This window comes from Mytilus trossulus, chromosome 12, assembly GCF_036588685.1.
Source record: "Mytilus trossulus isolate FHL-02 chromosome 12, PNRI_Mtr1.1.1.hap1, whole genome shotgun sequence".
NCBI lineage: Eukaryota > Metazoa > Mollusca > Bivalvia > Mytilida > Mytilidae > Mytilus > Mytilus trossulus.
In genome coordinates, this window is record NC_086384.1 from 13371583 (window position 1) to 13443671 (window position 72089).

The window sequence follows — 72089 nt, forward strand, 5'->3', positions numbered from 1 at the left end:
AAATTTCGAAAAAGCATGCAAATTAAATTTTTCTGGCCGTTTTATAATACTTATCATTTAGCAGTTTTTCTATTTGATTTTCACCTCATTAAGTCTTGTTGCTTTCCCTTTTCCCATTTTCCCCTGACTTATGATTGCTGGTTTTACGAAGAAAATAAAACTGTGTATTTTCTTTATTTTTATCTATAGTAAGACATATTTATATTATTGTCAATACCTAGTTTTTGACTGAGTATACAGATTGTATGTGTTAGTGTTTTTTAGTTGTTTTATTTCTTGTTGATTTTGTTGAATAAACTAATTTTAAACCACATTGGTACACCCCCGAAATAACCCGGAAAATAATGGACACGAGTCCTGTTAAGTTTGCTCACTCAGTTCCAAAAAGGAGTAGGCTTAAGAGTAATTGGGAATTATGCGTTATTTGTCAAATATCTACTAATCAATGGCGGATTCAGAGGGGGCGTAGAGGGCATACGCCCCCCCCCTTTTTGCTCGGATATTTTTTTGTTGTTGGTAAAAATGATTAATCAGACTAGACTTCATGGACTTTGACATTTTCCGACTATTTAATTTTTATACGATAATTCTTTACTTATAAAGATATTTTTCGCTGGAATTTACTGATAGTCAAAGTCATGTGATTTGCTATGGTGGAGTTGATCAGTGCGTTGAAAAAACGGCACTCGGTCATTTTGAAATTCAAATTACAGTAATACACATTGCTTAGGCTGAGAATGTAATGACAATCAGGAAACCTTCAAAGCGACACAGGATTGAGCAAGATATTATTGACTTCTATGTCACTACTCCACCAAACAGAAAGTAAAAGTAAATACTCTATAATAGACTATTACACTCTCATGAAATAAATGTTCCACAATATTATTTACCTACGAAAACATGTTTAACCCCAAATGCCCCAGCCTTTTTTTTTTTTTATAAAAAACAAAGTTGAATAATAATCCTCAGTCAGTATAAGCTCCAGAAAGATTTCAAGTCTCGTGTACGAACCATTTGATTTGAGGAGGCAGTCTGAGATATTTGAGAGAGAAAAAAATGACTCTGATTCTTACCTTAAACAAAAATTCTGGCCGTATCTGGATTGAAAACAATTGTCTTGTCCACGTTTTTGCTATTAAAAACGAAAATTTCCAAAAAAAATATTTAACATGAAATGCACATAATGAATAAAAACGGGCGTATTTTTTGTCTGTTTCGCCGGACCTATCACTACAAAAGTCAAAAAGTCTGAAAAGACCAGTTTTTATCTGAATTTGCATGAATTTTTACTTGACATTCTTAATTTGTCTGCATAATTTTTGAAAATTCTTGACATAGTATTAGTTTGTCTAAAAAGGTTCTTGATTTTTCTTGACAAGTGTCTTGACAGTATTAACATTGTCTTAAAATTTCTCGACACTTCCTATATCATCTGATAAGAGTCTGGATTAGTCTCGACCAATTCTTGACTGTCTTAAATTTGTCTCGATCTGTCTTGACATTCTTATTAATGTCTGAATTTGTCTTGACATATTCTTGACATTCTTAATAATGTCTGAATATGTCTTGACACATTCTTGACAGTATTAAATATGTCTTGACACTATCTCAACAGTATAAATTTCGCCTGAACGGTTTATGAAATCTTTTGGGTTTGTGTGGCTAAAAAAAGAGGAGGGGGCTTTCGTGTTGGTCAAAGAATTTGTTCTCGTCTTGATTCAAACTCTATATTTTTAGAACAACCCCAAAAACATTTTGTTTTATATTTGGGTGTTGAGTTTTATAATTTTTTTATTAACAAAAATTTGTGATAACGGGCTCCTTCCTGAAAAGAAAAAAATGTTTAGATCTATATTATGTATGTTTGTTTGGGACCAATGAAATTATCGATTAAAAATATAAAATTCAACACTCAAATTTGAATAGTAAATAGAAATCATTGATGGGATCCGTTATGAATACTTTTTTTATTATTATTCCTGGAGTAGATGATAATTTTCTTTTAATCTTTGGAATGTTTATGGCAGGTCAACTGATAAGTTGTATGGCTGATTACAGGTAAATCAGTAATTTCTATTTGACAGTTGTGTGTATTCTGGGGTGTGTTATAACTTAATTTCATGGGTAACATCCTGTCCATGTATAATACTTAATATATATTCCAACAGATGACATTACACAAATTTTTCTTCTGTTAAATGAATGATTTTATATCATCATAATTTGCAATTTATATAAACCACATTTTTGTACAATAATTATTTACCATATTAACATTGGATATTATGAATGTAGAGTGAAATATGTCTACCATATGATTGGTTTTAATAATTTACCGGTAATTAATAATTAAGATTTGGGAATCAAAATTTGTATTTTTTACAAAAATACACATTTAAATTGTTTTATATCAACACACCCTCATTTAAATTATTTTATACACTAGATTTCGTAGCCATATTTGCATTTGTGAAACTATTTAAATACCCAAATTTTCAATTGTTTTACATGCCCAACTTTCATATTTGTTGTAAGGAATGTAACTAATTAAAAACAACAGTATATTATGTAAAAAGAAATAAAGATTAAAGTTGTATTATGAATATTGGTCATGATTTGTAAAACTCAGAACTGTAAAGTAAATTTAAGACACAATTCAAAATGTTCAGAATATGTCAAGCCAAACCGAGAAAGAATAAGAATGTCGAGAATATGTCGAGAAATTTCAAGACGGTATTCAAATGTCAAGAATTTGTCAAGAAATTTTAAGACCATATTCAGAATGTCAAGAATATGTCGAGTAAATTTCATACAAATTTGATATAAATGAGATTTTGTCAAGAAAAATTAAGACACGAGTCATACTTTTGGAGAATGTCAAGTAAAAGTTCATGCAAATCAAGACAAAAACTGGTCTTTTCAGACTTTTTGACTTTTGTAGTGATATACATATTGATTTTTAAGACTGTAACCTGCCTGCTGGGTTTGACCTTTATGTCTGCAATTGTCTACCGTCATTTACAACTTCGTTATCATTTCAGACACTTTCGTAGATGGATTTAGAACCCCTCCTTATGTTGGATGAAACATATCAAACAAATATTTTGATAATAACTGCTAAACATATCAAACAAATATTTTGATAATAACTGCTTGATTGTCTTTTTTAACTCGTGTATTAAAGTCGTATTGTAAATTTCATCAAATATATCAGTACATAACTTTGGATCAATACTATCATTTTATGATAGACAATTAATTGGGAGAATACAGCTTAGAAAATGTCCAATCCTTACACTTTACAGCAACTACAAAGTATACATGTCCCTAGCCAGGAACCGTTTAAATAGTGCATATTACACTTATTTTATGTTTTTTAGCCCCAAAAAGGTCCCAAAATTTTTTCGCATGGCTCCGCTCGACGAAATTTTAAATCTTCGCCCCTTTCCAAAATCCTGGATCAGCCCCTGCTAATGAAAATTTGTCAAATGCAACAGAAAAGGGAAGACTACTCTTTTAGACGCAATAGATGTCAGACAGGGTATTGTTTATCGCCGCCTTTATGTATTGTTTATCGCCGCCTTTATGATGAATTTGAGTCAACGAAAGTGATTCCATTAGAACAAATAAAATATCATAGGTCGTGTTATAAAGCCTAAACAAGTAAAAAAAAACTTGGAAACATTTCAAATAGAGAAAAAAGTATGCTCAACATCGAGTGCAAACCATTCTGTGTTTGAACCAACTTGTGTTAAAACACGCTCAACGGTATTACAATTAGACTGGTCTAAATGCTTTTTCTGTAAACAAAAGCCCTGCAAGCGAGATAAGCAATTACGGCGAGTCGAGTCTGTTGAACGTGCTGATAATATAATAAATGCAGCAAAAGACAAGTTTGACTATCAAATGGTAAGTTTACTCTCTATGGAGAACTTCAAGGACAAGGCACTGTATTATTCAACATGCATTGCCTACTACATGCTGAACTGTAAAAGTGAACCTTCTGATGATGTTTCAAATGAGTCGGAGCATGATATTGTTTTCAAGAACCTGACGGAAGTTCTACACGATGATTTGTTTTTTTAATAAGAAAGCATTTTTTGTTGTTTGCGTTGTTTAATAAAAAAAAGGGGGATGCACATCGTCGTGCACTTTAAAAATGATATTACTCTTGCACTGGTTGACCTATTATCATCAATAAAACTTTATATACTATCGTGTTTATGCTGAATTTATGCACCAAGACTGTATTTATAATTTCAACATTATTTTTTATTTAAAAAAGGAATAATGAATTTGATCATTTTTTAAATAAAAAATCATGGACCGGGTGTAAACTTTACAGTACTAATTCTCCTTTATTCTTTATGTTATCTTAAACAAACTTTCCCAAAAATATCTTTATATACTGTTATATATTATTGCAAAGCTGAATATTAAATATAAATATTTTTTATCGATAATTATTGTAAATGAAAATAATCTTTATCACTTTCTTCCATTTTGGCTGCGGGGGTGCACGTCACTAATCTATGTCAATCTGGCATAAATATAAGAAGCTGAATTTGTGCAGCACCCCTAGAGCTTGCTTCCATTGAAATTTTTCTGAGTTATCATGACCGACTACCGAGAAATTGTCCAAAATGTCCAAAAATTTCGATTTTTTAAAATCCCCCCTTTTTACCTTTAATCGCAATTATCAAAAATCTGCACCTCTTTGGCATTCTACGACATGCCTTAATAGAAGGGTATTATATTTATCTTCAAAATAAGACCAAAATTAGCCGTGAGGTATTTCGGTGCATGAAATTTTTAAATTTACCTTAATTGTCACCGTACTAATAGATGTTGTTATTGAAAATATGTTGTTTTAGTCATTAGAGTCTAGTAAGCCATATGTTTATTTCTCCCGTAGAATTCAAATAAAAATAATAAGTAATATGAAGTTTATAACAATTGTTATTTGAAAATATGTATCAATACAAGTATTATTATTAAGTGAAATATCTTGAAAATAAAATCATTTAAAAGAAAGGGTAGGAAAAAAATCAATTTTCTGGGAAAAAACCCATCAAATCCGGGTAACAAATTAAAACTGAGGGAAACACATCAAATATAAGAGGAGGAGAACAACGACACAACAGAAACGTTAAATGCAACACACACACACAGAAACAAACTATTATATAACAATGGCCATTTTTTCTGACTTAGTACAGGACATTTTAAGGAAAAAATGATGGTCTGAACCTGGTTTTATGGCTAGCCAAACCTCTTGCTATTAACGATATACCCGGTATTACACCTATTATATAATTTCGATTGCATTGTGCCTTAAAATTCATTTTGTGTTTTTAAATGTTTTTTTTTACACCACATGGGATATGACATTATTGAATAGATATTGTTATAGATATTATTCTTTTTTCTTTATTTTCCACAAGATTTACCATGGTTAATTAGTTAAGTAATGATACAACATAATCCTACATTATCTCATTGTCTACATTATGCTATTTTACCTCTACAATTCAAAATTAAGGAAAAGCCGGAATAAACCAATACAAACAAATTAAGGAAGCTTAAAATAATGCCAGAAAAATGATCCGGAAGGAACGAGCCATGGAAAGGGATTTCTTTACAGTCAATTACAACAGAAAACTACATCAAACACCTTCTTTCAATTCTCAAAAAGACAATTAGGCAATAACAATAACTCATGTCATTCGTCATGAAGAAAAAGAAAGTACTTGCCCAGAAAAAGAGAAGTTCTGGCCAAATATTTGAACATTATAGAAAACGAAATAAAAACTATAAATCCAATTTCAAATGTATTATCACAACAGGCACAATTAAATGCAAAACGGATGAAGGAAATTTTCGTTACAGCATTAAATACTCAATAAGCTTGATAAGTGTTCAACCACAGCATCCGTCTTGATGAACTCTGTCAAAAAAAACCCAGTCCACCTGAAATTTGGGAAACTACATACGAAATGTCATTACCTTACTTTAAGGGTTAAATGGAAAGGCCAACATAGCAATAGCTTTAATTTCCAGTACAACAGGGAGTCCGTCAAGGTTGTACCCTGTCCATCCGTTTTTATAAAATAAATATTGAAGACCTCTTTTAAAGACATTAAGCAGACTCGAATATTTGTTTATATAGAGGCACTAATTATGCAGGATGTCATACGTGTGCAGATGATATCCTTCTATTATTTAAATTGAATGAAGAAATGCAAGTTATGCTCAACGTATTAGATACTTATTCGAAAGAGCACCAATATAATTTCCACCCTGAAAAGAGCGTTCTTATTAAAATGAAAATTACACAAACTCTAGGAAAGCATACATATGTTCTAGGTCTCTTGCACTACAAAAGTCAAAAAGTCTGAAAAGACCAGTTTTTGTCTTAATTTGTATGAATTTTTACTCGACATTCTTAATTTGTATGAATAATTTAAAAAAAATCTTGACATAGTATTAATATGTCTAAAACGGTTCTTGATTTTTCTTGACAAGTGTATTGATAGTTTGAACATTGTCTTAAAATTTCACGACACTTCCTGTCTCATCTGATAAGAGTTTGGATTAGTCTTGACCAATTCTTGACTTTCTTAAATATGTTTCGGTCTGTCTTGACATATTCTTGACATTCTTAATAATGTCTGAATATGTCTTGACATATTCTTGACATTCTAAATAATATCTGAATATGTCTCGACACATTCTTTACAGTCTTAAATATGTCTTGAAACTATCTCAACAGTATAAATTTAGCCTGAAATGTGTACAGACTTATTCTGCACTGTTTATGACATTCTATTGCTGGTATATATATACTTCTTTTTATTATGGCTAAACTAAACTTACCAGAATCAAGGATTAAATTGGTATAGTAAGATACCCATTTTTGAAGCTTAGTTGGAATACCCTGAATAATCCCCCATGTAGTTTAATTTTGATTTATTTTTATTGAATGTTTAATTAATTGTTTTGAATTGGAATATAAGTCGAAGTAACTGACAAACAGCATTTAGTTTTTTGCCATTTTGCAAAACTGCCAGTCAAATATGCTTTACTAAAATAGGTGTCTTGAAGGCAGTTTTTGAAAAATATGTGACCATGTGTCTCTTTTGGACCCCACAATTCATCTTTTGGGTTTGTGTGGCTGAAAAAGGTGGAGGACCCCTTCCGTAGAGGGGCTTTCGTGTTGGTCAAAGAATTCGTTCTCATCTTGATTAAAAAACCATATTCATCTTTTAGAACAACCCAAAAACATTTCTTATTCAAATTTGAGTGTTGAATTTTATAATTTTCTATCACAATTTTTGTGATAACTCCTTCCTGAAAAGAAAAAAAATTGTTTAGATCTATATAATGCATGTCTGCTTGAGATCCATTTCATAAGACCAATGATTTCTATAGAATCTATAGAAATCATTGATGGGAAAAATTATGAATACTTTTTTTAAAATTATTCCTGGAGTAGATAATAATTTTCTTTTAATCTTTGGCATGGTCAACTGATAATGAGAAGGGCTGCTTCCAGGTTAATCAGTAATTTCTATTTGACAGTTGTGTGAAATCGGGTGTGTGGAATACCTTAATTTTCACGGGTAGTAAGGTCGTCATATCGAGGAGCGTTTAGTACAGTGATTTTGTCATAGTTTGGATAAGTTTGACATGGTTAATTTATGTTGCTTCCCCAAACTAGTGTCTCAGTTCAATTCACACGACCAGATAAAAAGCAAGTAAGATGCTTGAATCTGTATTGGAGGTCAAACGATCTATATTGGAATTGTTGTTTCACGAAATTAATGCAGAATAAGCAAGATATCGGAATTGCTATGGTTTGGTTAAGCGATTGACATGGTTCGGTTAAGAGTCTAGAAATTCGTCATGGTTTCGGTCAAGATTGTCATGGTTTAGATCGAAATAAATATTTCTGTGTTTCACTTTAATACTGAAATTTTGTTTGATAGCGCCTGTTATTAAAGAAGTTACACTATATATTAACTGCCTGAGAAGAATGATTAGTAGGTGTAATCGTCAAAGCGTAATTTAAACATGTCATGTTACTTTTCGTAAGTTTTCTACAATATGAAAAAGTCACTGCTCTTTTAAACTAGCTTTCGATATAATTTTACAAAAAAAGACAAAGCGTTGCTTCTGTTTTACATATAATCTTTTCTCCATGTCACTAGTCAAATAGCTAAAGACTTCTAATCAAAAGTGACAGCCAGTCAAAAAGTAATTCTTGTTTTTCATTTTCTTTTCTAGAAAACTATACATTTGTTGGTTTTTCTTTATTTTAAATTTTGAACCAGTTTATGATGAATAAAAGGAGATATGGGGTTATAGGTTCATGATACAGTAACCAAACTACAAAAGTAAACAAAAGATATTGAGAGGACATCATAAGTCTTCAACCATTTACGAAACCGAATAGTTACGCGTGACATGGACAGCAGTTTTAAAACTTGTTGGTTTCAAAACTATAATAGGTGAAATTACAGGCGCAGATCCAGAGTGGGAGGTGGGTTCCGGGGGTTGGAATCCCCCTTTTTTGGACGATCAATGCATTTGAATGAGGACAAGTAATTTGACCCAACCCCTTTTTTGTCCTGTCTTAGGACCCCCTCCCTTTCTCCCTTTTAAAATGGCTGGATCCGCACCTGAATTACAATAAAAAGTACTTTCAAAGTTCTAATCTAAAATATAAAAGATCACAACTCTAATTTGGGATTTAAGCCGATATAATGTTCAAGTTTATCATTATTATTACGAATCAATAAAAATCTCTGTAATATTGTATGAATGAATCGTGTATAGTATCATTTAATGACTTCAAATATTTTACTTTTTATGTAATGTAGTTTCTATACTATCTAAAAAAACTCCTGCTATCTAGTTTTAAGTATGAGGTGGTATATTATAAAATGTGATTGAATAAAGGATTGAAAATCAAAGAACGTGTTAAATTGTCTGCTACATGTACATTTAAACTGTTAATTTTGACCTGGCTAGACAAAAAATCATCGTTTGTAATAGGAAAGAACGCATTATCAGATGGACGAAGATGAAACAGATGGTAAGTTTGTTGATATATATCACAAGTACACTTCATTTGAACTTCTTAGAAACATTCAATGATATTTTAATGCTATCTATATTTGCCGTTTATCATTTTTGCTTATTTGATTTTCAATTTACTTGGTAATATAAAATGTAAGATGACGCAGGAAATACATAAATGAGACAGCAAACCAACAACACAAAAATAAATTCTTTAACAATAGGATAAAGTAAATAGGCCAAACTCTGTATCTGCCTGTTTCTATAAAATGGGTAAATAAATTGGACAGCGACAACCAGAGATCTGAAACCATCAAAATATTCTTAGTAAAGCGTAAAACAGTAAGGTATGACATAGGACAACTTGTCGCATCACTAGGTTCTGGACATTTTTGGTGAGTCGCAACTTCGGAATTCAGTAAAAATGTTTTTGAAATTAAATGTGTAAAACCCTTCCTTTCATAATAGATTGTAGCACTTATGAATGCCTGTTTGGTGTCTGTGTCGAAAACTTATATTTTAATGATTTCGTAGTTTATAACTTCTTTTCAATTTGTGTAACTAAATATGTTTAGCAGAAAAAGAACGCAGTCAAATCCATAATTGTTTTTTTTGTTATTTATTTACACGATCAGGCTCAAAATTTTACACAAATGCATTGAATTGGACTCATACAATTTTTCAGAGGCAATTGCATCTATTGCTCCTTTAGACGGGTCATTTGAAGCTGTTGGTGATACTGAATAATTTATAGCATTCATAAGTTTAAATGATATATTGTCTCATTTTCAAGATAATGACATTTTTAGATATCATCACATGCTCTTTTATGGTACTGACGAATTCCTTGAGCACCATGTGCAAATCCATCATATGGGTTCACGATTGCACTTTTAAGTTTAGCAGTATATCTTCTGGGCTGGTCAAACATCGCATGGCTTCTGAAATAAATAAAGTTTTTTTAACGTAGTATTGTTTAACTAGTTCTTTAGAATTCAAGTTTATAATATGACTGCGGCAATAAAAGATTTAAAAATTAAGAAACAAATATTGAAAAATAGGACCCTCTCAATACTGTTTTATATAATGCTATTCAATGAAACTACAGTGTTAAATATACATCGTTCTTTATTGCTAGACATAACCCAAAGATGCTCACAATATTGGCAGCAGAATTCCATCCTGAAATTGAAAAGAAGCTACACTAAGAATCATGACTCTTTATCATTAATTTTGTTATTTGTTTGAAACTAGGTCCCACTAAATATCAGTAATTTATTTGTATTTTTAGTGTTTCTGTTACTTGATTTTCTTGTTTAAACCTGATCTGGTGAGTTTTACATGTGTGGCATGGTTAAGGCGAAGAAGAGGTTGGGGAGCCTGCAAACATGTTTTACTCCGTTATATTTTGTTTATACTGTCTCAAGTTAAGTGTATGTAATGCCGTGAGTGAATATCGTATGTAACTGTGTATCATATTTTGCTATTTATTTGGACAGTAATTAGGCTGATGGTTTTCTAATTGGAATTCCTCTACATTGAATTTTGTTGCAGCCTTTTATATCTTGCTATGAAATATGGTTTTGCTCATTGTTGAATGTTGAAGGCCTCTTGATGAGAAATAGCTGCTAACATCAGTGAGTAAAGTACGTCATTTGATATCAGGTGGATAATTATATCATTGGCGATCATATTGCATCTACTTATAACATATTACTACATTGTATGTGCGTTCTTCTGTCCTTTTGTGTTTCAAATGGAACGATTTGTGTTAATTTTGATAGTAAATCTTCATTATACACGACAAGAATTACATAACTGAACCATGTCGAACATGAACTTAACCATGACACGAATGAACCAAGCCATGACACAGATATTTCAGTAATTTTGAATTGATTGCAAAAGTAGATATTTTTCAGAATAATTGACCGCAGTGTTATATCACGAATATATATGTGATGTAACAGACTGAAAGAAAATAACTTTTTTTACGCACGATAAACCAATTAGCAACTTTTAAATTTTGACATACGCAAGCTTTGTTCTGTGTTAAATCATTTACCATATGATACAACTTGTGATGTACTAGCATATCTACTTTATACAAAGGTACTTACCAGCTTGGATTAATGATCAGAAGTTCCGTTTACAAAATATCCCAATGTTTACATTTTTCCATTGCTTGTCATCAAAAAGACTTAACACCGTCATGTCAAACTTATCCAAACTATGACAAAATCACTGTACTAAACGCTCCTCGATATGACGACCTTACTACCCGTGATTTTATGGCGAACATCCTGTCCATGTGTAAAAAAATTTCAATTGTTGTTTAATGTGTTAATTTTATTATTTGATTTAAATATTGGGAAACTCCCCCTTTAATAAAAAGGCCTCATATCATGCAGGCGGAGAAAAATATATCACAATGAAATGCAAATTTCCTGATGAAACCCTTAATCGATGGTGAAGGAATTATTTGGGATGAACTACAATGACAACAATAAGCATAAAACATCATGATTTAAGTGAAATATTTTTTTCTTTCTAAAAATTGTAACAGAAATAAATTTAAGGATGTTCGCTGCTCAGTTTCAAAATAAATAACTTTTCATAAAACTAGTATGTATTGATAGGGAATGAATTTAGGAATCAAAATAGCACAAAAATATAGGGGTCCATGTGCTTGTTTTCGAGATATTATCCATTATAATTTTGGCGGGAAAATGTTCTCTCTTAATTTTTCATAGTTTTATCATTGACCAGTTAAAGTTCTCAAATACTATTAACAATTAGATAAATTTTCCCCATTTCTCAGCAGTAATATACCCTCTGTCCCTTCGTATGGTGTTTACATATCACAACTGATACGTTATTCACGTGCTTCTTCACACTATACGGACTTCATATACAGGAGTGTGCTCCTTACGCAGAAACTGCTCCTACAAAAGTTATGAGGAGGACAGAATAAAATTGACACTCCGTAAATTTATGGACACCATCACGAATTGATGGATCCATACGATGTGTCTTTAACTAAACTAGATAAGGACATTTTTACCACATGGTAGATTGTGGTTTGTCATTATGTCGTCTAATCTTTTAATTACCAAACGTGACTTATTCCCGATTGTGACTGTTTTGCTGAATGTGAATTATTCGCATTACTATAAGACGTGTTACGGTACGTGTCTATCCCAAATTCATGTATTTAGTTTAAATGTTTAATGTTATATTTGTAATTCTCATCGGATTTTGTCAAATGTGTTAACGTCTTTTTTTTTATTATATTTAGGTGTTACGGAAAGAAAAATTAATCACCGCCTTTATTAATTATATTTAATTTTGTACGATAATTTACGTTTGAAGTTGGATTCATAACAAACTGGACATATACATATATTATAGTTAATTGCTATTAATAAGTATTGCAATATGCATGGTGTTTAAATGTTATATCAGTATTTAGTTCTAATATAATCTTAAATCAATCCTAATTCTATCTTACTTTTGAATTATAATTTTTCATATGTGACGTCATGCTGTTTCTAAATTCATAAATTCAAATGTGGCGTAATGTTTGTGCCTTTTCGCCATCGTATGTGACGTCATTTAAAATTTATCATTTACTGCGTTTAGGCCTGAACTGAGTCGGGTGTGTCTATTCTGTGTTGGACTTAGCATTATGTATTCGGGTTTAGTTTTCAGTAATTAGTTAATACTTCAGTTTCATTATGTATATCTCTTTCATATTCATTTGATAAAATTTACTGTTTACAATAGCATTAATTGTTCTAAATAATAAGGAGGTTCTTATCCCAAGCATAAAAACTTCGCCGTATTTGGCGCGGCCTTTTTCAACTTTTGATCTTCAGTGCTGTACAACTTTGTACTTTTTTTCACTTTCGATCTTTTATATCTGGGCGTCACTGGTGAGTCTTGTGTTGACGAGGCGCGTTTTTGACGTATTGAATTTTAAACCTGATTCTTTTTTTTTTTATCTTTTAATCATGTGTTTCTTTGTTTAATATGTTCTCCTATTTATTTGTATTGTAGTCCTGTAATATTTTGTTGTCATTTCAATGTTATATTTAAATTGCCATTAAAGTGCGAGGTTAAGCATGCCACAAAACAAGGTTCAACCCACCATTTTTATTCCCCTTTAAAAATGTCCTGTACCAAGTCAGGAAGATGGCCATTGTTATATTATTGTTTGTTTCTGTGTGTTTTGCATTTTAATGTTGTGTCGTTTGTTTTCTCTTATTTTTGAGATATTAAGATAAGACGTGGCACAGTACTTGTTTATCCCAAATTCATGTATTTGGTTTAGAAGTTATATTTTTTATTCTCGTGGGATTTTGTCTGATGCTTGGTCCGTTTCTGTGTGTGTTGCGTTTCTGTGTTGTGTCGTTGTTCTCCTCTTATATTTAATGCGTTTCCCTCGGTTTTAGTTTGATACCCCGATTTTGTTTTTGTCCATGGATTTATGAGTTTTGAACAGCGGTATACTACTGTCGCCTTTATTTGTAAGACTTTTACAAATGACTTATAATTATACTTGTAAAAGATTTATAAAAAGAAAAATGGAGGTTCATGGGGAATATTTTTAAGGCATTCAAATGGATAAAACCAGAGGATTCCGAAAATCTGACAAAAAATCCAAAACATGACAAGCAGACATCCTTAAGGTCTATACATTGGAAACAAGACAGATTGAATAGGTCGTATGAATAATCAATTACAATTTCGGCAATTTTTATTTAAATATTAATGAGGAAAAGTGATGTCAGGTCAGTGAGAAATATACAGTCAACGCATATTGACTGCTCAAATAAAACGAGTGCAGTATAAATACTAGTGATAATGGACGTCAATCCAAAGTCCGAATTATACACAAGAAACTAATATTAGAAATCATACAAAAATAACAAAGGCCTGAGGCTCCTGACTTGGAATAGGCGCAAAAATTGCAGCGGGGTTAAACATGTTTTTGAGATCTTATTCTTTTCAATACTTTTCATCAGAATAGACAATAGTGTAAAGGACACAGAGAACAGTTGAGATAGGCAAATTAATAGATATACACATAACTGCTATATCAAAATGGTAGCTGATATTTAATAGTGTCAAACCACGGTTTTACAATCGTCATAAGTAATCAGTGAAATAGATTTTAGATTTTTATTAACGAAGTAACAAAGTGAACTTTTAATATCTTCCGTGTAATATATAAGCCCATCGTCTTTTAAACATTTAATTGTGTGTTTGAACTTTGAAATATAAAATATGATTGTAAATATTTTCGACCGTGTAATATTAGCCCATTGTGAATAATCAAGCAATTGACCCGTACCACAGGAGGAAGTTACAGAACGAAGAAGAAGGTAACTATGTGAACAAATAAACAGACAAACCTGTTACCATACAAGGAAATGACTGTAAAATGGTCATGTTTTATGAATTAACGGAGTCATAAACAAATGTTTTGTCAACATTTTTCTTGTGAGTTTATCCATGTTATCGATAGCTACCAACAGACCAAGTTTCAAGAAAATCTAAGACTATGCGTGCCGTAACTTGATTAGTGGTTACAGAGAATTGCTATTAATAGGTGGGATTTTACTGCTTTGTTTTCTTTTTACAAAAACAGCATTCTAATTGTTAAATCGAGTAAAGAAACAGCGGAGAATACACGTTCAATACTTTAAAATACATTGTATTTTGGTTTTGGTCGAGCCTATTTTGTCGAGTCGTCTAGCGCGTCACATATATATATTACAAAGTAAATGAAACTTTCATATAATTTATGGAATGAACAAAAGAATAAAACAGTAAACTTATCGCAAATGGATATTTTAAACATATAATTAGATACAATGGGGGTAAGTTCATATTTGTTATTCTACTGAAAAGAGGAGCTAATTTTTTTATGAATAAAAAATGGCAGACAACTTTAATTTGCACGCAGTAAAACCAATACTAATACTGTAAACGGATGATCATAACGCTTTATGCTAGTGCAAATTACACCAACAGAGGTTAACGCAGATCAATGCTCTATCCTTATAAAATTTCATCATCCATTGCATGGAATTAAACTTTTTTTCAATACTTTTCAGAGTACAAAAAGTAGTGTGTATAAAGATCAGTTAGAAGTAAGAATTATTGGATATTTTAAACATAGATATATATATACAATGTGGTAAGTTCATAGTATTTATTCTACTAAAAAGAGGAGTTTATTATTTGATAAAAACAATGGGACAACTTGAATTTACACGCAGTAAAACCATTTCTAATATAGCGTAGTTGAATGATCATAACGCTTTGTCCTGGTGAAATTTACATCAACAGATGTTAACTCTGATCAATGGTCTATCATTATAAAATTTCATCATTCATCACATGGAATTAAACTTTTTTTCAATACTTTTCAGTACAAAATAGTGGTGTGTAAAAAGATCAGTTAGAAGTAAGCAGTACACAGAGGTAGATATACGTAGGAATACGTTGATATAGGGAAATTAATAGATATACAGACAATTGTTATAAACATACCGATGTATAGAATAAAGAGACATACAGATATTTAATTGTGTAAGATCACGGTTGTACTATCGTCATAACGTATATCAGTGACATTTTAGATATTGGACTATTATAAACAATGTAACACAGTGAATACCTTTTAATTTCTTCCCTGTCTTTTGTCTTTTATGTATGCAAGTGTGTTTTAAACCGTAAAAAAAACCAAATTGATTGTAGTTGTTTTCGACCGTGCAAATAAGCCTATTGTGAATAATCACGCAATTGATACTAACTACTAAAGGAAGTTACAGAAAAGAAATGAAGAAGAAGGTAAACAGGTATACAGATAAACAGACAAATCTGTTACTAAACAAGTAAAGACTGTGTATTGAAGTATACAGTAATGATTAAGGTATGATTTTACTGCTTTTCTTTCTTCAAAAATAGCATATTTATTGTTAAATCGAGTAAGAAAGCAGCAGTGAATAAACTTTCACAACTTTAAATAAGAAAGTCTTCTTTTTAACTTCCGATTTTAAATATTTTGATTATACCAACATTCTTTGATCCCAAAAACATGCGAAACAGCTTCTGAAAATTTCGAAATATTCTGAAATTCCGAAAGATTTAAATGTTGTTAAAAAAAAGGCACAAACATTCAAAAAGGAAAATTCCTATGTAGAAAATGGTGGATTGAACCTGGTTTTCATAGCTTACTAAACCTTGTAATTGTATGACAATCGCATCAAATTTGATTATATTGACAAAATCGCATGAACAAAACAAACAGACATAATAGGTAAACATGTAAAAAAAATAGGGGTATAGTAGTCAACATTGCGTTATAATCTTAATCACTATAGAAACAAACAAATGTGTAACAAAGAAGCACAAACAAAGATATATCGAATTAAACAACCTCATGCATTGGCTATTTATTGTACGATTAACTAGGATTCTCGAAACACAAACTCTTTGTAAATTACAGTTCATATGCAAGACATACTAGTGTCCTGTGAAAAAGTGTCCCTCTGGACAGTTTTTCATAAAATTGTGAAATCAAATAATGTCCATTGACATAAAATATTGTTCCCTAAGTTAACAGCACTTTACAACAACAGTTATGAAATATGGTCCACACACAGGACAATATTTCGTAATATAAATTGTTGTTAAATTGTGTCCTCTATTGAAAGTAATACCTTATATCTGTTACTGGATACAATTCAAATAAAAATATTAAACAACCCGACCATAGAAAAAACAGCAGCAGAAAGGACTTTCTATGCCCCATCAAAACAGACTATAATAAAAAAAAAAAGAAGAAATGGGTTTGATGAATGGAAAACTAATGTTAAAAAAAGGGTAACACTACGCCAATAATTGTTGACTGCAGCAAACTAGTAGGTTCTACAATTCAAAATGATAGTAATTTCTTTATTATGGTTGAATCAATTTTTAGGATTTTATGTGATAGATTACATCAACAGAGGTTTACTCAGATCAATCCTCTATCAGTATAGAATTTGACCATTCATCACATAAAACTGAGAATGGAAATGGGGAATGTGCTAAAGCGACAACAATCCGACCATAGAGCAGACAACACCGAAGGCTACCAACAGGTCTTCAATGTAACGAGAAATTCCCGCACCCGGAGGCGTCCTTCAGCTGGTCCCTAAACAAATATATACTAGTTCAGTGATAATAAACGCCATACTAATTTTCAAATTGAACACAAGAAACTTAAATTAAAATAATACAAGACTAACAAAGACCAGAGGCTTCTGACTACGGACCTGACCTGACAACAGTATCGTTACTATATCCCTTCTTAATAAGTCTATTTAAAGGTTTTGTTAGTTTCTGTGGTGAATACTGTCATTTTTGTGCTTTATAAAGAATATTTCCATAAAAAATGGATGTGAAATACCTAAACGTATAAGAAGTCTGCATATTGAGCTATATTTACGAATGATGTCCTTATACGAAGGATGTTTTGAGTGTGCAACTGAGACAAATCTCTGCCAAAGTAACAATGTATTGTTCATGGACAGTATTTAATATAAATAATGTCTGGTTGACTTTGTAAAATCCTACACATACTATGATCACAATATTTCAGCAATTATAACCCTGACAAATTCAAAACCTGTCCAAGATGGCATCGAATGCTCTTTCACAAGAAGAGGAAAACTATGTACGAATGACTTTGTTACTCACTGGAATTTCTCCTCGTGCAGTTCGTTTCCAGTTTGATAAAGAATTTCCGCCAACATCTCTAAGTTTTACTGTTAATGATAAGAATGGGAGGAAAAAGCTGAATGACTTGAGAAGAAAACGAGTCGTTAACCAGGCCCAATGGGATCTCCTGTTTCCGTGCAGTGGTTAGTATATGTTATAAAACAGCGCCATTTGGGGTCTTCTGTTATCCAGCAGTGGTTAGTATATATTATAAATCTTCAAGTGTGAGGCTTAGTTGGATCACCTGTTTGCCAGTTGTGGTAGGTTTAGGTTAAAACCAGACAGAGTGTAAACTCCTGTTTCTTAGCAATGGCTAGTATATATTATAAGTAAAAGCCTAATGGAATCTTCTGTTTCCTAGCAATTGTAAGTTGGAATGTCAACGAGTACTCGATTCGCGAGTATCGCTCGGTAGTACCGAGTACATATTACCAAAATGATACTCGACTTATTGGTTTCTAGATAGAATGTTGTTGCTTTTTTAAGTTTGTAAACAAACAAAACTGTTTTTATTTTTGCCCGGTTCAGGGAAATTATTATACATTAATCAGAATTAATAAAAATTAATAAGAAATTAAATACTATTCGATTGTTTGCGTCTAATTGTCTTTTTAAATTCTTCCAAGCAGATGTACATTTGGGATATATGAACAAGAGCATTTTCAAAAGACTGACTATTTTCTATATTTTCATCACCATCAAAAAGAAGATGTGGTATGACTGCCAATGAGACAACTATCCATAAAAGACCAAAATGACACAAACATTAACAGCTATAGGTCACCGTACGGCCTTGAAAAATGAGCAAAGCCCATACCGCATACTAGTCAGCTATAAAAGGCCCCGATAAGACAATGTAAAACAATGTAACTGTTAGTAGACAACAAATTTGATAAATTGCTTCGTCGCAAAAAAAGTTGATAGGATAATATTTGTATATGAGAACAAATTTGTTGCACCTTTAAAAGTACAAAAAATCACAAAAATGCTGAACTTAAAGGAAAATCAATTCGGAAAGTCCATAATCACATGGCAAAATCAAATAACAAAACGTATCAAAAACGAATGGACGAAAACTGACTTGGTACAGGCATTATCAAATATAGAAAATGGTTGATTAAACCTGGTTTTGTAGCGCTAACCCTCTCACTTTGATGACAATTTCAGTTATATTTACATTGATGCGTTAACTAAACAGACACAATAAATAAAATAGTCAAAATATAGGTACATCAGTCATCATCGTATAACAATTTTAAAAGGAACAATTTAACAGAACACAAAAACATCTATCTACAAACACATTAATAGATATGTGTGTCTGACGTCAGAAAATTTTATACGTCATAGATTTGTCGTTCAATGTGCATACAAACAATTTTAAAATTTGCATAGGCAATGTTAGCATACAGGGTTGAAAAATCAAAAGTATGTAAGAATAAATTTCAGAAATAGACCGAGATTTAAACTAGCAAAAGTTATATAAAGAATTTATAAGAATCCACAAACAGTTAATTCCAATACGCGATTGAATGATTTTGACGTTTGTGGTTCAAAGTATATTGTAATTCATAATAGAAATATATCATAATGACATAAAATAGAACAATATCATACTGACGGGATCTTTTTAAGTACAGAGTCACGTTATTAGAACCAAAGTAATACAAAAAGTCGCATATACAAAACACGCCACCAAAAAATTGAAGGACATTATTAAAACGGATTAATGGTATTGACAAGTTCTAATCATCACCCCTTTGTTGATCATTAAATAAGATTTTTCTATAGTTCCCTTAAAATGTTGTTTGAGTGATAATTTGTCTTTATATATGAATTAAATACTTGATTATATTATTATCTGTTTACACAATTGGTTCCTACAGTGCTAGTAAATGAGCTATTAATTATGGTATAAAATTCCATAAACTGTTATCTACCCCTATGCACTAATGTTGAGGTTTTTACGAACAGAAAACAAAGACCTTAAATACATGAACTTAAAAGTGTATAATTTGAGTTTCCAATATCGAGCGAGTACTCGATTATCGCTCGGTAAATTCAACGAGTGATAGGTTAGTAAATCTTCATCGAGTTGACATCCCTTATGGTAAGTATATGTAATAAAAAAGGCCCAGTGTGGTATCTCCTGTTTCCAAGAAGAGGTAATGATCTGTTATATACCGGACTCAATTGGATATCATGTATTCAATCATTGATAAGTATATATTATAACAAAATCTAAACAAGATCTAGTTAGATCTCCTGTTTCTCAGCTGTTGGGTCTCCTATTTCTTAGCAGTGTCAGTGCATATTTTATAAACCAAGCTCAGGGGATCTCCTGTTTCTCAGCAGTGGTCAGTATGTGTTTTATACGAGGCTAGTGGGATATCCTATTTCCAATCAGAGGTAAGTATATGTAAAAAAGGCTCAGTGGGATCTCCTGATTCATAGTAGTAATACTTATATGTTATTAACCCGGTTCAGTGACATCTCATATTTTCTTGCAGTTGTAGGCTTTGTATTTATAATGAACTAAGACATAAGATATAATTAGATCTCATGTTCCCTACTAGCTGTGTAGTCCCACCATAGTTAACATAACATGCATAATGGCGAGAGGCGAACTTTCGATTTAACAACTACTAGTAATGTAAAAAGACCTTGATCTTTAAAAATCTTTTTATAAAGGTGGATAATTGTTGTTTAAAATTTGTTTAAAACTGACAAAGTAACCTGAGATAATATTTAACGTTACTCTGTGACCAAATGGGGTTCCATATTCGGTTTTTATATTGAGAAATACAAAAATATGTGGTATGATTGCCAATGAGAGAACTCTACTAGTAATGTAAAAAGACCTTTGATCTTTAAAAATCTTTTAAATATGTGATACTGATAACTGTTGTTTAAAATTTGTTTTAAACTGATATAGTAACCTGAGATAATACTAAATGTGACTCTATGACCAAATGGGGTTCCATATTCGTTTTTTTTATATTGATTAATACAAAAATATGTGGTTTAATTGCCAATGAGACAACTCCCCACAAAAGACATGGCAAATGACATAGAAATCAATAAGTAGAACTCATCGTACCCATTACACAAAGCCAGCTATAAAGTTGAGAAATGTGAAACAATTCAACCGGTTGCATCCAACATGCATTGAAGTAGCACCAAGTTCTCTGATCACATGTTTATTGGATGTCGAAAGGTAAAAACTACAATAGACAAAATAAAAACAACCTTAAGTACTATTAACAACATATATGTACTGAATTTTACGATTTTTAATACAATGTCGGAAAAGTTCTTAACAAAAAATGAAGGCACAAATGGTGTTCCATAGAAAAAATTAACCGAAAAAGGAGATACTTTACAAAGAAAATATGTTCCCGAACGTCTATCATGGATTTACATATGCAGCAATGTGTAGATGGATTATGCCAATATTTGATGAATAAAATTATAATGTTGTTAAAAAGATTAAAACAATAAAAAGCAGTGTCGATCAAATATTTTTGATTATCTTGAAAAAAAATCTTGCAAGAACGTTATGAAACGTATATCATAGGTTTAAACCAGCAATGTCTTTGACACTTTGAATGTTAGTTATTTTATCTTAAAGTATGTCATCTGAGTATATAATTTGAAAATTTGCAGACAGTTTGGAAAAGTACCATTATTTCTAATATTTTTCTTTTTCATTGTTTCTGTTACCAGGTGTCACTGATTCTAAGACTTTTGATGTGACGCTGATGATAGCATTACTTAGAAACCTGACAACATCGCCCTTGGTGCCTCCTATTAATGGATATGACAAACTACCTGTATCTACAGAAACAACACCTTCCTCAGATTTAGCAAGAATTAAACATTATAGAAACTTCTTGGCACATCTTCATGATGGGAAGGTAGATAGCTCATTATTTACTACAGCTTGGAATGATATAAGTAATGTAAGTAAAACCTGGAGCTAATCCAAATACGTATATATGTTACGTACTTTGTAATTTTTCCTATTGTGGCATATGAGGTTGCAGTTTGAATGTCGTATTAGTTTGAATGTCCCTTTGTTATCTTTTCGCCACCGATGAAGATCATTTTCTTTTTACATTAAAAAATCAATTCTATCTTAGATGGAATTTTGTTTGTATTTGAAGAATTAAAAAAATAAATATAATCAAAACTGGAAAACAATCAAATAATATAACATTTCAGCATAATAAATTTAGAGGTTTTCCAAGGTTTTTATTCGGCTACAATAAGAAATTGATGTTGAGGGCAGATCTATTTTTAATTCTTTCCAAAACTTCGAGCTATTTTTGGTCTTATAATTTCTTTGGAATATATCAAACTTAAATGTTTAAAAAAACAATTATAAACAAAAGTTACCATATAACATATACATAAAAATATCGGAAGGTCACTTATCAAATTGCAAAAGCCAATATCAAAACATAAACGAACGGAAAACAACTGTCATCTTCCTAACTGCGTGCAGATATTTCATTTTGTAGAAAAATATGTACGACTGGTTTGACAACTGATTTTGAATATTTTTCCAGAATACAGAATACAGATAAGATTAGTTTATGAACTGCGTTTGTATATAGTTTCGGCACTGATTAGACAAGTTTGGCAACTGATTTTGTATATTTTTGAGAATACCGAAGACTAGGTTGACAACTGATTTTGTATTTTTTCCAAAATACTTAAGACTTGTTTAACAACTGATTTTGTTTATACTTTCAGAACTTATAACACTAGCTTGACAATTGATTTTGTATATTTGTTCAACACTCATAAGACTTGTATGACAACTGATTTTGTATATATTATCCAGAATACACAAGACTAGGTTGACAACTGATTTTGTATATTTTTGAAGAATACATAAGATTAGTTTAACAACTGATTTTGCATATATTTCGGCACTCATTAGATTAGCTTAACAACTTATTTTCTATATCTTTTGCAGGCTGTTTTCCGACTAGGAGGAAAAACAATGAAGCAGGAATGTGATCAGCTAATAACAAAACCACTTGATATGTCAAGCCAAGAAATCGTACGAGACTTACACCAAGCCAGCAAAGACATTCAAACTATTAAACAATCAATTGATTTGATTCAAACTTATCATAAAGGGGTAAAAGAGGATATTGAAATACTTAAAGAAGATGTGACAACAATACAGATGGAACAGGATAGTTTAAGAAATTCACATCAATTGCTTCAATTTGACCACTTGGACACGAAGATGGATGTCCTGTCTTTACAAATAGATTATGATATGTTGAAAAAATCACATGATTTACACCAAGTAAATTCAGTAAAAACAAGAACTGATTTAAAAGAGCTAACATCTATTCACGAGGAATATGTACCAAAAAATAGAAGAGGTATTCAAATAATATTATATCTTATGTCTAATTATATCTTATTCAATACACATGAAAAAAGTATTGCAACACCTTGATTTTTTTAATCTTGAAAAATCAGCCTCTTGTTTAAAATGGAATATGATAAAATATTTGTAAAATAATATTGAAACGTAGTTTATGGTAACATTTGTATTAAAAACAAACAAAAATTTAAAACAACATTTTTTATCTAACCAAATTTTTTATAATAATACGAAGTGTTTTTTGTTAAAAAAAATTGCATTTTACAACTTTTACAGTAGTAGAACTTTACAATAGCAGACATTTCAAAATTGATCTTTAGATGATTGTTTTCATCATGGTTGGTCGGTATACGCCAAAGCATTAGTACTTTGTGCGCAGCCTCCATTCAAACCGCATCTTAACGTCTTCTGATTCCTGCAATAAGTCGACTAATTTGATTTTAAGGTAGCAGCAACCATTCCTGACGAAGGTATTGTTTATTTCACGACGTGTTTGACCTTGGGTGTCCTTTCGTGGACTTTACGCCAAATAATGTCCCATTTATACTCTATATGGTTCAATCTCGGGTTGCGATCGGGCCAAAATAGATAAACCGAATTCCATTTGAACAATGGTTCTTCCTCCACGATGCTAATTTTCAACTTTGGCGAGCTCTGCACTATATTGGATACGGGCAACTGTGTGTCTGTTCGTAGGCAAAGGTCTCAAAATGGTCTTATCGCACGATAACCAGAGGCGATAAGCCGATCTCGAACAGTTCTGGATTAAAAGCTCCTGCATGGTCATCACTTTCTTTTTAGAAATGCACTGTTTGCAATGGGTTTCAATCTGACCAACCTTCATTATGCTTGATTTTCCCTAGCAGATGTTATAGGTGGTCTATTTGATCTCAGAAGGACTTTAAAAGGTTTGTTGCCTGATTTTTATTCTCAAAACGACTTACAGTGGAATGATGATGACCAACAATACGTGCAACTGTCACAGTGACATACCTTCTTCTCTCATGCTGATTATCTGCCATGTGTATACATCATATATACATGCTTAAAATTAGCTACGGATATAAGATTTTTAACTAGAGGCTGAGTGAGCGCAATTATTTGATTCAAAAAAAGAATTTGATAAATAAAGTTTTAAAAGGGTGTTTTGGCTTTTACCAGCACAACATACTTAGCGATTTATTTTTTTATGAAAAAATTTGATTGACTTAAAAGTGGCTAATGTTGAAGTTGTTAGAGATCGACGCGTAATCTGATATACTCTGTCTTAATCAAGTCTGTACATTATATCATCAATTTGGTTGTTTATTCCGTCATAGATGTGTTTGTTGTACAGTACTATTGAGACACATTATCTTTCGAGATTAAATCACAATTTAATAAATGTTGAGGTGTATAATAAACATGATTTAGACTTTATTTCATGTGAGTTAGTCTGACTGTGACCTTATAATTATGATTAGTTCTTTATGCAAGTTGAAAAACCAAAGTCCATTGACACATTCCCCATTTCCGTTCTCAATTTTATCAATCAAATATTCTTGAATGAGTTATGCCAAGTGACCACTGACTGCAAAAAGAGAGGGCCTGCTTGATTCATGCATCAGTGATTTACGAAATGATTAACCAAATGTTTCCGACAAAAAGGGGAGGTCCACTGCTTCTCTAAATCCACCTCTGATGCAAATTGGAAATATTAATTTTATTGACAATTGTATTGTTTTTCATGTCTTCATTTCTCTCAGATATTTGAAAAAGGTTTCTAGGATAGAAATAATAAAATATGTGCACTTCAGTGAACATTGGAACTTTGTTCTTTTTTTTTTTTTTTATCAAAGTGCAACTGATGAGTTTCAGATCGTTTCTTTAGTCAAGTCGCCTATTGTTTAAGAACAGGCACATAACGTCATCAGAGGCGACAGAAGTCATTAAAACTGTGTGAATAATCCAGGACACATTGTAATTTAGCACTTCTTTTAAGTATTTAACTTTGAAGCACATAAAGAATATTGACCACACATGATGAGTAGTGCATCATGTGTTTATATTCTGTGGTATCTTTTGGTATTAGTTTTAATGTAGTTTAAAGCTGATTCTGGGTTTGTGATTTATTTTTCAGCGCTAATCGATCAGTTGTTAGATGAATGGCAGAAAAACCGAGATTCAATAGTTGAAACCAGAGCTATGAAAGCTGTACTTGAATGTGTTCTGGAAAACAGCTGTGTCACAATAACAGCTAGTTCTGGTGCTGGAAAGACAAGTACTCTATTACATGTGGCTTTAAAAATGAAAGAAGAAGGCTACACTATACTGCCAGTAACAAATCCAAATGACATTGTTCAGTTTTGTAATCCAAATCAGAAAACACTGTTTGTTATTGATGACTTCTGTGGAACCTATTCCATAAACCAGTCAGACCTTGACAGTTGGGAACCAGTAATGAAACATGTAAAGGTAATGATGCAAAATAAACGAACAAAAATTATTGTTGCATGTCGTTTACAAGTTTACCAAGACAAAAAATTTGAATCTTTATCAATGTTTAGAACTTGCGTATGTAACCTCTTATGTAAAGATTTGTGTTTATTACAAACAGAGAAAAAGTCAATAGCAGAATTATATCTTGACACAAAGGCTTCTAAAATAATTCAGTTCTGTGATTTATATGACTGTTTTCCACTTCTCTGTAAATTGTCTAAAGATAACCCTGAACTCAATATTATAGATTTTTTCAAAAATCCGTTTTCAGTTTACACAGGTGAAATTGACAAGCTTGATAAAAACGGGTATAATGGAAAATTCTGTGGATTGGCGTTGTTAGTTATGTTTAACAACAAATTGGAGGAAAAATGGTTGACAGAGGAAATCGATCATGAAAAATCAAAGAGAATAAAAAACACATGTGAAGCAAGTAGACTGGCCAAAGGAACATCACGACTGTTTCTGCTTGATGAACTTAATTCACTCGAAGAAACTTTTATAAAGAAAGAACAAGGTGTATTCAAAACAAAACATGATAAATGCTTTGACTTACTTGCATGCTATTTTGGACAAAAAATGATTCAGTGTTTGATAAAGAATGCACACCCGTTAGTTATAATGCAGAGATTTTTACTAGAAAGAAAAGATGACATGGACCAGTTTATCACTATTGTTCCAACTAAATACCATCAGATGTACATACAGAGAATGATTGACGACTGGTCTATAGGTAGAGTACATATGGTGTTTAATAACATCAATATGAAGATACCAAACTTTAGACATAGATTTCTTTTTTACTTGAATACACTTGATAGTTCACTCCAGAAACAATTATCACTGACCTGTGATTTAGCTGACAAATCTACTGTTCTAATTCAATGTTGTTTTGTTGGTGAGTTTTCTTTGATTCAGTGGTGTATCAATCATGGAGCTGATATTAATAAGAGTGAAGATTCTGGAGCTTCTCCTTTGTTTATTGCTTGTCAGAATAATCATATAGATGTAGTTAAGATATTGCTTGACAGAAAGGCAGACTTTAATAAGTGTGTAAATTCTGGGGTATCTCCTTTGTATGCGGCTTGTTTTAAAAATCATTTAGAAGTGGTTACGATATTACTTGATAGAAAGGCAGATATTAATAAGTGTGATGATTCAGGAGCATCTCCTTTGTATATTTCCTGTCAAAAAAATCATTTAAAAATTGTTAAGATATTTCTTGACAGGAAAGCAGACATTAATAAATGTGTAATTTCTGGAGAATCTCCATTGTATATTGCTTGTCAGAAAAATCATTTAGAAATAGTTAAGATATTACTTGACAGAAAGGCAGACATTAATAAGTGTAGATATAATAAAGCATCGCCTTTGTATATTGCTTGCTTTTATAATCATATAGAGGTAATTAAGTTATTACTTGATAGAAAGGCAGACATAAATAAGTGTGTAGATTCCGGAGCATCTCCTTTGTATATTGCCTCTTATTATAATCATATAGAATTAGTTAACATATTACTTGACAGAAAGGCAGACATAAATAAGTGTACAGATTCTGGAGAGTCTCCTTTGTATATTTCCTGTCAGAATAATCATACAGAGGTAGTTAAGACATTACTTGACAGAAAGGCAGACATAGATAAGTGTAGAGATTATGGGGTTTCTCCTTTGTACATTGCTTCTTATAATAATCATTTAGAAGTAGTTAAGATATTACTTGAAAGAAAAGCAGACATTGATAAGTGTGAAGATTCAGGAGCATCTCCTTTGTACATTGCTTGTCAGAATAATCATATAGAAGTAGTTAAGATATTACTAGACAGAAAAGCGGACATAAATAAGTGTAGAGATACTGGAGCATCGCCTTTGCATATTGCTTGTCAGAATAATTATATAGAAGTAGTAAATATATTACTTGATAGCGAGGCAGACATTGATACGTCTAGAGATTCTGGAGCAACTCCTTTGTATATTGCTTGCCAGAAAAATAATTTTGAGGCAGTTGAAATATTACTTCACAGAAAGATAGACATAAATAAGTGTGAAAATTCGGGAGCATCTCCTTTGTACATTGCTTGTCAGAATAATCGTATAGAATTAGTTAAGATATTACTTGACAAAAAGGCAGACATAAATAAGTGTAGATATACTAAAGCATCTCCTTTGTATATTGCGTGTTATTATAATCATATAGAGTTAGTTAAGTTATTACTTGATAGAAAGGCAGACATTAATAAGTGCAGAGATACTGGATTATCTCCTTTATATATTGCATGTGAGAATAATTATATAGATGTAGTTAAGATATTGCTTGATAGAAAGGCAGACATTAATAAGTGTGAAGATTCTGGGGCTTCTCCTTTGTATATTGCTTGTCAGAATAATCATATAGAGGTAGTTAAGATATTACTTGACAGAAAGGCAGACATTAATAAGTGTAGAGATACTGGAGCATCTCCTTTGTATATTGCTTGTCGTAAAAATTATAAAGAAGTAGTAAACATATTACTTGAAAGAAAGGCATACATCAATGAGCGTGTAATTTCCGGAGCAACTCCGTTGCTGAACGGCCTTAACACCAATTGATCAACCAATAAATGAAATCTCGAAAAGAGTTATTCATTGGTTGAAAGCCTACGAATTAAATTCATTGCTATCTTATCTAAAAAAAAAAAAGGGGGGTTGAGATGAAATTCATATATATTTTATATTATATGAACCCTTATAAGGGGAGGTACAAATTCTAAATAATGCATTATAAAACTCATGTGAAGGAGATAACTCCAATATTATCATATAGATCTTTCGTGAAATGTATTCCTATAATCTTTCCTTGCAACCTAAGGCAGTAATTAAAATATCCTTCATCTTCTCCTATATTGCAACTGACAAAATAAACATTTTTTTATTGATATTGTGTCAGAGATCAAAATTATTCGTATGTTTATCTGTTTTGCTAATAATTCTTTTTGAGTTCAGCCATTTCAATTGATATTTTATAGTGTGTGTTTCCATATTGTAATGTTATACTACTGTTAATGTTAGAGTGAAGGTTTGTTCCTGTTAAAACGTTTAAACCATTCATACTGTGTGAAAACCTGCTACAATTGTTAAACTGATGACAATTAATTAAAATAAGACTATGTATCAGGGTCATATCTTTACTTTGATTCATTATCATAGCTTTTTTAAAAACAAAACTGTGTTATATAAATTCATAATTTCTGTCTATTTTTTAAGCAATAGATGCAAAGACATTAATATAAATATGATTATTATTTTTCTAAATAAAAGAAAGAATCAGTGTGTAATGTTGTCAAGTGGAAAGCCAATGAAATATTTATTTAAGATGAAGTTACAAAAAAGTATTAATGTGAACTAGATATTTTTACATACTTTTAACTGTATCGATCGTTTTCTTGCTTTTAATGTAATCCATACGAGAATTTGTGTTATGGTAATATATTTCCTAAATGTTATGTTAACAACTGTTTTATAAACAAAGGTAGAAGAAACCAATAGCTAAGACACAATCAGAACTTGAAAATCGAGGAGAAACCAACAACACGATGCTTAAAGCGAAAGAAAAAAGAACGAGACGAACAACAATCTACAAAACATTATATTCCAATATAAATATAAATAAAAGAAAATGTTGTATGCTTATCAATGGGACAACTCTCCATAATTGACCAAATGACACAATAATTAACAACTATAAGTCACCATCAAACAATTGTCTTAGAACAATGAGAACGGCCTAATTTATACACAATAATGAATGAACGAAAATAAATATGTTTCACAGCAATGAACTGCTGAAATACAGGCTCCTGACATGGGACAGGCATTTCATAAAGACTGATTTAAACAAACCTCACAAAATACAGGAGGTTTTCACGGGGTCCCTAGAGGGGTATTCATATCTTGTCCCAAATGATTCATCCTACGTGTTGCTTATGGTGAATCCAAATTCATTATAAATCTCATTTTGGTTTAAATTATATTCAAGGAATTGTGTATAGGGTTGGTGCTATAAGCTACTACAAAGAGAAATATATCTGTGGTCATATTTTATGTTTTTATGAAAGGATGCTGCATTGAAACGAAAAAGCACAATGAGTACTAATTGCTGATTAACCAAACTGAACAACAAAATTGTCAAGCGCTTTAATGATTCTGTCTTCTGTGTATATGTTGTTCGAATCAGTGGGGTTATTCACAAAGTTACATTTTTCATTTTGTCATACTATATCTTTGTGAACACTCAAGAATTCTATGTTGGACGCATATCATGAATCAAACAAATTTTGATTTTGTATACACTATATCATTTTAATCATATGTTGCGTACCTTGATATGTTTTTTTTATTTCCTTCAACTGAGAAAATATAAGTCGAACATCTACTTTATTTTAGATATACACTTGCAAATAGTTTTTTTTTTTTCAATTTAAATTCATAATGTGATGCAAATAACGCTTGGGTTCTTTTTGGTACCACACATAGCAGATATCTACAAAAGCTTGGCTACGACAAAACGACGTCTGCAGAACTCAAACTTTTTTGATAGAACAAACAATAGAAAAACAAGTTTACTCCAAACTCGCTAACCGTTACACTTTTTTACCTTTTATTTATAAATTGTTTAAAAGTTCTCAGAAGAACTGTTCCTTATGTAATCACTGTTTATTATCAATCTATGAAACGCAACAGTTGGAATATGTTTCGTTCCTATCTAACGGTTTTGGTGGCTGCTCATCTTCAGACTTCTGATGATTCCTTTGTGAGTGTGGAGCTTGTGTCCTTGACTCACTGGAATCTGAATTATACGTCTGTGTTGTAATCGCTGTATTTGAGGCACCATTGAGATACTCTGTTTTCTTGGTTATGTTGGCATCAGTCAGAATACCACATGAGACTGGACTCTATGCTCCCAAATCAAGTGATATAACCTCCTGATATTGCGATTTGGCATCATGTATTGTTAAATCCTTCATTGTATGTTCAGTTACTTTGATGCATGAATTCAAACTCTATACAGTCTTATTAAATGAACTAATGGTAGTATCTTCTAAAACTAAATTATCTTTTCTTGGACTATAAGAATCATCGTTGGCGATACACGCATGATACTCATATGAAATTACGGCAACCAAATTCTACAATTGCTTATAGTTATTATTCACAGTTAAACCTGAGTCGTAACTGGTGTCCTCGGCCCAGAAATCAATCACACTTTCCACGTCAAAATCCGGCACATCTTATTTTTATCTTAGTTTTTCTTGTAAGACGAGTTTCCACTAAACCCGATCAAGGGTTGCAACCGTTATATAAGGATAACGGATCCAAAACACGAACAACACTGGCTTTAACTGCAGCCGTTCCAATCACATCTGTCTCTGTCAAGAACTCCAAAGGGCTTCCCATATTAATCGTCAATTTAAATGTTTGTGATCAATTTCTTTTCGATAACTTCCTGGTATAAGCTGATCTTTGATCAGCAGATGGCCTTTCAGTTTTCAGCTGCTAGTTCCCCATGTAACTCGATACCACATGGTGTTTATGCTCTTGAAACTAATAGCCTTACTTCTTCAGCAAATCTTTCATTTTTTTTTCGTTATGTTGTCTAATATCATATGGTTTATTTCGTGCAGTGGTTGGGGCTCTTTTCAATGTGACGCAACAGGGGTTCACAAAACTTCTCTTTCCTGTGGCGGAATATCTGTCATTATTTAAATGCCTGTCATCTCAGGCTTTCTGTGTACCTATCATACTTCTACTGTTCTGTCCATTTGTTTCTCCTAGCTGCCCTGTTGGATGGGTTAATGAACCCTTTATAATCATTGTTTCCGTCTTATTTTTCTATATAACTTAATAATAAAAAAAATGTAAGGGGAAAGATTCAACGGATCTAGCAATTTATACAGCTATGATATTAAAAGGGACATACACACATGTCTATATGGAGGACTTTTAAACTCCTTCGTCATAATTATTTATGATAACCTTCCTTTTTGTTTTTGTCTGGTATTCCATCCCATCAAAATTTGATGATAATGTGTTGTATTTCTTGCATAACCTAAAATATTGGATTTGGAAGTACTGTCAGAACATGTACAAAAAGTAGAAGAGCCAAAGTTTTTGTAACAATGGTTGCCAAGTTTCTTTGTGATCATAAATTGAAAAGGGTTTTCATGCTTTTCATTTTCCTGCATAGTTTTCTGAAGTTTTATCCTCGTTAAAAAGATTGGAAGGAATTCAAAAACCCATAAAACTAAAGATTTTTCAATTAAGGAACATTCAAGGCTTTTTCAAAGTCAACCAGTAATATTTATCCATGGTTAACTTCTTCTTCTACTAACCTATCAAATCTGCCAATATTCTAACACATAGCCCAAGTCCACAATTGATGACCCCACTTTTCGTTGTCCGTGATTATTTGTCTTTCTCATTCATTTCTTAGTTTTTTAGAGTAAAGAATAAAAAAAGAGAGGTGAAATGAATTTTTGGATGCTGTATTAAAACTTATTTTGATATGAAAAGAGTGATTTAGCCAAGTGCAAAAAGATAATATTTAAAGTTTTCGGAACATCTCTTGACTTGTATATAAAGGTATGGAAGTGTATTTGCCTAATTTATAAGATGCTAGAATCTGAATGTTGTATTTATGATTGTGTAACCTATATTTGTAAATTTATTTGTCATTCGGTCTCTGGTGGAGAGTTGTCTCATTGACATTATACTTTACCTTTTCTTTGAGAAATTATGTACAGATATACAATTGAAGGCCTGTTGGTGACCTTCTGCTGTTGTCTGTTCTATTGTCGTGTTGTCTTTTTAACACATTCCCCATTTTCATTCACAATCTTAATGTTAAGGAACGAATGCAAAACAACCATTCACGAGTACTTGCCTGTACCAAGTTAGGAATATGACAGTTCTTGTCCATTCGTTTTTGATGCGTTTTGTTATTTGATTTTGCCACGTGATTATGGACTTTCCGAATTGATTTTCCTCTAAGCTAAGTATTTTTGTGATTTTACTTTTTTCTTTGACCGCCAAGCGAAGGAAGTCCGTTTTTTAAATACTGGCATTCGATACAAAAATTCCTCCTGAACATGTTATAAATTTCATGAAACATCAATAGGAATAGAGAGAGAAAATCAAAAAGGGACATCGTTGTGAATTTACCCTGTCGATCATGATATATAATAAAAGTTTGTTAAACGAAACTACATAAAAATTGAGAGGACGATGTGTACGATCTCATACAGATTATGGATAATATCAAGTATAAAACACAGTCGCTATCGTCATTGCGCAGAGTCATTTACATTCATAAAAACATGTACATATATACTGACCGACGTTAGAAACGCAACACTAAATTATTTTTGTGTTATTTTTGAATGAATGTGTCCCCGTCAAAAACGATGACTGCATGTTGCAAACGCCAAAATAATTGTCAGAAAGGTCAACAAATTCTGTCTGACATGTTTTGGGTTCTGATTTGCATTTGTTCAACCCATTAATTGGTTTTGGCAACTATGCGGTTGGAACTTGAGGGCTTTTAAGGTTTTCATCCAGTCGAATTTTCGGCAATTCAGTTGATGGGAAAAATTTATGGCATGAATCTGTACTCAATGGCACTCGGCAATTTGATTAGCAGTTTACGTTGCGGCAGTGAACATGTCTGGCTAATGACGTTGCGTAATAAAATTCTGTTGACGTTTCATTGTCACTAAACGTTTATCTGTTCATTGATGGCCAGCGAAAAATCTTGTCTTCTTGTATCGTTGTCGGGAGGACAGTAAGACGAGTTTCTGAAGTCATACAGTATGGTTGCGGCACGTTTATGTTTTAATGTTTGCAGTAATCTTAAGGGGTAATTCAGATTTTTGTTTTTCAGTCTTGGCAAAATGGAGAAGCAACATTTTTAACTGGTTTAAGTGAGGCAAAGGATTGAAAGAACTGTTTCACAAAGCAAAACAAATGAAATAATCTTTCATGGGTCCAAAATTTCGTTTCAAGAAATTCGTGCGACTTCAAAAATTCGGAATGTTCAATAACCACAGGTTAGTCACATTTTGATTTTTGTACGGAGAAAGAAGTATGATAAGAATGCAAAGTAGTTGTAAGAAAATCATACAAGATTTGGTGAAAAAAATCAATAAAATGAGTGTTGCGTTTCTAAAACCGTTCAGTATATAATGAATCGAACGTATACTTCCGTCTTAAGTAAACATGTACAAATTAAAGAAAAGCAGAAACAAAGATACATGTTAACTGTTCCCAGAAATAAGTACATATTAACTGGTCTTCTCAAATCAATGAAAACAATTATGAAACCAGATTTATCAAAATAGACTTATTTTCTATAAATTAGAATGTTCTTTTGACACGGGTCTATAGCTGGAATAGTGCAGACGATCTATAGAAGAGGGTTTGATTAATGTATAGATATGAGTCGAGTTAATTATCACGCTAACGTCAAGACGTGAACTGTACAAACAAATCTGATGACATAACAAATAAATATTTCATCCCGAAAAAAATTCCTGCACTAATCGTATCAAGCTTTTTTTCCTCTTTGAAAATTGACCATATAAATCCAATTCTAGTTGACCTGGAATTATAATTTTTAGGTCGACTCCGAAATAGAAAAAAAAAATAAAAAATTGGTATGATTAATACAGGTAAAATTTTGAAGAAGGGAGGTATATAATTCTAAACACAAATGCGTCGGTAAAGTGACGTCCGGATGCTTATTTTCTCAAACCCATAAGGTATTTTGAAGGCAGGAATATATATATTATATGTAAACATGTAACTCATCTAAACATCAACCCAACAAAGTTAGACCTGTAAATTTGCTTTCGCAAACTTTTTGTTCTTCCCTCGCCGGGATTCGAACCCATGCTACTCCGATATGTAAACATGTATACATAAAAGCTTTGTCAGTATTATTTGTGTAAATGAAAGGTGTATTCTAAATAAAATGGCCACTAAATAAAAAAAAAAAAAAATCTGCAATCAACTCAAAATCCTTTAAAAGAGAAATCAAAATTCACAAATTGAGGAGTCTTTAAGGCAAAAGCTCATTCAAAAAAGATTTAAAAAATTACTGGTTGGAACATTAAGAAGCTGTGTTTTTTATATGCATAATTATTTTCACACACTTACTCAAACTTGTTATTGTTGATGTTATTACTATGAATATATGTCATATGTGAATTTGTAATTTTTTTACCTGTTGTGAAAATTGTATACTTCATGACAATTTTTTATTTCATTATTCATGTATGTGTGTCTGTTTGATATTTTGTAATTGTTTGTTATATTTCATTGTATTTCATGAGGGCCTCAGGGAAGATTAGCTTTATAGCTAACTGTGTAACCCTCTTTAAATAAAGAATTATTATTATTATTATTATTAATAATGAACAGGAAAACACCCCATTTGTCAATATCGTAGAAAGCAATAACCATAGTTTTATGTACATATAAAAAAGAAGATGTGGTATGATTGCCAATGAGACAACTCTTCACAAAAGACCAAATGACACAGACATTAAGAACTACAATTACCGATCGGCCGTCAACAATGAGCAAAGCGCATACCGCATAGGCCATCAAAGGAACCGAAATGACAATATAAAACTATTCCAACGAGAAAAATAACGACCTTATTTATGTACAAAAAAATGAACGAAAAACAAATATGCAACCCATAAACAAACGACAACCACTGAATTACAGGCTCCTAATTTGTGACAGGCACATACATACATAATGTGGTTAGGTTAAAAATGTTAGCGGGATCGCAACCACACCACCCCCACCCACCCCCTGATGTTTGTTTTATAATATTTTGACAACAAATGGTAAATAATTAAACTTTGATCGATGCATTCGTTATGTATAACAACAAAAATAAGATGTGGTTTGATTATCAATAAGAAAGATACCCACCAGAGATAAAAGGACGTAAATGTTTTTAGTATACGACAGTCAACAATGAGAAAAACTAATGCTGCATTGCAAGCTATAAAAGGATTCGACATAACAAATGCAAAAAATGTCATAAAATAATACCAATGTTATGTAAGTGATTTATGTACAATTTGGGACCTTGGTGTTAAAGCGAAACACATTAAAAATATATAGCGAGGTTTTTTTAGGATTTTTTCACAGTTTTTCGTGACTGTGCATTAACTGACGCTGGGTCCTGAAAGGATATCCCTTATCCTTTCTTTTAAATTGTGTAGGATCATGTAATAAAAATCAGTTGAAAAGGGGTTGACTCATCTGATTGCCACAGAGCTCGAAAAGAAACCCCTATATAACTAACTTTAAACCGATTCACTCTATTAACATTTTTCGCAGGAACTGTGTACCCTTACAAACTAGTGGAACTGGCTTCAAGTAGGATATAAAGACAATCAGTTTAGGTAAAATACAGAATGAGTGGGCTCTAAACCATGTTTGGATCTCACGGGACAACTAATGATAGATATTTATCACTTGTCCTTATCAAACACAAACAAATAAAAAGAGAGTAAATAGATGGCATGTCTTTAATAGGTTTACTGAAAATACGACGTGTTAAAATTGACACCTACAAAAAGAAAATCGTACCTACTAAAACAAAAACATATTGGCCTTTCCAATGTTCAACTTGTTTTTAACCCCGATACAATGTGTACATTAAAAAAAAAGGAAATTTGAATGGATGATATAACAAATTAAAAAACCCATTTTACAACATAATAAGCTAAAAATCGGCAAGCTTTTTGTAAAAGCTATTACTTGTAATTTAAAGGGATTTTACACCGATTCGTAAGACTGGTGGTTCTCCTGACATAGGCGGGAGTTTCAGTATAGGTAAATCGGTAAACAGGGAAACGGGTAAACATACACACCAAACAAGGAAATGTCCCTGTAATTATTATAACTTTAAAGGTATATATTTTACGGTATTTTTCTACAAATTAACATAAACATGAGTAAATCAAGTAAAACAAACAGCGGTGCGAAATAAACTTTTCAGAACTTTACATTTAAACAAATTTTCGTCTTTACTTTCGGTTTTGATTTCACATAATTTGAAAACACCTTGGTTTAATAATAATTGGAAAACCAAGAGGAATATATTTGGAAAACCGACGTTTTACTCAAGGAATTGTACAATGTAATAATGTAGAAGTTAACCATTTTTGAGATTCTTAAAATATTGTATTAAGTTATTAGAAGGTACAGCCACGTGCATTCTGAGACATATATGGAAATAAACTCATCATAGATACCAGGACTAAAATTTGTATATACGCCAGACGCGCGTCTCGTCTACAAAAAAGTTATTATGTCAGAAGTATCTAAATTATTCAATATGAAATATGCATTAGTTGTCGTTTGTTGATGTGGTTCATAAACGTTTTCGTTTCTTGTCTTTTCTATAGAATAGACCGTTGATTTTCCCGTTTGAATGGTTTTAAACAAGTTTTTGTTTGGGCCTTTTATAGCTTGCGGTTTGGTGTAAGACAAGGCTCCAGGTTGAGCAGCGTACTTAATGGTTTACTTTTACCAATTGTGACTTGTATGAAGAATTGTTTCATTGGCACTCATACCACATCTTCTATATCTATAAGAACTCAACCTGATGAACATTTTACCCCGTTCAGACATGCTCTAAATGATATAATCCAAAAGATGCATTTTACCCTTATGTTTTTTTAAGCCATGTAGGTCATTTGGGTTACCTGCCGGTGTCATCAGACACAGTCTTTCAAGTAATTATACCCACATGATAATTGTGGCAAAGTTTTGTTGAATTTGTCTCAAGAGAAGAAGAGTTTTGTAAAAGACTACACAATTAACGTATAGGATTTCGTTATTTTTTTCTATAAAGGAACTTTTACCTATACTTAATAGAAAAATAAAATAAAAAATATGGGAGTCACCGTATAAGCCCACAATCTGCCTTCCGAAAAAAAAACATGCTTTTTTGTTCAGGTATTATTTTTCTGTTGAACTTCTATGTGAAATAAAGGAAACATCGAAATAAAAAAAAAGAACTAGATTAAAAAAAATCGATTAAATCTTTCAATTGTTTAGTTTATCTATAGGTTATTTGAAAAAATATTAAAAAAATATATGTCACCGATGAGTTAAAAAAAAAATTTCACCAAAAGGAGATAATTTGGAGCTTTTTCAATGATGTTATCAATTTAAAAATAATCTAGTTCCAAAATAAATTGATATGTTTGGTTGATTTTTGTACCATATCATAAAATTACAAGTAATAGTGTAAAATATGAAATTTCTATAAAAAAAAATGTCTAATTTTTGCTGATTTTTTTCTCTCCCTTGATCCTCCTTTAAAAGGTGTCAATTAACAATTATGGTCATGCTGACTTATTTGTAAATCTTATTTTGCTGAACATTATTGCTGTTTATAGTTTATCTATATTTAAATAAAGTCAATGATAAATTTCAATATGATTACCAAAAACTGAAAAATTTCCTTCGAACTGCCAATTTTTGGGTAACAACGCAACAACGGGTTGTCTGATACGTCTGATAATTTAGGGTAGATATATATGTGTAGCCATATATGAGACGTCAGATCGAACAAGACAAAGTTTTTAGCAGACAAAACTGATTCCTCGTCTGTCATATTAAAAAAACAAATGTATGTTTTCTAATTGTTAATTCACAGTTGAAAAACAACAGTGCGCTTGTAAAGTTTCAACATATATTTTTGTACATGTATTTATGAATTTAAGATGATAACAATTTAATAAAGCAAAGAACGGTAAAAACCGAGTAAGATGGGACATTTTTATAATGCGATTTTACTTTGATATTTGTAAGACGATATGCTTGTGAGGGATTAATTTTTCTAGGACACAATTATTTTATCTTTCAGGTCATATTAACTTCCGAGATGTGCACGAGTTGCAGTTAAAAAAAATGTAGGAAATGATAAATGTATATAAAACATGGATGACAATAGTGATACTACCATAATGCTTTGGTCCCAAAAACATAAAACAGTGCCATCTGAAAGATCAGAACACTACTGAAATTCTGAAAGATTAACAAAGTAGTTAAACAAAGGACCAAGTATGCAATTGACAAGAAGTCTGTAAAAACTAACTCATTGTTGATTACAGTCCATATAATTCCAAAATTGAAGTTACTTTAATACAGACATATTCAAAAACTTACCAAGATGGCATCTAATACTCTCTCACAAGAAGAGGAAAACTATGTTCGAATAGCATTGTTACTCACTGGAATTTCTCCTCGTGCTGTTCGTGTCCTGTTTGATAAAGAATTTCCTCCAGCATCTCTAAGTTTAACTGTAAATGATAGGAACACGAAGAAAAAGCTGAATGACTTGAGAGGAAAACGAGTCATAAACCAGGCCCAGTGGGATCTCCTGTTTCCCAGCAGTGGTAAGTATATATTATAAACCAGGCCCAGTGGGATCTCCTGTTTCCTACTAGTGGTAAGTATATATTATAAACCAGGCCCAGTGGGATCTCCTGTTTCCTACTAGTGGTAAATATATGTTATAAACCAGGCCCAGTGGGATCTCCTGTTTCCCAGCAGTGGTAAGTATATGTTATAAACCAGGTCAAGTGGGATCTCCTGTTTCCTACTAGTGGTAAGTATATATTATAAACCAGGCCCAGTGGGATCTCCTGTTTCCTACTAGTTGTAAGTATATGTTATAAACCAGGCCCAGTGGGATCTCCTGTTTTTCAGCAATGGTAAGTATATGTTATAAACCAGGCCCAGTGGGATCTCCTGTTTCCTACTAGTGGTAAGTATATGTTATAAACCAGGCCCAGTGGGATCTCCTGTTTCCTACTAGTGGTAAGTATATGTTATAAACCAGGCCCAGTGGGATCTCCTGTTTCCTACTAGTGGTAAGTATATGTCATAAACCAGGCCAAGTGGGATCTCCTGTTTCCTACTAGTGGTAAGTATATGTTATAAACCAGGCCCAGTGGGATCTCCTCTTTCCTACTAGTGGTAAGTATATGTCATAAACCAGGCCCAGTGGGATCTCCTCTTTCCTACTAGTGGTAAGTATATATTATAAACCAGGCCCAGTGGGATCTCCTGTTTCCTACTAGTGGTAAGTATATGTTGTCAACCAGGCCCAGTGGGATCTCCTGTTTCCTACTAGTGGTAAGTATATGTCATAAACCAGGCCCAGTGGGATCTCCTGTTTCCTACTAGTGGTAAGTATAGGTTATAAACCAGGCCCAGTGGGATCTCCTGTTTCCTACTAGTGGTAAGTATATATTATAAACCAGGCCCAGTGGGATCTCCTGTTTCCTACTAGTGGTAAGTATATGTTATAAACCAGGCCCAATGGGATCTCCTGTTTCCTACTAGTGGTAAGTATATGTTATAAACCAGGCCCAGTGGGATCTCCTGTTTCCTACTTGTGGTAAGTATATGTTATAAACCAGGCCCAGTGGGATCTCCTGTTTCCTACTAGTGGTAAGTATATGTTATAAACCAGGCCCAGTGGGATCTCCTGTTTCCTACTAGTGGTAAGTATATGTTATAAACCAGGCCCAGTGGGATCTACTGTTTCCTATCAGAGGTAAGTATATGTCATAAACCAGACACAGTGGGATCTCTTGTTTCCTATCAGTGGTAAGTACATGTTATAAACCAGGTCCAGTGGGATCTCCTGTTTCCTACTAGTGGTAAGTATATGTTATAAACCAGGCCCAGTGGGATCTCCTGTTTCCTACTAGTGGTAAGTATATGTTATAAACCAGTCCCAGTGGGATCTCCTGTTTCCTACTAGTGGTAAGTATATATTATAAACCAGACACAGTGGGATCTTCGGTTTCCCAGCAGTGGTAAGTATATGTTATAAACCAGGCCCAGTGGGATCTACCGTTTCCTATCAGAGGTAAGTATATGTCATAAACCAGACACAGTGGGATCTCTTGTTTCCTATCAGTGGTAAGTACATGTTATAAACCAAGTCTTGATTGATCTACTGTTTCCCAACAGTGGAATGTATATATTATAAACCAGGTCTCGCGGGATCTCCTGTTTCCTTGCAGTGGTAAGTATGCGTTTTAAACCAGGCCTAGTGGGATCTCCAGTTTCCTACTAGTGGTAAGTATATATTATAAACCAGGCCCAGTGGGATCTCCTGTCTCCTACTAGTGGTAAGTATATATTATAAACCACGCCCAGTGGGATCTCCTGTTTCCTACTAGTGGTAAATATATGTTATAAACCAGGCCCAGTGGGATCTCCTGTTTCCCAGCAGTGGTAAGTATATGTTATAAACCAGGTCAAGTGGGATCTCCTGTTTCCTACTAGTGGTAAGTATATATTATAAACCAGGCCCAGTGGGATCTCCTGTTTCCTACTAGTTGTAAGTATATGTTATAAACCAGGCCCAGTGGGATCTCCTGTTTTTCAGCAATGGTAAGTATATGTTATAAACCAGGCCCAGTGGGATCTCCTGTTTCCTACTAGTGGTAAGTATATGTTATAAACCAGGCCCAGTGGGATCTCCTGTTTCCTACTAGTGGTAAGTATATGTTATAAACCAGGCCCAGTGGGATCTCCTGTTTCCTACTAGTGGTAAGTATATGTCATAAACCAGGCCAAGTGGGATCTCCTGTTTCCTACTAGTGGTAAGTATATGTTATAAACCAGGCCCAGTGGGATCTCCTCTTTCCTACTAGTGGTAAGTACATGTTATAAACCAGGTCCAGTGGGATCTCCTGTTTCCTACTAGTGGTAAGTATATGTTATAAACCAGGTCCAGTGGGATCTCCTGTTTCCTACTAGTGGTAAGTATATGTTATAAACCAGTCCCAGTGGGATCTCCTGTTTCCTACTAGTGGTAAGTATATATTATAAACCAGACACAGTGGGATCTTCGGATTCCCAGCAGTGGTAAGTATATGTTATAAACCAGGCCCAGTGGGATCTACCGTTTCCTATCAGAGGTAAGTATATGTCATAAACCAGACACAGTGGGATCTCTTGTTTCCTATCAGTGGTAAGTACATGTTATAAACCAAGTCTTGATGGATCTACTGTTTCCCAACAGTGGAATGTATATATTATAAACCAGGTCTCGCGGGATCTCCTGTTTCCTTGCAGTGGTAAGTATGCGTTTTAAACCAGGCCTAGTGGGATCTCCAGTTTCCACCTAGTGGTAAGTATATATTATAAACCAGGCCCAGTGGGATCTCCTGTCTCCTACTAGTGGTAAGTATATATTATAAACCAGGCCCAGTGGGATCTCCTGTTTCCTACTAGTGGTAAGTATATGTTTTAAACCAGCCCCAGTGGGATCTCCTGTTTCCTACTAGTGGTAAGTATATGTTATAAACCAGGCCCAGTGGGATCTCCTGTTTCCTACTAGTGGTAAGTATATGTTATAAACCAGGCCCAGTGGGATCTCCTGTTTCCTACTAGTGGTAAATATATGTTATAAACCAGGCCCAGTGGGATCTCCTGTTTCCCAGCAGTGGTAAGTATATGTTATAAACCAGGTCAAGTGGGATCTCCTGTTTCCTACTAGTGGTAAGTATATATTATAAACCAGGCCCAGTGGGATCTCCTGTTTCCTACTAGTTGTAAGTATATGTTATAAACCAGGCCCAGTGGGATCTCCTGTTTTTCAGCAATGGTAAGTATATGTTATAAACCAGGCCCAGTGGGATCTCCTGTTTCCTACTAGTGGTAAGTATATGTTATAAACCAGGCCCAGTGGGATCTCCTGTTTCCTACTAGTGGTAAGTATATGTTATAAACCAGGCCCAGTGGGATCTCCTGTTTCCTACTAGTGGTAAGTATATGTCATAAACCAGGCCAAGTGGGATCTCCTGTTTCCTACTAGTGGTAAGTATATGTTATAAACCAGGCCCAGTGGGATCTCCTCTTTCCTACTAGTGGTAAGTATATGTCATAAACCAGGCCCAGTGGGATCTCCTCTTTCCTACTAGTGGTAAGTATATATTATAAACCAGGCCCAGTGGGATCTCCTGTTTCCTACTAGTGGTAAGTATATGTTGTCAACCAGGCCCAGTGGGATCTCCTGTTTCCTACAAGTGGTAAGTATATGTCATAAACCAGGCCCAGTGGGATCTCCTGTTTCCTACTAGTGGTAAGTATAGGTTATAAACCAGGCCCAGTGGGATCTCCTGTTTCCTACTAGTGGTAAGTATATATTATAAACCAGGCCCAGTGGGATCTCCTGTTTCCTACTAGTGGTAAGTATATGTTATAAACCAGGCCCAGTGGGATCTCCTGTTTCCTACTAGTGGTAAGTATATGTTATAAACCAGGCCCAGTGGGATCTCCTGTTTCCTACTTGTGGTAAGTATATGTTATAAACCAGGCCCAGTGGGATCTCCTGTTTCCTACTAGTGGTAAGTATATGTTATAAACCAGGCCCAGTGGGATCTCCTGTTTCCTACTAGTGGTAAGTATATGTTATAAACCAGGCCCAGTGGGATCTCCTGTTTCCTACTAGTGGTAAGTATATGTCATAAACCAGACACAGTGGGATCTCCTGTTTCCTATCAGTGGTAAGTACATGTTATAAACCCAGCCTTGATGGATCTACTGTTTCCCAACAGTGGAATGTATATATTATAAACCAGGCCAAGTGGGATCTTCGGTTTCCCATCAGTGGTAAGTATATGTTATAAACCAGGCCCAGTGGGATCTACTGTTTCCTATCAGAGGTAAGTATATGTCATAAACCAGACACAGTGGGATCTCTTGTTTCCTATCAGTGGTAAGTACATGTTATAAACCAGGTCCAGTGGGATCTCCTGTTTCCTACTAGTGGTAAGTATATGTTATAAACCAGGCCCAGTGGGATCTCCTGTTTCCTACTAGTGGTAAGTATATGTTATAAACCAGTCCCAGTGGGATCTCCTGTTTCCTACTAGTGGTAAGTATATATTATAAACCAGACACAGTGGGATCTTCGGTTTCCCAGCAGTGGTAAGTATATGTTATAAACCAGGCCCAGTGGGATCTACCGTTTCCTATCAGAGGTAAGTATATGTCATAAACCAGACACAGTGGGATCTCTTGTTTCCTATCAGTGGTAAGTACATGTTATAAACCAAGTCTTGATTGATCTACTGTCTCCCAACAGTGGAATGTATATATTATAAACCAGGTCTCGCGGGATCTCCTGTTTCCTTGCAGTGGTAAGTATGCGTTTTAAACCAGGCCTAGTGGGATCTCCAGTTTCCTACTAGTGGTAAGTATATATTATAAACCAGGCCCAGTGGGATCTCCTGTCTCCTACTAGTGGTAAGTATATATTATAAACCACGCCCAGTGGGATCTCCTGTTTCCTACTAGTGGTAAGTATATGTTATAAACTAGGCCCAGTGGGATCTCCTGTTTCCTATCAGAGGTAAGTATATGTCATAAACCAGACACAGTGGGATCTCTTGTTTCCTATCAGTGGTAAGTACATGTTATAAACCAGGTCCAGTGGGATCTCCTGTTTCCTACTAGTGGTAAGTATATGTTATAAACCAGGTCCAGTGGGATCTCCTGTTTCCTACTAGTGGTAAGTATATGTTATAAACCAGTCCCAGTGGGATCTCCTGTTTCCTACTAGTGGTAAGTATATATTATAAACCAGACACAGTGGGATCTTCGGATTCCCAGCAGTGGTAAGTATATGTTATAAACCAGGCCCAGTGGGATCTACCGTTTCCTATCAGAGGTAAGTATATGTCATAAACCAGACACAGTGGGATCTCTTGTTTCCTATCAGTGGTAAGTACATGTTATAAACCAAGTCTTGATGGATCTACTGTTTCCCAACAGTGGAATGTATATATTATAAACCAGGTCTCGCGGGATCTCCTGTTTCCTTGCAGTGGTAAGTATGCGTTTTAAACCAGGCCTAGTGGGATCTCCAGTTTCCACCTAGTGGTAAGTATATATTATAAACCAGGCCCAGTGGGATCTCCTGTCTCCTACTAGTGGTAAGTATATATTATAAACCAGGCCCAGTGGGATCTCCTGTTTCCTACTAGTGGTAAGTATATGTTATAAACCAGCCCCAGTGGGATCTCCTGTTTCCTACTAGTGGTAAGTATATGTTATAAACCAGGCCCAGTGGGATCTCCTGTTTCCTACTAGTGGTAAGTATATGTCATAAACCAGACACAGTGGGATCTCTTGTTTCCTATCAGTGGTAAGTACATGTTATAAACCCAGCCTTGATGGATCTACTGTTTCCCAACAGTGGAATGTATATATTATAAACCAGGCCAAGTGGGATCTTCGGTTTCCCAGCAGTGGTAAGTATATGTTATAAACCAGGCCCAGTGGGATCTACTGTATATGTTATAAACCAGGCCCAATGGGATCTCCTGTTTCCTACTATTGGTAAGTATATGTTATAAACCAGGCCCAGTGGGATCTCCTGTTTCCTACTAGTGGTAAGTATATATTATAAATCAGACACAGTGGGATCTTCGGTTTCCCAGCAGTGGTAAGTATATGTTATAAACCAGGCCCAGTGGGATCTACTGTTTCCTATCAGAGGTAAGTTTATGTCATAAACCAGACACAGTGGGATCTCTTGTTTCCTATCAGTGGTAAGTACATGTTATAAACCAAGTCTTGATTGATCTACTGTTTCCCAACAGTGGAATGTATATATTATAAGCCAGGCCAAGTGGTATCGTCGGTTTCCCAACAGTGGAATGTATATTTTATAAATCAGGCCAAGTGGGATCGTCGGTTTCCCAACAGTGGAATGTATATATTATAAATCAGGCCAAGTGGGATCGTCGGTTCCAAACAGTGGAATGTATATATTATAAATCAGGCCAAGTGGGATCGTCGGTTCCAAACAGTGGAATGTATATATTATAAACCAGGCCAAGTGGGATCGTCGGTTCCAAACAGTGGAATGTATATATTATAAACCAGGCCAAGTGGGATCTTCGGTTTCCCAACAGTGGAATGTATATATTATAAACCAGGCCAAGTGGAATCGTCGGTTTCCCAACAGTGGAATGTATATATTATAAACCAGGCCAAGTGGGATCGTCGGTTTCCCAACAGTGGAATGTATATATTATAAACCAGGCCAAGTGGGGTCGTCGGTTTCCCAACAGTGGAATGTATATATTATAAACCAGGCCAAGTGGGATCTTCGGTTTCCCAACAGTGGAATGTATATATTATAAACCAGGCCAAGTGGAATCGTCGGTTTCCCAACAGTGGAATGTATATATTATAAACCAGGCCAAGTGGGATCGTCGGTTTCCCAACAGTGGAATGTATATATTATAAACCAGGCCAAGTGGAATCGTCGGTTTCCCAACAGTGGAATGTATATATTATAAACCAGGCCAAGTGGGATCGTCGGTTTCCCAACAGTGGAATGTATATATTATAAACCAGGCCAAGTGGAATCGTCGATTTCCCAACAGTGGAATGTATATATTATAAACCAGGTCTCGCGGGATCTCCTGTTTCCTTGCAGTGGTAAGTATGCGTTTTAAACCAGGCCTAGTGGGATCTCCAGTTTCCTGCTAGTGGTAAGTATATGTCATAAACCAGGCCCAGTGGGATCTCCTGTCTCCTACTAGTGGTAAGTATATGTTATAAACCAGGCCCAGTGGGATCTCCTGTTTCCTACTAGTGGTAAGTATATGTTATTAACCAGCCCCAGTGGGATCTCCTGTTTCCTACTAGTGGTAAGTATATGTTATAAACCAGGCCCAGTGGGATCTCCTGTTTCCTACTAGTGGTAAGTATATGTCATAAATCAGACACAGTGGGATCTCCTGTTTCCTATCAGTGGTAAGTACATGTTATAAACCAAGCCCTGATGGATCTACTGTTTCCCAACAGTGGAATGTATATATTATAAACCAGGCCAAGTGGGATCGTCGGTTTCCCAACAGTGGAATGTATATATTATAAATCAGGCCAAGTGGGATCGTCGGTTTCCCAAAAGTGGAATGTATATATTATAAACAAGGCCAAGTGGGATCGTCGGTTTCCCAACAGTGGAATGTATATATTATAAACCAGGCCAAGTGGGATCTTCGGTTTCCCAACAGTGGAATGTATATATTATAAACCAGGCCAAGTGGAATCATCGGTTTCCCTACAGTGGAATGTATATATTATAAACCAGGCCAAGTGGAATCGTCGGTTTCCCAACAATGGAATGTATATATTATAAACCAGGTCTCGCGGGATCTCCTGTTTCCTTGCAGTGGTAAGTATGCGTTTTAAACCAGGCCTAGTGGGATCTCCAGTTTCCTACTAGTGGTAAGTATATGTCATAAACCAGGCCCAGTGGGATCTCCTGTTTCCCAGCAGTGGTAAGTATATGTTATAAACCAGTCTTAGTGGGATCTCCTGTTTCCTAGAAGTGGAATGTAAATATTATAAACCAGGCTAGGTGGGATCTTCTGTATCCCTGGAGTGGTACATTTGTAAGTTTATTTTATAAACAAGGCCAATTGGGATCTCATGTTTCCAAGCAGTGGTAACCAGGCCCAGTGATATATCCTGCTTTAAAGCAGTTGTAAGTTTAGGGTATGAACCAGGCCCAGTGGGATTTCCTGTATCCCAGCAGTGGTCAGTATATGTTTTAAACCAGGGGAAAGTGGGACTTCCTGTTTCCAGCAGTCGTAAATACATGTTATTATTAGGCCCAGTTTAAATATCTGATGAAATATGTTATGTAAATGACTGTTTGTTTCAAATCTATGTAAAACAAATATAGTGACCTGAGGTTAATTCTAAACATGATCATTTAACAAGATGAGGGTTCCAAACTGGAAAGTGGTTCATGTCAGCGTGTGTAATAAACTAGATACAGCGGCTGGGGACTATAGGAAAATTAGGCAATTACTAGAGATTAAAAAAAGAGTGATTAACAAGGCTCAATCTGACAATATTTTATTTTCCAGTAACAATAAGTTTGTGATAATCAGGATTTGTTAACCCTTGTGGGTCACCATAGATCACTCCCAATTTGTGTAGGGTTCGTGTTGTTTAGTATTTATCTGTTTATCTGTTTGTCTCTTTCTATTTTATCAATGGTGTTGGCAGTATATTTTCAACTTATGAGTTTGAATGTCCCTCTGATAGATTGTGCATCTCTTTTTTGACCTGAGATCAAATCATGTAGAAGTTGAAACTGAGCAAATATCCATACCGCATTGTAAGCTTTCAAAGTTCCCGAAATAACAAATGTGAAACAAAATAGATGAATTATACGACAGTCTTATTTAACAAAACAATAAATGAAAAACAAAATGACATACAGCAACTAACGACAACAACGGAGCTACAGATTTGTGGATTTGGATATGTACATGCAGAATATGACAGTATTCAACATACTTGCTGGCACCAAACCCTCCCGTATCGATACAAAGCACAAAAAAGTAACAAAATACATAGGACGTACAGTACAGTTTTGTGAGTACTCACAGCTACCGAAAAATGGTGTACAGATAGGGTGTAAAGATGTAATTAAATATTCGCCGCGATGTAGGTTTTAACAGATCGTAGGACTGAATGTACATGTGTGTACAAAAATGATATTTAGTTGGGTTTTATTTTCTGACTAACAAAATTAGTATTTATAACGATATAAACAATATTAAATTTTCTAAATAGTGTTGAATTTGTAACCTTTTGTAATAAGTTTATTTTAAGGATCGATATATGAACCCGGATCGTATCGAAATGTAGGAGCTCGGTAAACTAAATCACCGTAAGACTGATTAGGATCTGCCATCCTGCTTGTGGTAAATGTTCCATAGGAATAGCTAAAACAACAATCCAATTCTTTGCAAATATAAAAGAATTTGGTGAAGATTTTAAGTAACTTGTGGTAGCGACATTCTTTACTTAAAATTTTACCGGTATAACGTAGATATCTCTCGTTGAAACCTAAAAAGTTTCTGCAGATCACGTCATGTATTGTAGCGGACGAGTATGGAACGCCGGAACTGTCTTATAGTGTAAATATTTAATGTGTTCTGTCGCTTTGCCGTTACGTCCTGTTATTTCTTCTTTATGTTATGTGCAAATGCCGTTATATCCTGACACGACATCTCTGTGTTATGTCAAATTAGTAATTTGTTTGGTCAAACAATTGTACGATATGTCATTGCTAAACTTTGTTCTGTAAAATATGCATTACATTATGCTGTAACTACTGTATATTCTGTGAATACTTCAGAACTTTATGATCAACCACCTTTACATTCTCTCATATTTTATCTACGTTGTGTCTATTCTTCTTTTACGTAAGTCAGTTAATAATTGCGTCCTGTCTCGAGTGTTATTGTTATGTCAAATGTTCTAAACGTTTTGTTTTGATACACCTTTGTTCTATGTAAATCTCATGATATTATAGTCTTTTGGCGTTATGTTGTGTTTATACATATGTATCTCCAGTGAAAAACATAATACATCATGGTATAATTCATATACGTTTTGCCCTACAGCTGATACTCTCTGTGAGCATTCATTACGTCATGTGCAAATGGTTTTTACATTATGTGCAAACAACTAATACGTTTTGTGCAAACCTCGTTTACCTTATGTGAAAACATTGTTCACCCTATGTGCAAACATCGTTTACCTTATGTGCAAACACCTATTACGTTATATGCAAATACCTATCAAGTTATGTATAAAAACTTCATCATTATGTGCAAATACTATTACGTTATGTACAAATACCGCTTACATTATTTGCAAACACCATGAAAGTTATGTGCAAATGCCTATTACATTATGTCCAAACATCTATTACGTTAGGTGCACACACCTATTACGTTATGTCTAAACACCTATTACGTTATGTGCAAACACCTATTACGTTCTGGTAAAACGCTTTTTTGACACAGATAAAAACAAAACGCATCAGTGATATACACTTTGAAAACTATAAGTTTTAGCTTTCTAAAAAGCTCTTAATTACTTCGCTGTATTCTTTTTCCGACGTAGTCGGTGTAGTTTCTGTTTGTGATCTTTGAACTTAAGGACGCTTAACTATGGCAACAGAATACGCATGCTCGAAAATACTTTCTGTGATTGGACAAAATGATCTCATGGTGGATGATTTGGTTGTGTTTGAAAACACGTCTGTTATTTATATCGTGATGGAAAGCAAGTGAAAAACTATAAATATTTGAACCAAGAATACTGAACACAAGTAAGAAGCTAAGAAGATATGGCGTCTGTGACTAGTCGAGGGTATTGACGCTCCGATGTTTTTGTGCTAGTTTGAAGTTTTACAGTTCTGTATATGATTTTTCCTGGACTTTCGAATCTCAAGTAATAATATGTGAGTCTTTCTGAATAATAATTTTGATGCATTTACCAAAGAAAGATACTTTAATAGCCATTTGAAGTTCGGACAAAAGAAAAAAACAATCTAAATATAGATATTGGTAGTGATTTAATTGAGTAAATAAAACTCACGGTATAATAGTTCGAAAACTAGATCGTAAATTGTTTGTAAACAAAGCAAGTTTTATACAATAACTATATATTGTTCATACATTAACATTTAAATATCTCGTAAGCCGAGAATGACGCAACAACAACAAATAACGAGCTTTGTTTCGACAGCTAATGTTGGCAAACTCTCTGCTACACAGGAAAATGATGACTCTGTATTTAATGACTCAACACCTGCAAAACCAAAATCTGCAAAACGCCCGCATACATGTCTCTCTAGCGATGGCGATCATGGTTTATGCATCGAAACCGAATTAAATGAGATAAGGAATTCAATGAAAAACATATTGAAAAAAGAAGACGTTAAAATGATTGTCACTGAAACAGTTACAAGCTTGCTTGCACAAATGAAAAAAGAGATGAAAAAAGAACTTAAAAAAGAAATGATGGTTGAAATTCAAACAAATAAAGAAAAGGTAGAACAGCACTTTAAGTCAGAGGTATCTAGACTTAGTAAAAGAATAGACAGTGTAGAATTTGACAATGCTAATATATTAGAAAAAAATGCAAACCTTCACAAAGAAAACAGATTTTTGAAAGAAGAGATTGAAAATACGGGTAAACGTGCAACCGAAGCAATGGAATTGTCAAACTGGAATGAACAATACTCAAGGAAAAAAAATATTAAAATATTTGACTTTCCAGAAAAAAGGGGGAAAGATTGCCTCATAGTTTTTTTCATGAGATAAGTAAACTGGGTGTAAATATTGAACCATCAGAGATTGTAGCAGCACACAGGATACCAGGAAAACACGGCAAACCTAGACCAATTCTTGTGAAATTTATGCGCATGGAATCGAAAATCTCTATTTTGCGAAATCGAAAACTTATAAATGAGAAGTTAGAAGTCCGCATCTCTGACGATGTTACAAAACTGAACCAAGGGCTACTAAATAGACTATACCTGCATGAGGATGTCACCAGTGCGTGGTATTTCAACGGTCACATATATGGCACCGACAGCAAGGGGGATCGGCATCGTTTTGACATTTATGACAACATAAGGCAGAAACTGGGCTCATAAGAATAGCTTCCGTATAATGCGGACCGGTTCTAACATTACAAATTTGTTATACCTTTATTCAAAGTTGTTTATTGTTGTTTATTATTTGTTGATATCTTGTAAAAATGTCATTCTTTTTTATATTGTTTTCAACACCAAAGTTGAAAGTTTGAACCTTTGCATTGTAGCCTGTATATTCAGGGAGTGGCATACCTATTTTATTTATTTTTACGGAATTTAGGGTCTATTTCCGTACTAGTCTTTAATTTTACTATCCGTTTCAAAACTTCCGGTAGAGAATTTAACAAAAACTGCATATTTGAAATACACATTTTTTAATATTTTTGGTAAGAAGTAATCGGTTTTCAAGCTAGTCTTCGATTTAAAAACTTCTGGGCCACTTCACTGATATGAAAAAATACACCGAACACCATCTCCTCTTGGAAATAGAAGTAAAATCTTATCTGTTCTCTGCGAAAATAATGAACCGTTAAAAAATGACTCGTAGACCTATAAATTATAACTGTGAATTTGTCCTAGTACTACTTCAGAGGAATCTCTGCACATAATCGTGAGATTGATAAACAAACACTTATTAAATGAAACCCTTGTCAATACATTTTATCATACAATAAATGTTTAAGTGTTAGTTTCACTCTGGATAAATACAATATACATGTAACACTGAAATGAGCTGATGAGAGATGCATGTACATGTACAGTTAAGATGGGGTCAGCAATTTTAATTCAATTGTATATAAAGATGGTTGTTTCGTGTATCAGGATTTAAAGGTGTATGTTTATGGCATATGTATGTGTATATTTGTATGTGTTTTTTAAATTTTTTTTCTTCAATTGTATTATTGCATGTACCTGTGTTGATAAAAATGCTTTGTTGTTATTATGTTGGTTTTTTTTTTTGTTTCTTTTTTTCGTTACTTTACTTTCTTTTATTTAGCATGGGGATTATAAATTAGCATGTTGACTTTTATTAATATATATGCTATTCTTTGGTATACATTGTCTGAGAATTTGTCTCTCTTAAAAACTAACAATACACAAATTAAAAATTAAAACGTGCAAATTGAGGTACAAATGAAGTTTCACAGAACTTTTTGATATATCTTTCAGTTTTACTTTAGCACAAAAATATTTGCTCATTTTATTTATACTATGATGCTCTCGACACTTTTTTTGGGGGGGTTGGGGGTAACTCTAAGTAAAAAATTGAAACATTGGGAAAACACTTTTACGTATAGATGCACATGTGTATGGTTTGTGGATACTGTTTGGATATATTGGGGTTATAGATATTTATATTTATTATTATTTAAGCTATTCTTGTTTAACCACTTGATAATATTATGTCGACTATAACTATTGGTAGTGTAAACTGCAGGGGTTTATCAGAAACAGTTAAAAGAATTGATATATTTACAAAATATAAGGACTTATATGATATAATTATATTAGTAGACACCCATAGCACATCTGAAAAAGAAAAACAATGGCTGCATGAATGGGGATATGTGGGGAAATTTAGTTCTTTTTCTAGTAAAAGTAGAGGGGTAGCTGTTCTTTTCAGAAATACTTTTGAATTTAAAATCCATGGAGAAAACATAGACTTGTCTGGTAATTTTGTTATATTAGATATCACCATTCAGGACTATCGTATAACTTTGGCAGCAATATATGGACCGAATAATGATGAACCAGCCTTTTTTGACAACATAAAAAACAAAATATCCCACTTTGGCAACTCGTCAATTGTAGTCGTGGGTGATTGGAATGTTGTTCAAGATTATGAGATGGACACATTATATTATAGAAATGAAAATAACCCCCAGTCAAAAGCTAAGATACATGAGGTTATGCATGACCTTGATTTATTAGATATATGGCGCCTGCAACACCCTTTTGAAAAGAGGTACTCATGGAGGGGTCCAAATCGCAAACAAAGTCGTTTGGACTACTTCATGATTACCTCTGATATAGAAGCATTTGTAATTTCATCAGATATAGGAATTAGTTATAGATCGGATCATTCTCCAGTACTTATTGATTTAAAATTCTCAAGCCAGATTAGAGGGAAGGGTACATGGAAATTTAATAACAGTCTTTTGAAGGAAACTGAGTTTATTGAAAAAGTTAAAGGGGATATCAAAACTGTCATTGAAGAATATGAGTTTGATCCATCTATTGATATTGAGACAGAGGACAAACAGTTTAATATAAGCTATCAGCTTTTATGGGATATGATTAAATTGAAAGTTCGTGGATCTGCAATCTCATTTTCGTCTTTCCGGAAGAAGGAACAAAATAATAAAGAAAAAGAATTATTATACAAGATATCATTATTAGATAAAAAACTCATAGAGAATAACTTGCCATCAGTACATCAAGAAAGGGAAGGGTTGGAACTAGAATTAAAATTAATAAGAGAAAAAAATGTTAAAGGGATAATTACAAGAGCAAAGGCAAGATGGCATGTAGAGGGGGAAAAGGGAAGTAACTATTTTTGTAATTTGGAAAAAAAACATTATACAGAAAAAATTATTCCCAAACTTATTCTGGAGGACGAATCTGAGATAACGGATCCATGTATTATTAGAAATGAACAAAAACAATTTTATAAAAAATTGTATACTAGTTCTAACCCATTGTTACTTGAGACTCACAGGAGCACATTTCTTCAGCATGACAATCCTTTTATTACAAAACCTATTGAGGAAGAGGTGAAATCATGTGAAGGACCTTTATCAGAACAGGAATGTCTGTCTTCTCTTAAACATATGAAGAACTCTAAATCACCTGGTATAGATGGATTCACTGTTGAGTTTTATAAATTTTTCTGGAATGATATTAAATTTCCACTAGTAAGATGTTTAAATGAGGCTTTAGAGTATGGAAAGTTCTCTATCACTCAAAGACAGGGACTCATTACCTGTATACCAAAGGAGGGTAAGTCAAAGTTTTATCTTAAGAACTGGCGACCTATCACACTGCTGTGTGTAGACTATAAGATAGCTACAGCCAGTCTAGCAAATAGATTTAAAAAGGTCTTGGTAAATATAATTAGTCAAACACAAAAAGGTTTTCTTAAAGGTAGGTATATTGGTGAATGTACTAGATTTATTTATAATTTAATGGAAAAGATGGAAGAAGACGACATTCCTGGACTTTTACTTTTAGTCGATTTTGAAAAAGCTTTCGACACAGTCGAATGGTCTTTCATATATGAGGCTTTGCAGTTTTATGGATTTGACCATACATTTATAAATTGGATTAAGGCTTGCTACTGTGATGCTTCTAGTGCTGTGTTGAATAATGGTTATATTTCTGAATTTTTTTCATTAAAAAGGGGGGTCCGTCAAGGGGATCCTCTGTCTCCTTACCTTTTTATTTTAGTGCTAGAATTACTAAGTGCAGCTATTAAAAATGACCCTGAGGTTGCAGGTGTAACAATTAATGACTCTGAATTTCTGTTGAGTCAATACGCAGATGATTCTTCCGTAGTCCTGGATGGTAACCAAAAATCCCTAAATCAGTGTTTATACTTGTTTGATAAATTTTCAGAATGTGCTGGACTTAGGTGTAATGTTGACAAAACCGAAGCTGTATGGATTGGGTCAAAAAAGGGTAGTATGGAAAAACTTTTGCCAGAAAAAAATCTTGTTTGGAACCATTCTGGGAGGTTTAAACTACTAGGTATATGGTTTGAACTTGCTAAAATGGATAAAACTCTATGTAATTTTACAGCCAAGATAAACAGTATCAAGTCATTACTCAATACTTGGGCTTATAGAGAACTGACATATATTGGGAGGGTTGTAGTTATTAAGACTTTAGCACTTCCCATTTTGGTCCAAGTTCTGACTGTCCTTCCTAACCCCCCAGAAGGGGTTTTGAGGGAGATTCAGAATATATTTTTTAACTTTCTATGGAAAGGAAAACCTGATAAAGTGAAAAGGGCAGTGATAATGTCCGAACACTGTGATGGTGGTCTTAAGATGCCCAATATTTATTATTTTTGCTATAGTGTAAAAATGTCTTGGCTGTATAAATTATTAGATCCCCAAAACTACTCTCCTTGGAAAGTCTTGCTACTTAGTTATATACAAAAATTTGGGGGGGACAAGATTTTACACTTAAGTCAGGAAGGTTTACTTTATTTAGCAGAAAAAGTTAATCCATTTTGGCATGATATCCTGGTAAATTTTTCCAAGTTAAAAAATAAGCTTAAAGTTGAAAACAATACTGAAATTTTGACCCAGTCCATATGGCTGAATCCAAACATCAAAATAGATGGCAAGATGATTTTGAGGTTCAAATATGTTGAAAATAGTATATTCTTCATTAATGATCTTATGTCAGAAAAAAATACATTATTCTCATATGATGAATTTAAAAAAAAGTATGATATCAATACTAACTTTGTAGAATTTTATAGTATTTTAAGTGCGATTCCAAAGAGATGGAAAAGTATGATAGAAGGTAGTTCAAAACTGGAAATTATTGAAAATAAATTAATAGATAAAGTTAAAAAGGAACCAAAATGTTGTAAATTTTTCTATACATTATTTTTGGAGGATAATAAAGTGTTATCTTTATCTTCCCGTGAAAAATGGGATAGAGATTTAGATATGCAGATTGAGGATTGGAATGCTATTTACCCGTATTCCATGCCCTTCATCATAACCAGAAACTCTTTTCTGCAAAACTTCCAATTTAAGATTGTTCATAGGATTCTACCATGTAATTCATTTTTATTGAAATGTAAATTAAAAGAAACTGAACTTTGTACTTTTTGTTCAGAAATTAAAGAAAATATTTTTCACATTTTTTGGGAATGTAATGTATCACAAAACTTCTGGCTATCCGTTATAGATTGGATTAAAAATTATGGCATTCTCCTGCCTTTCAGTGCAAAAGAAGTCATTTTAGGTGTGTCTGAGGATTTTGTCAACAGTAAAATAGTTAACAATATTTTGTTGTATTTCAAATATTATATATACAAATGTAGATGTAAGAACATATTCCCCACAAAATGTGGTGGGGTAGAATATTTAAAATATTGGATTAATATAGAAAAATACTCTGTATGTTTCTTAACCCCTGTACAAAAAGTAAAAATGGATCAGAAGTGGCATTTGTTAGAAGCAGCTTTTATTTAATTTATTTGATTAATTAACAAAATCTTTTTGTAATATTTATATCTATATCTTATTATATCCATATGACTTAATTGATTTATCAAGTATTACTTTATTTTTAAAAATGTGTATCGAATACTGTAGTATGTAATTTCACATGTTTCATCATCAAAAATAAAATAATTACAAAAAAAGTAAATTGTTTAGGTGACATCACAATATTCTTATATATTATTTCCCTAGTATAACCAGACTTAGTATAGAATTTCTTGTAGTTACATTCAGATGGGATTTAATTAAAGAGGTCCTGCATCATTAAGTCATTGTGCTTCTGAAGGTTATCGAAATGATAGTTTTAAACATATACTCAAATTTAAATAGGTCGGATATCTTTTTTAAAGATAGTTCTTGTTCAAGGTAATGTCCGCGGCAACCTAGCGTGGTTTTGAATAGTCAACGAAACAAAAAACGCAGTGCCATAAAAACACACAGAACAAGCGCACAACTTAGTCGATTGTCGGTTCATATATTGTGCTACATATATAGAGAGATACTTTTTAAACTACGATTTGATTTATCTATATGTTACTGATTTTTCTGATTATTTTTATCATTCTATGATATGTTGCCCTCAACCCGGAACAGATTGAATGTTTTAATGTTATTCGCAAATTTTAAATTAAGTGCAACACTTGCAAGTTTAAACGAGTAAAACTAGGGTGCGTAATTGCACGAGCATTTTTTGTTTGCGTTTCTATCTTATAGCATTAAAGAGTCTTCTTTAAAATTTACGGACGAAGAATGTTTCGGATGATGCTCCCAATGTTTCTTTGAAACAATACGAATATATAACTGTAAAAACTAAGAAAAATCTTACACTTGTTAGAAAATACACTAGATCGGGTAACATGTTGAATTACTTTAGAGAACTTTAAGACAAATTCGCTAGACATCAGTTCCGTGCATAGTGGCAAAATGCACAATTTAAATGTTTGAAAGAAAACTTATTATCTATACAATATTAGCACTGTAATATAATGCAAGACTATTCCAAAAAGGACGGTTGCAAACTTATCTTCAGCGCAACGAGATATTTATGTATGTGTCTTTCATTTATCGACATAGAGGTAGACGGAGTAGAAAGTTTGCCGGATATTTCATGTACTATCACTTTATATTCTCGGTTCAGTATACATGTAAGTCACGCAACTGGTTTTGAATGTTACTAAACCGACATTTGTTTCAAACACGGATATCTAATTTTTATTCAAAAATAATATTTCGAAACTTCGTGAAAGGGACATTAGGACGCAGCCGGGGGCTTTTTCGAGTAGACAAGATTTTTTTTCGCAGGAACGAAATAATACAGTCTGTGGTAGAATTTTTAAATATTGCGGAAAACATTTGAACGACACTAAGTAACTGTATTTACATATTGTTTTCGGGGCCTTTTATTGTTGACTATGTGGTATAGGCTTTGTTCATTGTTGAAGGCCGTTCGTTGACTTAAAATTGTAAATTTCTGTGTCATTTTGGTCTCTTGTGGAGAGTAGTCTCATTGGCAGTCATACTACGTCTCCTTTTTTTCAACTTATTTTCCGTTCACATTTGCCGTAAAGAAATAAGGGTGCATTTTGATTTTTACATGTAGTTTTTTTTTGTTTTTTTAACAGGGCAGAACTCGGGAGTATAGATCGTGAGACAATATCTTTTAAATCGTCCCTAATATCAATAGTCTTTATCAATTTTTTTTCTTCTTTGAAAGGTGCTTATTTGACAGTAACGTGCCTGTCATGTTATTCTTGTGAAAACTATTTGTTTGGTACTTTCAAAGACTGCATAAATATTCCATTTGAAGTATAAGGCCACCATACCGACAATTGTCGAGAACAACTAAAGCCGTTATTGGGGTCCCGCAGAAGATGTGGTATGATTGCCAATGAGACAATTAACTCTCCACAAGAGACCAAAATAACACAGACATTAATAATTATAGGTCACCGAATGGCCTTCAACAATGAGTAAAGCCCATGCCGTATAGTCAGCTATAAGAGGCCCCGCAATGACAATGAAAAACAATTCAAACTGGAAAACTAAGAGCTGTATTTTATTTAAAATGAACGAAATACAAATATGTAACACATGTAAACAACTGACAACCACTGAATTACGAGCTCCTGACTACATGGACTATGGACAGGCACATACATACATAGTGTGGCGGGGTTAAACATGTTAGCAGGATCCAAACCCTCCCCTAACCAGACAGGTACATTAACTTTACTCATTCTAGAAGTATTTTTGTAGCGTCTAAACCATGAAAAACGTCCGATTTTAGCGATAACGTATGTTACGCTTATAGACACGAACATCGCTCGTAACGTCTACATATTGCAGATTAGCAATGCAAGTAAAGACGTATTAATGATTGATATTTCAATTTTCAATTTCAGTGTGTAATATATATGCATAATAAAACGACCATGAATTAATTACATTTGATATGAAATGTAATACACACAGTTAATTTTCCGGCATTTGATGGCTTTAAAATAATATCCTGAGAAGAGAACAGTCTGTAAATATTTATCTCATGTAAGCCAATAGTTGTTGCTGAATTTCAGCCACATCATAAAGCAAACAAACATAATTTATATGTGAAAAGTAATTATTTCAAGATAGCGTGTATGTCGACTGAAACTAAAAGGTCCGCCCTGTCATTCGAAGCAAAAAAAAAGCTACATTTAAAAAACAAAATGCAACCTCATTTCCTTACGGAAAATGTGAACGGAAAATAAGTTGATATAAAAAAAAAAGAAGACGTGGTATGATTGCCAATGAGACAAATCTCCACAAGAGACCAAAATGACGCAGAAATTAACAACGTTATGTCAACGTAAGTTCTTTAACAATGAGCAAAGCCCATACCGCATAGTCAACAATAAAAGGCCCCGAAAAGAATATGCAAAACAATTCAAACGAGAGCACTAACGGCCTTATTTATGTAATGTTCTTTTCAAACTGCACCAAGCGGGGCATTTCATAGGTCGCCATATCTTGCATACATAATCATAACATATAGTTTTTGAGGCGCCAAATTACATTTATTTATTATAGACTGTTGACAAGTTCAACACATAATATATACGTCTTTTCAGATTATATTGTCTGAGGACGAAGATATTTTAACATAAATAAAGTAAACAAATCTTTAATATTTAAACACACGTACAGAAAAAAGTGTGTTACCGCATGCGGAAGAATATCTCAAGAACGTTTGCGATATCACATGCAGAGTTATCTATCTTTGCTTCCTCTTTCGTGGGACATAGAATGTTTTGCTGGAAAATATGAATGCCCACTCAAATGCAATCTATTACAAAAATCGAAATATTACAGAAGAGTGTCCACCATGCACTTGCACAGCACTATAACTGATATAGTGCAATAGAATGATATACAAATGGATGAAAATTATATATACATGTAACTGTAATTTACAAATATTAAAATAATGTATAACAAAAAACCCAGACTTTACTGATTGTTATGACTTCTGCGATGAGGTTGAATTTATCATCCACGCGCAGAAAAAAACTATGTATCTGTACTTTAACGTCACTTTCAGGTAAAGAGATGTGATTTGGTTTTCTGGGACAAGTGCTTGTGACTGTCCACAAGAACTTGCGGTTATCCGATGTTCAGTACTTCAGTGCTTTGATTCATATATTTAACATAAAGATGTTCTCAACTAGTAACAACACATAACAAGGGTTTTATATTTTTTACAAACGTCTTATTGTCCTTATATTATCTTGATTCATTTTGAGAGCTCGAATCGTATCAATGTGACATACTGCACATTTTAAGATTCTTGAAAACTGGGAGTTACCTGGCAATTGTTGCATGGTGCTTTATACGGATGAACAACAGGGTTCCAAAATTCCATTAATACAAAACATGACAAGTGAACTCTCTTAATTTATAATCAGTAGCAGGAAAATTACAGAAGAACTTCAGACTGTAATGATAACTGGAAGTCCATTCGTAAGTAAAACACAGGTCTTAACAAAATTTCTTTCCAGATACTAGCTTTTGTTCACAAACAAGCGTCTGTCCAAGTTTGGTACAAATCCAAAAGAGTATAAGAAAGTTATTAAAATTCTAAAAACATTAACCACAGAGTGAATGTGTTGCTTCACAGTGTAAATGTATTATTTCCTGGCAGAAAATCTAAGTTTATTTATAAGTAAAATACGGAAAAAATTTAATTTTATTTCTACTTATTTTAATTCAGGATACATGTACATGTATCTTATGATCATAAACAAGCTTCTGTCCAAGTTTGGAAGAAATCCAGTATACATTTATGTAGTTTAAGAAAGTTTTTACAATTTCAAAAGCTTTAACCACAAAGTGAATATTTGTGGACGCCGCCGCCGACGACGATGACGACACCGACGACGACGGAATCGAGGATCGCTATGTCTCGCTTTTTCGACTAAAGTCGAAGGCTCGACAAAAATGGCAATATTTTACAGAAACTGTCAAAACATATTTGAGAATGATAACATTGAAATCCAATAGAATATATTTGTATGAAACTTTATATTTTTTTAAATAAGATTTGTCAGAATGATGATGTGCAGCAAATTCATTTTATGAACATTTGGCTTAATTGTGTATTTAGCTATATTGATCGAACCATTCCCGCTTATAACTAAACGCATCGAAGCTTACCGTTTATACCGTATATCCCGTAATATTCATTGAATTTAAGACTCTCCGTTCGGAAAATAAGTTTATGTTTCTAATTTATACGACGATATTCGTTGAAATATTGAACAAATAGATAAATCCATATCGACAACTGTGTAATAATGTATTGATTATAAATGACCTTTGTCGGTAAACGTGAAATTTATTTGTACGAGCTTTAGAAACAGGACGAAAAGCGAGGCCATAAGGGGATCTATTGTTATTTATTTCCATGTCATTTGGTATTTCGTGGAGAATTGTCTAATTGGCGTTCACACCACATCCTTTTTAAAAGATAGTTAGTATTTTCTGAAATTCAAAGGAAAAATTAGGTTATGATGACCATTTTAGCAACGAAATTATCTATTTATTCTTAAAGACAACAAAAGAAACAATATGTACATCACTTATAAAAAAAATAATAGAAGAAAACAATAACAATTTACTAAATTATGTATTTTTTTGTATCGTTCTTGATGACACGATTCGAAAAGTTACCGGACGAAATACGGATAAATAAAAGTCACTATTTGGAGTTTCAAGTTGCGGAATTTAATTTTGAGTATGGCCAGTGAAGGTTAAACAAGGCTGATAACCCTTTCTTAAAGATTAATATATGTATGCGTCATTTTTGTGGATTACAGGATAAGGCAGTTTTTAATATAAAAAAAAACAGATTTTTTTTACAGAAAATGCAGCTTTTTGTTTCACCCGTCTACCTGTCTGATCGAAAATCGGATCAAATTTTTCAACATCCCTGTGAGTTTTAAAAAAAAAAAGGGGCGTTATGCAACCATAACGCACACTTTTAATGTGGAGCAAAATAATTTCCCCTAAAACTAAATACATAGTATGTATATAGCCTTTTTACACCATTCAATATAATTATTTCATAACGCACAACTTTTAATGTGGTTTGCATAACGCACACTTTTAATGTGGAGCAAAATAATTTCCCATAAAACTAAATACATAGTATGTATATAGCCTTTTTACACCATTCAATATAATTATGAAAATCCACAGTTTGTTAAAAAAGTAAAATTTTTAATTTTCTTCATTTTCAAAATGCATATCATTGATGCGTTTTATTTAAATCTGTGTCAAAAAAGCGTTTACCAGAACTTTTAAAATAGGTGTTTGCACATAACGTAATAGGTGTTTGAACATAAAGTAAAAGGTGTTTGCACATAACGTAATAGATGTTTGGACATAATGTAAGCGGCATTTTCACATAACTTACATGGTGTTTGCACATAATTTAAGCGGTATTTGCACATAACGTAATAGGTGAACATAAAGTAATAGGTGTTTGCACATAACGTAATAGATGTTTGGACATAATGTAAGCGGCATTTGCACATAACTTACATGGTGTTTGCACATAATTTAAGCGGTATTTGCACATAACTTAATAGGTGTTTGCACATAACGTAATAGGTGTTTGGACATAATGTAATAGGCATTTGCACATAACTCACATGGTGTTTGCACATAATGTAAGCGGTATTTGCACATAACGTAATGGGTGTTTGCACATAACGTAATAGGTGTTTGGACATAAAGTAATAGGTGTTTGCACATAACGTAATAGATGTTTGGACATAATGTAATAGGCATTTGCACATAACTCACATGGTGTTTACACATAATGTAAGCGGTATTTGCACATAACGTAATATGTGTTTGCACATAACGTAATAGGTGTTTGGACATAAAGTAATAGGTGTTTGCACATAACGTAATAGATGTTTGGACATAATGTAATAGGCAGTTGCACATAACTTACATGGTGTTTTCACATAATGTAAGCGGTATTTGCACATAACATAATAGGTGTTTGCACATAACGTAATAGGTGTTTGCACATAAAGTAATACTTGTTTGCACATAACGTAATAGATGTTTGGACATACTGTAATAGGCATTTGCACATAACTCACATGGTGTTTGCACATAAGGTAAACAATGTTTGCACATAACGTAAACGAGGTTTGCACAAAACGTATTAGTTGTTTGCACATAATGTAAAAGGCATTTTCACATGACGAAATGAATGCTCACAGAGAGTTCTTACTCTACGGCAAAACGCATATGAATTATACCATGATGTATTATGTTTTTCACTAGAGATGCATCTGAATAAACACAACATAACGCCAAAAGACTATAATATCATGAAATTTACATAGAACAAAGGTGTATCACGACAAAACGTTTAGAACATTTGACATAACAATAACACTTGAGACAGGACGCAATTATAAACTGACCTACGTAAAAGAAGAATAGACACAACATAGATAAAATATGAGAGAATGTAAAGGTGGTTGATCATAAAGTTCCGAAGTATTCACAGAATATATAGTAGTTACAGCATATTGTAATGCATATTTTACACAACAAAGTTTAGCAATGACATATCATACATTTGTTTGACCAAACAAATTACTAATTTGACATAACACAGAGATGCCGTGTCAGGACATAAAGGCATCTGCACATAACATAAAGAAGAAATGACAGGACGTAAAGGCAAAGCGACATAACACATTAAATATTTACACTATAAGACAGTTCCGGCGTTCCATAGACGAGTAAGATATATTATATTAACACGATAAGATAGTATAAACAAATGCAAGTTAGTATGTGTAACATTCCAGGTATAAAAATAGCTCAGTGTTTACTAATTGTGGAAAGCCAAATATGTATAACAAAGCAGGCACAATAGTAGCTTTTTTGTTTCCCAGTATGACTTGTGATTCACAGGTTTTCTTATTTATACCGATTTTCATGGCGACATGACTTGGCTTCGAAGTCAGTCGGACGGCGATTTCAAAAATTATTTGACAACTGAAATCTTTATTTCAAATACAAGGTTATGATCCTATAGGGAGTTGGCTATCATACCACATCTTATTTGAATATTGATAAATCTAGATGTAGAAAGCCTTAGTGTTTGGAATTAATTAAATAATAATCGGATCTAAAGTAAAATAATAACGCATTAACTTTTGTTTTGTTTAAAGACAGGACAGTTATAAAAATTTTGGCGAGGTATGACAACTTTAATCTGATGTTTTCTTATCGAAGGCATAGATTTCAATAGCCGTATTTGGCACAACTTTTTGGAATTTTGGCTCAACAATGCTCTTCAACTTTGTACTTGTTTGGCTTTATAAATAATTTGATATGAGCGCCACTGATGAATCTTATGTAGACAAAACGCGTGTCCGGGGTACTAAATTATAATCCTGGTATCTTTGATAACAATTTGCTTACGTAAGATCCATCTCAGTATATGATTTGATTTGTTTTTCAACATTGTTAATCATGTACCAACATTTTCCATTTTTTTTCTGTTTTCAGGTATCACTGATTCTAATACTTTTGATGTGACGCTGATGGTAGCATTGCTTAGAAACCTAACAACATTGGTTCGTCCTATAAATGGGTATGACAATCTACCTGTTACTACAGAAACAACACCTACCTCGGATTTAGCGAGAATTAAATATTATAGAAACTTCTTATCACATCTTCATGAGGGGAAGGTAGATGGCACGTTATTCACTACAGCTTGGCAGGATATAAGTAATGTAAGTAATATCTGGAGGTTAACCCAATACATATACTTCTTTTTTCTTCTACGTGTCCTTATTCCGATAATGATGTGAAATATATGGATTATTTGTTGATTTGAATTGTTTGTAGTTTATAATTTCAATAGAAAATATTTACTCTTTTGGTAACCTGATCTCGCTTCATTCGAAACTCTATGACGGTCGTAAAGTATATATTCTGTGTACTCACGCTGTTAATCATCTTAATAACGTTTTAACATGTTCTTTTATTTGTCTTTATAATATATATAATATTACTTTTACAATTTGGTCTGTTTTGGTGATACATATTTGACGTAGCTCTGTACTTCTGCATCCCGTCATTTTGTTGTTTGTATTTATTTTCATGGTTACCTGTGTGCCTAGACCATGTGAATTTATACATTTGACGTGTCTCTTTACTTTAAATATTCCGCCATTGTGTTATTGTTCTATTATACATTTTGCATACTCTGAACGACAAAGTTATTTTATATATCTACCTGTGTGGCGTTTTACTGAAGTCAAACACGCGATTTTACGACATATTTAATATGTTAAAATTACGATTCGGTCCAAGTGCATCAAACTTTCGATCCCTTATGGATTGATTTGTCATACATAAATTAAATACATAAATAAGTGAGCAATGAACGAGGTCGTAAAATGTGATATGCTTTTTTTTTGTGTTTCTTTGTTACATATTTGTTTGCTTTTGTTGTATGAGGACACTTGCTTTTAGGACACTTGTTGATTGCTGTACCCCTATTTTGACATTTTTACCTATTGTGTCTGTTTGTTTTGTTCATGCGTCGTTGACAGCATAATGGAATTCGATGCGACTGTCATGCAAGCGAGGGGTTTAACGCTATAAAACCAGGTTTAATCCACCAATTTATACTTAAGAAAATACGTTTACCAGGTCAGGAATATGACAGTTGTTGTCCATTCGTTTGATGTGTTTGAGCTTTAGATTTTGCCATTCAATTAAAAACTTTCCGTTTTGAATTTTCATCGGAGTTCAGTACATTTGTGATTAAACTTTTCACTCCCAAAATTTACCATGTATTTTCATGTTTATGATCCCGCCAAGAATGAAAATTATTCTCTTTTCAACATTAAAAAAACCCACAATTCTACCTTTGCTGTCATTTAGTTTGTATTTGAAGAATTTACAAAGCCTTCATCAAAACTGGAAACAAAAAAAATAATATAACATTTCAGTATAATGACTTTATTTTTTTTTATTGTCAATAATACGATATTAATTTTTTTTTTCAAAACCTCAATCTACTTCGGTCTTTACAAATAACTGGTTTTAATAATATTATTTTTTTCCCCAAAAAAAGGATAGCAAAACAATTAAATACAAACTCTACCATATAACATATATGTATATATATAACTCGTCTAAACATCAACCCAACAATGTTAGATCTGTAAATTTGCTTTCGCAAATTTTTGGTTCTTCCCTCGCCGGGATTCGAACCCATGCTACTGTGATATCGTGACACCAAATCGCCTGCACTGCAGCCGTCCCGCTAGACCACACGACCACCTGGGCTCTCAAAAAAAGAGCTTTCGGTGGGCATGTGTTACCTTTCCACGTCAGTTTATATATATATATATATATATAAGGTAAAATAACAAAACTATCGAACTCAAAGGAAAATTGAAAACGAAAGGTTCTTTATCAATTGGCAAAATCAAATCTCAATTATTTCAAACAAATGGATAACAGCAGTCATATTCCTGACTTGATTCAGTCATATTCTTTTGTAGAAAATGATGTTGGATTGAATTTGGTTTTATAGCTAGCGTTACCTGTCACTTGTATGACAGTCGCATAAAAACATCCAAGACTAGTTTCACATTTGATTTTGTATATTTGTTCCGGAATATCTGAGACTAGTTTAAACAACTGATTTTGTATAATTTTCAGAACACATCAGACCAGTTTGACAACTGATTTTGTAAATTTTTCTAAAATTCCGAGACAAGTTTGACAACTGATTTTATTTATTTTTTTAGAACACCTAAGACTAGTTTGACATCTCATTTGGTATTTTTGTTCAGAATACCTAAGACTAATTTGACAATTGATTTTATATATTTTCAAGATTACTTCAAACTAATTTGATAATTAAATATGTATATTTGTCTAGAATACCCGAGACTAGTTTGAAAACTGATTTTGTATAATTTTCTAGAATACATAAGACTAACTTGATAAATGATTTTACATTTTTGTCCAGCATACATGAGACTAGTGCGACAACTGATTTTGTTTGTTTTTCTAGAACACCTAAGACCATTTTTAACAACTGATTTTGTATAATTTTCAAGAATACTTAAGACTATTTTGACAACTCATTTTTATATTTCTGTCCAGAATACTTTAGACTAATTTGACAATTGATTTTGTATATTTTTCTAGAATACATGAGACTAGTTTGACAACTGATTTTGTGGTTATTCAGAACACCTAAGAAAAAATTTGAACAACTGATTTTGTATGTTTTTTAGAATACCTATACTAGTTTGTTACTTTTAGATATATTTATGATGTTCTATCAATGTATAACCCATACTCCAGTCAGTGCTTGCATCTTATATATCCAGTGAACCAAGTTATTGATACTAGTGATAGTAGAAGGACTGCTTCAAACTTTGATACTTTCTTTCATATTGACACATATGGACGACTTCACACTAAAATATACGACACAAGGGATGATTTTTACTTTAAAATTATCAATTTCTAATTTTTAGTAGTAACTTATCCTGTGCTCTGTCGTATGGTGTTTGCATATATCAATTGATACAGTATCCTCGTGCAGGTACACTATATTGACTGGATAACAGGAGTTTAATTACGCAAAAACTGCTTCAATAGAGTTCTAAGGAGGAACAATTAAAAATGAAACTCTGCAAATCTTATGGACACCATCAGGAATTGGTTGATCCATATGATGTGTCTGTCTCTGAACTAATTACATTTGTACCACTTCCTAACTATAGATTGTGGTTAAATATCTCTGTCATCTGTCTTTTAAGTACCAAACATGATAAATTCCCGAATATGACTTTAATACTGGGTGTGAATTTGCATTACTTTACGGCATGTTTTGGTTTTTGCACATCTGACATTCATGTATTTGTTCCGGTTGAATAATATGTTATGTAATATTGTTTGTAGTTTAAATGATTGTGGAATTGCTCTTTCATTGCATTAATGTCATGAAAATTCTTTGGACGAGTGTTGTGAGGATAGTTGTATCGAGTTCGAGATTGCATTCTAGTTGCGGAGGCGCGTCACTGGTTTTTTTTTGTGTCCTGTGGTTATTGTCGTTGATGGTTGTGATGCGGTTTGCATGTTATGTCGACTGTTATACTATTGTTTGTGCATTTCATTGTGATGAATGTTCTTGCGTGTATGTGTGTGCTGTTTTATCTGCGGTATTTATTAACATTGTCATGTTGCGGGAGGTTTGGCTAACCATTGTAACAGGCTAACCAGTTTTTCTTAAATCGTCCTGCACCAAATCGGGAACATGGCAGTTGTTATTGTTCGTTTCTATAAATGGTGGCGTTTGATGTTTGGTGCACTTCGATGTTCTTGTGGTGCCTTTTTTCCCTGTTATATTTTAGGTGTGACCTCGGTTTTAGTTTGTAACCCAAACTTGTTTTCTTTTAATCGATTTATGACTTTTGAAAACCGGTCCGGTATACTACTGTTGCTTTTATTTGACAACTCAGAAAAATTGGTACCGTTAATGTTATTATATATTTTTTCAGAATACGTATGACTTGTTTGACAACTGATTTTGCATATTTTTGTAGGCTGTTCTACGACTAGGAGGGATTACAATGAAGCAAGAATGTGATCAGCTCATGACAAAACCACTGGACATGTCAAGCCAAGAAATCTTACGAGACTTACACCAAGCCAACAAAGACATTCAAACAATTGCACAATCAATTGATTTGATTCAAATTGAACATACAAAAGTAAAAAAAGATATCAAAACATTAAAATCAGATCATGAAAGTTTGAAAAAATCACATGATTTACTTCAAGGCGACTCAGTAAAGACAAGAGCTGTTTTAAAAGAGCTTGCATCTATGCAAGAGGGATATGTACCCCAAAATAGAAGAGGTATTCAATTCTTTTATTATACGTATAAATGCTCTAAATTTGCGCACTCTTCGTCTTTGTCTGTCGTCGTCTTCTTCGTCTTTGTGTGTTTACTTTTCCAAAAATCATCTACAGTGACAATGCCTACTGTCAAGCATGGCAGACACCTTTTCTTATATTTTGAAAACCGCTATAGATAGAGAAAACTTTACAGGGCAAACATGTTGAAAATGATGAGATCTTTCTTATGTTTATTACATCAAAACTGTTAGACTAATTTACATACGAGTTATTGCCCTTAAATGATGAATTTCACCATACTTTTTCATTGTTGTCCTTTATCATGATTATCTAGGAAACTCAATGATCAGCAAGACATAATCTATGAGTGAGTAAAACATGATCGAAATTGTCAGTTGACACCGTATTGAAGTTATTGCCCTTTAATGACGCTTTACAAAAATTATAAGGAGGACAAGATCTATAAATAAGTCACCATAACGTAATGTTTTGTCGACTCTTTATTGAAAATATTGCCCTTTACTGAAGATTTTCTCCAATTTTTGCGTTTATATATGTCTATATAGATTTTAACATTTAAAAGCATTAATAATCAGAATGACAAGAAAATCAAATAAGCCATCATGGCCCTTATCTTCAGTCAACTTTTTATTGCAGTTATTGCATGCCTTTTATAATCCAAACCATTTTTGGGCTATTTCTGTAGAGTATTATTTGGAAAACTATAATAGATAAATTGTAAGATTCTGTCTTTAGGATAAAGGATATTCCAGGAAACCAGATAAAACTCCTGCCCCTCATTTCGATTGAAATTAGAACGAGCCCATATTTGTTGTCACTGCACAGAGACTTGTGATATAAAACTACTTTTGAGTTCCTCACTTTGAGGCGTATTAAGGATATTAACCAAGCCAACGAGTAGTGTCAAATGTTTCTTTCTACTTTGTGTTATCTTTTGTTATCAATTTTGTTACCAATATAACAAAGAAAATATGGTATGATTGCCAATGAGACAACTCTTCACGAGAGCAAAATGACACAGAAGTTAACAACTATAGGTCACCCTACGACCTTCAACAATGAGCAAAGCCCATACCGCTTAGTCAGCTATAAAAGGTGCCGAAATGACAATGTAAAACAGTTCAAACGAAAAAACTAACGGCCTAATCTATGTAGAAAAATTGAACTAAATACCAATATGTAACACATAAACAAACGATAACCACTGAATTACAGGTTCCTGACTTGGGACAGGCACATACATAGATAATGTGGCGGGGTTAAACATGTTAACGGGATTCCAACCCTCCCCTATCCTGGGACAGTGGTGTAACGGTATAACATAAAAACGAACTATGCACATTAGTTGAAAAAGGCTTAACTAATCAGATGTACTAGTATAAAATACAAATATTACCAATACAAGTGGGCGTGACAATTTGTATAATCAAGTCAGGAATATGACAGTTGTAATCCATTCGTTTGATGTGTTTAAGCTTTTAGTTTTACCATTTGATAAGGTTTTTTTTTAATTTTCCTCGGATGCAGTGTTTTTGTGATTTTACTTTTTAATGTAGTAATCAAGCAATTTTTGTATGTATTTCAGAGCTGATCAATAAGATATTGGATGAATGGCAGAAGAACCGGGATTCCTTAGTTGAAACCAGAGCTATGAGAGCTGTATTTGAATGTGTTCTAGAAAGAAGCTGTGTAACAATTACAGCTAGTTCTGGTGTTGGGAAGACATGTACTATACGACATGTTGCATTAAAAATGAAGGAAGAAGGGTACACTATACTCATAGTAACTAATCCAAATGACATTCTTCGGTTTTGTAATCCAAATCAGAAAACACTGTTTGTTATAGATGACTTCTGTGGAACTTACTCCATAAACCAGGCAGACCTTGACAGCTGGGAACCAGTAATTGAACATGTAAAAGTAATGCTGCAAAATAAACTAACAAAAATTATTGTTGCATGTCGTTTACAAGTTTTCCAAGATAAAAAGTTTGAATCTTTATCAATTTTTAGAACATGTGTATGTAGCCTTTTAAGTGAAGATTTGTGTTTATTACAAACAGAGAAACAGTCAATAGCAGAATTATATTTGGAGACAAAGGCTTCTGAAATAATTCAGTTCTGTGATTTATACGATTGTTTTCCACTTCTCTGTAAACTGTATAAAGATAATCCTGAACTCAATATTACAGACTTCTTCAAAAATCCATTTACAGTTTACACGGCTGAAATTGACAAGCTTGATAAAAACGGGCATAATGGAAAATACTGTGGATTGGCTTTGTGTGTTATGTTCAACAACCACTTGAAGGAGGAATGGTTGAACGAGGAGATACATGAAGAAAAAACAAAGAGAATAAAAAACACATGTGAGGCGAGTAAACTGGCCAGAGGAACATCACGACTATTTCTACTTGATGAACTAAATACACTCGAACATTCATTCATTAAGAAAGAACAAGGTATATTTAAAACAAAACATGATAAATTATTTGATTTACTTGTATACTATTTTGGACAAAAAATGATCCAGTGTTTGATTAAGAATGCGCACCCGTTTGTTATTATGCAGAGATTTTTGCTAGAAAGAAAAGATGAAATGACTCAGTTTATTACTATTATTCCACCTAAATACCATAAGATGTACATACAGAGAATGATTGATGACTGGTCTATAGGTAGAGTACATATGGTGTTCAATAACATAAATATGAAGATACCAAACTTCAGACAAAGATTTTTAAATTATTTGAATACACTTGATAGTTCATTCCAGAGACAATTAGCTCTCATCTGTGATGTTGATGACAAACAAACTGTATTATTCAAATGTTGTTTTGTTGATGATTGTTCTTTGATTCAGTGGTGTATTTATCATGGAGTGGAAGTTGATAAGACCAATTATCATGACGTATCCCCATTGTATATTGCTTGTCGTCATAATAATAAAGAGGTAGTTAAACTATTACTTGACAACAATGCAAACATTAATAAGAGTACTGTTGATAAGAATAAAGTATTTCCTCTGTATGCAGCCTGCGGCTCGAATCACATGGAAATTGTTAAATTGTTACTATTGGAGAAAA

The 72089-nt window shown here is 33.2% G+C and overlaps 1 protein-coding gene across 1 annotated transcript; it reads left to right on the forward strand.

Annotated features, from left to right (window-relative positions):
* Nucleotides 1-17776: 17776 nt before the first annotated feature.
* On the forward strand, nucleotides 17777-28333 carry LOC134692224 (uncharacterized). Its single transcript, XM_063552675.1, has 4 exons — nucleotides 17777-18002; nucleotides 21586-21821; nucleotides 22844-23264; nucleotides 25389-28333. Exons 1-4 carry the CDS (start codon nucleotides 17777-17779, stop codon nucleotides 28331-28333), a joined length of 3828 nt encoding a protein of 1275 aa, XP_063408745.1.
* Nucleotides 28334-72089: the final 43756 nt, after the last annotated feature.

What these genes read in the sequence shown, in the direction of transcription:
- LOC134692224 (XM_063552675.1), top strand. Translation starts at nt 17,777, where the DNA reads ATGGCATCGAATGCTCTTTCACAAGAAGAGGAAAACTATGTACGAATG. An exon ending in CTTGGAATGATATAAGTAAT is followed by an intron (nt 21,822 to 22,843) that starts GTAAGTAAAACC and finishes TATCTTTTGCAG; the next exon opens with GCTGTTTTCCGACTAGGAGG. An exon ending in TGTACCAAAAAATAGAAGAG is followed by an intron (nt 23,265 to 25,388) that starts GTATTCAAATAA and finishes TTTATTTTTCAG; the next exon opens with CGCTAATCGATCAGTTGTTA.